General features: G+C 48.6%; 2 protein-coding genes across 2 annotated transcripts; one reads left to right on the top strand and one right to left on the bottom strand.

Annotated features, from left to right (window-relative positions):
- Positions 1–41,176: 41,176 nt before the first annotated feature.
- On the bottom strand, positions 41,177–48,037 carry LOC128949948 (HAUS augmin-like complex subunit 5). Its single transcript, XM_054294841.1, has 9 exons — positions 47,952–48,037; positions 46,494–46,556; positions 45,504–45,536; positions 45,312–45,336; positions 43,620–43,740; positions 42,499–42,637; positions 41,573–41,636; positions 41,395–41,456; positions 41,177–41,186 (listed from the first exon to the last, which is right to left on the bottom strand). The coding sequence occupies exons 1-9, from the start codon at positions 48,035–48,037 to the stop codon at positions 41,177–41,179; spliced, it is 603 nt and encodes a 200-aa protein (XP_054150816.1).
- A 116-nt stretch (positions 48,038–48,153) lies between these two features.
- Positions 48,154–66,913, top strand: LOC128949947 (leucine-rich repeat LGI family member 4-like). Its single transcript, XM_054294840.1, has 7 exons — positions 48,154–48,173; positions 55,935–56,083; positions 59,664–59,779; positions 59,927–59,974; positions 62,280–62,780; positions 65,867–65,892; positions 66,910–66,913. Exons 1-7 carry the CDS (start codon positions 48,154–48,156, stop codon positions 66,911–66,913), a joined length of 864 nt encoding a protein of 287 aa, XP_054150815.1.
- Positions 66,914–71,178: the final 4,265 nt, after the last annotated feature.

Here is a 71,178-nt window from a genome sequence, read left to right as displayed (position 1 = left end):
AAATATTTCTGTGCTGTCAGCAATTTTCACCACCTGTCTGTTCAGCCTGCTCTACAGAAAATTCCTAACACCTGGCACCCAGCACTTGTTTGGGGATGGAGCAAATGAACCACGGCATTTCTTTAGGGGCTGCTCAGAGCTGGCAGCAGGTAGAGGCAATGACTTTTCCTGGTGAGCAGGAACATCAGCCAGCTTTAGAGTCAGATGCACAGGGAAAGGTTCTCCTTGGGGTCCAAAAAAACCTGGCACTGAAAAGCTGGTTGGTTCTTTTCCCAGTGATGTGTGTACAGAACAGCAAATACTCAGATAAAACAAACAAGCATGACTTGGAAATAGCCAGTGCTTTTGCCTCAAATCAACCCCATCTTATAACAGCAGTTTTACTGAACTCTGTGGAGCTGAGGAGTGAAGCTTGCAGGTTGCAAAAGCTGGAGCTGAAGGCACCAAGAAGGTAGCACACCAGGATGCACAGCAGCAAGCTGCTGCTGTGTAGCATCTTTGGAAAGAGGATATTTTATTCAGGAGTTGTCCTGTAACTTCGCTACCTCAGTGTGTGGGTGTCAAGTCTACTGAGAAGATGGAAGAGCAAGCAGTCAGACACAGAGCAATGGGAATGCTGTGTTGACTGATCAGAAACCTTGCCTGGAAAGGGAAGCTAGTTTTAAGTGAATGCAGCAAGGAAATATATAGGAAAAATTTGGATAAATTTGGAGGCTTTTTTCCCCTTTTGTTGGAGTGAGAGAAGGAGTCAGGGAAACATGAGCTGCAGGCAAGAACATCAGAAGGCTTTGTAAAGTTTTTTGTGAGCACTGCAACTTGTGCCTTTAACCTAGATATATTGAACTGAAAGGAATGCAGGTACTAGCATGAAGATAGGAGACTGGATAAGTGTAAGAGTCTTTGAGTTGCTCTTTCACGACATAGAGGATTTTTATCTCACAAGGGAGAGGTTCAAGAAACAGATCCAAACCTAGGGACACAATAGTAATGGTGGAAGACTTAGCAATAGCTGAGGGATGACTGTGAAGTCAGCTGCAACTGGAGAGCTGCTGGCTATCTTGGACTCATTAACTGTTTACACACAGATCCTTCACATTTTCTAAAACAATAAATGAACAGCAGTTGGTATTGAATATCCATATTCAGTTTCAAGAGTGATATAAATTGCTGACTAAATGGTCATTTCAGTATCCTGGCTCATTTTGTGAGTCTCAGAAAGCAGAGTAGTATGGATGAGATACAGGAATAGTTTCTAAAGGTGAGCAAATGTTGGACTTTTTAATTACAGTCAGCCTCTGAATTCATGAGTATGCTTTGTTCTTTGGACTTTCTTTTTTTAATGTGCTATTTATCATTACAGTGAAGATCTAAAGCTTAATTTCACTATGTGAGTATAGGGAAAATTATAAATTGAGACTTATTTTAGCTAGATATTAACCTTTTCTTATGTAAGCCAAAAGTGAAAACTCATAAAGGAAGAAATATTTTGTTTCTTCTGTAACATGTCAATAACAGCTTGTCTTTGGGAATTTAAGCCTTTCCAAATTCAATTTTATCACTTACGTGTTTATGTTACCTGTTTTAATTAAGAATTGGCAGGCATAAAAGAAAAAAAATCTATTTTATGTACTGATATGATCTTAATTGAGAATGCCTGGGTCTCATTGTCATTGATCACTTATTTTTGTGAGTTATATCAAGGTGCACATGAGTAATATGTAATACTGCCCCATGGCAATATCTAGCAGAAGGAGCTGAGAGAGCCCAGGTGTTTTAACAAAGTGGTTTGAAAAAGCTCCATAAATTGTATGTGATTTTGGAATCATTGGAGGACACAGCGGCCAGCCTTCCACCTGGACTCCTTGAGTCACCTGTAGGATAAGCTTTCCTGCCTAAGATGTTGCAGCATATTAATCATCTTTGGCATGTTTGAACAATTCTTTGTGGTGGAGCTCCAAAACAAAGGTGCAGTGTTTTTATGCAGATCCCATAGAAACATTGCCCCATAAAAAGTATTCTTCTCTACCTTGTTTCCTTCAGACTTGCAGAAAGACTTTGATGGGCAGGGGTCTAGAGGAAATGGGGAATAAGAGGCCTTAGAATGCTTTAGAACATCTATTTCCTTATGTATTGTCCCTCTAGTTACAGAGGGAAAAGTACAGATGCTTACCTAAATAATGGTTTGGTTTTTAGCTCAAATGCAGTTTCTGAGTAAAGTCTTTCAAAGTGTGCAGTTGTGATAGATCACACAGAAGCTGGGGGATGTTAAAATAGACAGAAGTGGGGGTTTATCTATTTTTGCTGTGCAGGAGGGAAAACGTGGGTACCAGCAAAGCATGAAAAAAAATGCAGTTGTGTCAGTGAAATAGTTTCATAATAAATGCATGATTTGAAATGTTCATTTCAATTTTCATGTATGCTATAAGCAAACTATTAAGTCTCAAGGTTATTTAAGAAAAAAAAAAATGCAATGTACCGAAAAAGTTGAATCCAGTGAGATGTAAGATAAGATGCTCAGCAGACCTTTTCTTAGATCTTTATGGAAAGAAAAATAGGTCCCAAGGCTACATGTGATGCAACTTAGGAAGAAAATATCACGTGCAGTGTGAAGTGCTTATTAGTTACTGTTATTAAAAAATTGCCTGCTGTTGCCAGGCCTAACTTTAGCTTTTTGAAGGGCCTAACTTACATTTTTGAATCATGTTGTTCTTTCATCTCCCAGATCAAAGAGCCTTGGACCTGTTTAAGAATGTTGAGACAGTAATAGGCTCAGTTAAGGTGCCTGTTATACAGTACCTACCCATGTCATGACTTTGGGTGATATAGCCACATGGCTTTCTGAGGCTGAGAAATGTAATCTGGTCCCAATTGCTCCTGAAGAGCTATGTGCAAACTAAATGACCACAAAGGTGCTTCTGACTAGTGGCATCTGCATCCCATATCAGGGTAAGACAGTGGCACATATCAATGCTGATTTTCACCTTTGTTTGTCCAGAGAGGAAATGTGGAAACTATGGAAATCTGCTTAGCTCTGGATAATTAGGGTATAGCACAACATGCTCTCACTAAATTACTTGACTTGGAAGGGGCCATTAAGTTAAAACCATTAGGGATATTAGTGGGGTTTTTTTTGAATATTCCACAGGGGGTGGAATAGAATATGATGAATGTATCTTGTATGAAACATTGAGATTCTTGAGTTTCTGATCAAAGTGATTGAGGGATAAAATCATATTTCAGTATTATAAGAGTTGGAGATTTCAGGAGCTAACAATGTGGGTTTAGAGGGAGATATATATCCTAGAGGTTTGTATGAGGCATCTCATCCACCCTGCTGAATCAAAACCTCAGTTTCATCCAGTGTAAAGACCTCATCTGGTACAAACAAGTTCTTCCAGATATGGCGTTTGGGTATATTTTTCTGAAGATGTCAGGAGACAGCAAGCATGTATCTCTTTCCTCATTCAAGTAGCAACAGACACTTTTGTAAGATAAGATGGAAGGAACTCAGGAGTACTTCATGCATTTTTTATTCCATGAAAGAAGCAAGGCCTTTTATTACTCAGCATGATATCCTCTTTAGAAACAGTTCTTCAGCAAAGCTAATGCTGGGCATGCTCTGGTCAGTCTGTCTAACCTCATCTATGCTGTTGCTTAAACTCAGTGTCTGAGAAAGCCTTTGTGGATGGTCTTGAGTAACTTGTGGTCTTCTCACTTGCTGAAGTGTCTCTGCGGCATAGCTTGGGCAGTAAGTGTGTCTGAACCACCAGTGCCTGGGAGCTGATGGAAGTGCTGTGGGAAGGGCTGGACAAGCCCTCCTCCTGCTCAGTTTCAGCAGCACCACTGTGTAAGAAGCAGCTCCACTGTGTCACTGTGGCTTGTGCACATTTGCTGCTGCTGATTGTAGGGCAAAACTCACCTGGACTGCTGCTGGGGAATGGGAGTGCCCTTTGGCAGGCCATGAAGCAATAAAGAAACCAACAATTGGTGCTGCTGGTGAGGATGATTTTGGGAGCTTCAACTCGGTCTCTTGTGGTCCTGTGCTGTGTTCTCTGGCCCTACGAAACTTCTCACCAGCCTCAGCCATTTGAGAACTTGAATCCTTCAAGTTCTTTACCCAAACACCTTCACTACTAACAGGAGAGAGACCGGCCCACCTGAAAGGTGATTTCCTGCACCTTAGACAGCTAAGGACAGCAGCCTAAGGGGCTAGATGGAGGTGGACAGCTGACATCTAGGCAACTCTAGCTAACTGATCACCTCCTTTCCTTCTGAACCTTTGCTGCCATGCATAATTCAATCCTTTACAGGGAGGAAAAGGGTTTGTTGGAATTAGTGAAAGAACAAAAGAACAGAATAAAGGCTCCCAGTATTAATATATATATATATAAGTATTTCAATCTGCTACAAAACAGTTTGTACATCTTCGTAGGAAAATTTATATACTTTTTTTATATGAGATGAGGAAGAGTAATTTAGCAAATAATACACCTACCTTCCAGACAAACTCAAAGGCGATGTATGTTGGGGCAGCTGGCCTCAGTCCAGCAAAGCCATTAGACGTGGGTAACCCTTGACAAAGGAAAATCTGCTTAGCTCGTCCTCCTTATTCTTCTGAAGGCATTGATCTAGTGTGATCCATTTAGCCTGTTGTGCTGGAGTGTTTGAGGACCCACAAAGGAAAGGCCAGAACTTGGTCCAAGGTTATGTTTACCAGCCACCCCCTGCCTTCACCCAAAACCAACATAGCAGATTTTTTTTGCACCCCTGAACCCACAGAATTTTCCTTTTCTACAGTTTCTGTGTTTTGCATGCCAGGTCTCTCCCAGTCCCTTATCCTTCAACCTGGATGAAATTTGTACGGACTCAATATGTGTCAGCCAGGATTTGAGGCCAACCTAAACACAGCCAGAGCACAACCATTATTGATCACAGGCACAGAAGGGAAGGCTTAACCTTTGCAATGCTAAGAGTTTGTTCTCTCCACAGTTTTAGTTTTACTTTGGGGGCCAGGGGGAACTTGGATCACTAAATGAAACAGTAAAGGGCATGAAATAATGTGTAATTTATGAAGTAAATAGTTTAGATAAGGACACATCAGAATTTTTCAATAGCTTAGCCAGTTATAAATCTTTGTAACAGGAATACATCACTGTGTTCAGGGATTTTTGTTCCTGAATATCCTGGAATTACACAGTGCATTTTTATATACTTCTCTGTGTTTCTGGTGAACAGTTCTAGGTCCCCATGGGTCTTCTGAATTGAGCCAGTGGTGAAACTTTTCTCTATGATGTTGATTAGTGTAAATGTGTCAGGCTACACGATCTGTGAAGTAAAATCTGCATTGGGGCTTCAAAATTTTATTTGATGGTTGTGCCTTAAGGCCAAGCATAAGCAACTGATATTTTTCCCTATTTCAGTTCCTCTGCCTGAGTCTTGTTGTTTAAGCTAGAGACACAGTAAAATCTCTAAGCATCCAAACTGCCTTCTAGTTGGGTCATGTGCCATTCACATTCCCTGAAAAAATCCCTTCGCCCAGGATTTTTCTCCTGGGAAGCTGAGAGACCTCAAAGAAAAGGAAAACAATTCTTATCTCATTTGCTTCTCCTGTGTTGTGCTTGTCTGGAATGTGTTTGGAGATTGTTTACCCACATGTGATTGCCTCATTGGACTCTGGTGTGAGTTGTTTTGACTCATTGGTCAATTGGGGCCAAGCTGTGTTGGGACTCTGGAAAGAGTTACAAGTTTTCATTATTATTATCTTTTTAGCATTCAGTAAGTATTCTTTCTGTATTCTTTAGTATAATATAGTGTAGTATTCTTTAATATAATATAGTATAATAAAGTAATAAATTAGCCTTCTGAGATAATGGAGTCAGATTCATCATTCCTGTATTTGTCAGGGCATTCCCTTGTTTACAATAGTGTCAAATAGTAGCTATTCATCAATGAGATACTTTGCTATGTAAGATTTCAGATAAATGTAGGTATGCTGAAAGGAAAATACAAAAATTTATTGTGTTACTATTGCGGCTGATATATTCATCTACCTGTTATCTATGAATATGCCTAGTCATACCTTATGCATGTTTCTGCATTTGCTTCGTGCAGTGGGATTTTCCTTACTGCCTCAGGAAGAAGCTGTGACCTCTGTGAAAGACTGCTGGTGTGATGGCCACAGCTCCAGCATCCAAGCCTCATAGAGAAGCACACTTCTAGTACATGTACTCAGTATCAACATCTATACATATTGGGTACAGCTGTCGGTTCCATAGCTTCCAAAATTGTAATTTCCAGGCTAGCACAATGCTGCAAGTTGTCTGATGCCAAGAGCAAAGGCCAAGTCTTCAGTGTAATGTGAAATGTTTTGTCTGTTCTGAAGAGATTTGCACAGTGCTGTGTCTGTGCTTGCTGGTGAGGTGCCTGTGAGTAGCATCAGTGTAATGCAGATGTGCCTTACCTTTCCTATTCCCTATTTCATGCAGATGCTCCAAGCTCAAAGCAGTGTCATCTGCCCCTTCCATGAGCAGAGGACCCTGGCAGATATGTTCCTTCCCACGTAAAGGTCAAAGGCTGCTACCACCATGAATGCTAAGAATGGCTCAGCTGAAGCCATCTTTAAGCCAGACAGAAAAATACACCTCTCAAAGTGGAAAGAGCTCTTCAACATGATCCAGATTGCCTCAGCATATTCCCTTCGGACTATTTGTGCAGTAGGATACTCTTCACTGTGAATAGGAGTGACAAAATCTGGCCCAGAGTTAGTTCCCTAAGGATGTAAATATAGAAACTGCCACAGAAACACGTGCAGGGGCACAGAAATCTTTTTTTCTACCCATGATCTCTGCTAGTGAGGTCTCTCAGAGAGTCACTGCAGCAGTTCAAAGCTTCACTAGCACTGGAGGTTGGCAGGGGAAACATTGCTGATCCAGCTCAGAGAAGCAGGCAATTTGCTTCTGTAAAATTACACTTAGTAAAGCTTTTGGGATTTCATGTAGGCATATCTGAATCACGTGTATATCAAGTGCTCTCAGTCATGAGTGGAAGAGGGGTCATGTGAGGATGAGAAGCTCTTCAGACAGAGAGAGTAACCTTTGATGAAATGCTCAGGCCACAGACAGGGAAGCTGTCTGCAGCTTGTGCAGTAATCTGGAAGTACTGATGGACAGTTTTGTCGTCGTTCATAGAAATTTTCAAAACACTGAAACCCAGGGCACACACATCTGCAGTACCCCATGGAGGCTGTACACCTGATCCCTGGTGTGGTGGGAGGATCCAGGCTTTTGTGCAAGGGGCATTTCTTTGGCAGGATGGTTTTTTTCTTCCCCAGCTCTGATGATTCTCAAGGAATTCACTTCACTGACTGAAGCTTCTCTCTATGCACTGTTAAGCGGGCAGGGGAAATCAGGCTAAGGTTTTCTCTGTGTGGAGAATTGGATACCCTTGGCATAATGCTTGAGACCACTGAGTCAGCCTAAACCAGGAGCTCTCAGCCCCACGGCATGAATTAGCAGTGGTAATCTTTGCAAGTGGAGCTGTAAGTAACAAAACTGCTGGTCAGATATGGGCACACAGTGCCGCTCTGAGCAGTATGAGTGTGTTTCTCTAAAGTTTCATTGTGATACACTCATTTCACTCATTTGCCAGGCATTGTTTGACCTTTCATTTGTGCACTGTATGTATGCAGTGCATGGAGGCTCCATCTCGGGCAACAAAATTTACTTCTTTCTTTAGAAAAGCCTTTAGTGCTGGAAGAGATAGGGAATTTTGTTTTTGTTGTTGTTAACCTCACATAACTCTTCAGTTCTTTCTCCCCTCTTTTTTTTACTTTTTTTTTCTTTTTCTTTTTGCTTTTCAATGCCAGTTACAGATCCCAGATGTCAAATAGCAGCAGCAGCTGGCTGCGTGACAGATCCCTTAGGCTGCAGCTGGGTGAACACTACTGGACTTATTCTAGCTGTGTCATATAGATGGTATGCAGATGATTTCTCTGAGCTGTCATGCTTTTCAAATGCCTCTAGCTTCTTTTTTTCCCCCTTATTTTATTCTGCTAATACACAGAGCCTGCAAAATTCAGCCTTGGAGAAATCTTGCATGTATTGTGTACGAGGTCTGTGGATCCAAAGGATGGCCTATCTGTGCATTATTCCTCTTACATAACTAAATTATTCAACTAATAAATATGCAATATTCCTAATACTCTATTAGATTAAGGTTGACTATGTCCTTCAATACTCTGCATTTATGACAATAACATTCTTGTAGAAGATGAGAGGAGAAACATTAATTCAGGAAGTCTGATGTCTCTTAAAAATATGTACTGTCAAGTGTCCATACTGGTTGAATAGTACTTTTGGTCCTTTTTTCTTCATTAAGTCCATGTGAGTATATTGATTTAATGTTAATGACAGATGAGAGAAGCAGGAGCAAATTTTCAGTAGAAGTATACATACACAATATGCTGTATTATCTACAAAGAAGAGTTCCCTCACTATATATTTTTAAGATCATCTATGCTGGTGATTTTTCTTTAGTAGTTTTGCTGTACATTAATTTTAACTAAATCCTTTTGTAATGTGATGTAACTCTGCCTAACATTAATGCAATCATGACAAATGTACAGTTTTCCTTTAAACTACAGTGTATGTTTTGTGAAAGTAGTATAGTTTGAAAGAAAAGCACAATTCTGATTTAGTATCCTTACTCTGAGTCAATAATACTTAGAGAGCTGAATTAATTCCTCTCAGTTTATTGGAACATGTGCTTAAAACTTCAAGGTAATGTTTCAAATATAATTTTCCAATAATTTCCCTCTCCGGTGCTGTCAAGGATATTAATAAACTCAAAACAGTTTGTTCTAGAAACATCATCGACTAAGCCATCGTTTTTTTCCTTTTGGGTAAAATCCAGAAAATAGATTTCATCAAGTGGGGCAAATGCACTTTCTCTAAATTATCTAATCACTTCTGTGTTTTTTCCTCTAAACATTACCTGCAGCTAAAATGAAGGTGGTTGTTATAGATACAGAGAACCCTTCCATTGCTCTTTTCAGAAATTATTGATTTTCCTTGCAGACACAATGCAGAACCCAGCTCAGAGCTCTAGGAAAATGCAGATATGGCATGCAAAAGTAGCTGTGAGCCAATAGAATTTTCAGCACCAATGGAGGTGATTCAACTGTCATTTATAGTAAATCTAAAGACAGTGTATGTGTTTCTTCTTTATAGTCACTGATTTATATCTTGTGCATTACTTTTGAGTGGAGCATCATACAGCCTACATCTATATGGCTTCTCAGAGCTCCTTCTGCATAAATCTAGCTCATCTTGATGCTTCCTAGTCAGAACTTTCATCTTCCTAGAGACCCCTCATATTTACAGCTCTCCAAAGGACATTGCAAGCAGGGTGTCAATATATATAATTCTCATTGAAGTTATTAATGCTTTTCCCCGTAGCTCAAAGATACTTTTATTCTCCCTTCCTAAAGGAAATTCTATGTATTGGTCAGTGTTGAAGTCTCCTTTTGATGAAACTATGCACAGTCGACCTGTCCTGGGACACCCTAATGGGAGATTAGTCTGAGTGCATTCTTGTTTTCTGTCCTTGCTAGTCCAGAATAGAATCCTTCTGTTTTTCCTCTGGTCTCTTTTTCCCCAGCAGTACTCCTCCAGTTGCAATTCTGAAGCAGACACTCAATGCAATTGTTCATCTCCTTTAATCTTCTGTTGTTGTCAGTAAACTTCCTGCTGGTCCTTTGTTGTGCTTCCAGTTGGTCAGATTGCTCATTCTCAGCCTCACAGACTGACTGACATGATAGAGTGGCAAAGTATCCTGACTTCTCTGAAACAAACTATTGTAAACCTGCAGAAACATTATCTGCTAAGTGTTTTTCTATGTTCTGTTTCATGTTTTTCAGCAGGAGGCTTTATTGCAGAAGCTCTTTCAAATGATCTCTTTTTTCTGCCTTTTTTATTTTTTTTGTATCAGATTGTTTCTGATTTGGCTACATTCAGTTATGTCTAAAAATTTTACAAGTATTGTAGAAGCTTCATACAACACCTAAGGGAGTAAGAAGTATTCTGCATAGAAATAGGGTAATATAGAACTTTCTTGTCGGAGGAAGGAGACCCAGACACCAGTTGGTTCATCCAAGTCCAATTTATTGATCGAATACGGCGGGTTAAATACAGTTCTTAATAAGCTTCATACATATTGCAAAAGTTGAGCTCAGGATTGGTTAGTTACATATCAGCAACTACACCTACTTCTACATTCTTGTGCTTATTCTTCTGTTACATTCTGCAGATATTCAGGACTAATCTCACCTCCCTTTCCTCATGTTGCAGCAAGGCCATCCGGCATTCTTGCCTGTCAGCAGTCACTGAATCAGAGACTGCTGACCTCCCTCTTTCAGCTTAACCAGCGGCATTAAGTCAGTATGGCCTTTCTCAGCTAACCAACTCTTAATAAAATCCTCCACACTTTCTCTTGGTGTTCTTTTCCCCCTGTTGTTTTTTTCCCCCTGCTCAAGATATCAATAATTTCTTCTCCAAGTCTTATGCCTTATCTTGCCTCAAGCTAGTCTAAATTGCTGACCATCACCATGATAGTCTTTTTTCCAAGTTACTGGTCATATATGCCTCTATTTTCACCTTTTGTGATGTACATTCTTCTGATAATTCCCTCCAGTCATCTGTTCTTCCATCTGCCTGCTTGATCTCCTGCTCCTATAAGCCCCAGTTTCTTACATCATGGTGTGTTACCTGGCCTTAGTCTGGGTCAATATGCACAGCTTCCCCTAGGACTTCAACGGTCTTGATCATTATCCTCCCTTTTTTTCAGTTTGTTCCTCTAAAGCCTCCCACTGATGTAAATGTATCTGACTTCAGCACAAAGAATATCAGGCTCCACATGCATCACTGCAGGACTGCTGGAACAGTTTGAGATTTGCTTTGTAAATACTTGTGATCAAGCAGGCTACTTCTTAGCTTATTCATGGATGCTCAGTACAAAGAGGGTAGATCACCTGATGTCACTGAAAATTTATAAAAGAACGAAAATTTATAATGCAGAGCTTTTCAGTTAGGGCTTTTGTTTGTTGTTTTTTTATTTTTTTTCCCACCATAAAGCATAATTGTAACACCATAAATTTTCAGTGAGAGCTTGAATTTTATGTCATGAAAGCAATTCTAGTAAGCCAGATATGTGGGATTTGCAATTCAGACATCATACATTAACTGTAGCATATTGAAATAATTATTCTGAAAGAACCCACTACAGATAGAATTGTACAGGAGATCCCACCTTGGAAATACCTAAGACAGACTGTGATATTGCAGCTTTCATGTTTTCACAGGAGGGAAGGTGATGTTTTGCATGAAACATCTGGAAACAGATGGATTCCTCTGGCCTGTGAACATGTATTTCTTTAATGGTCCTGCTATTGCACAGAACCATAAATGCAATTGCATAGACTTTTCTGTCTGAAGAAGAAATGTAAGTCAGGATAGGAAAAAAAAATCCAGCTAAAAGAAATATGTCACGATGGCACTGAGCTTATCCATGTATACTTCTGTCGGTGAGGAAAAAGCTTCTTTTCTGTTCAAATCTCAAAGTTGGAGGTCTAGAGGAAAAGGTGTATCAAGGAAAAACAGAGCTCTTCTTGTCAATTGTTAACAGCTGTGCTTAAATGCTGTATTGAAATGCTTGAATTGTCAGTTTTGTGGTGCCATGGTGTGACATGTCTCTGTTTCAATAAAACAGGAGGAACCTGGGTTTGTGCCTTAGCTAATACATGGCATCTCTGCAGTTTGTTGCAGAATTCAATCCTTGTGTATAAAAAAGTTCACTTTTCAGGCCCTATGCATGTATTATATGTAGTAGATAATGAGGAAATACTGCTCTAACCGTAAAACTTTGAGTATCTGCAGCTCATGAGAGTGTCTTCCAACTGATGAGGGGAGAAGAAACCAAAAGAAAGTACTAAAATATTTATTTTCATGACAGAACCCGATATTCATGTGGCATATACCACATTATTTATTCAATGTATATTTTGGTTGCCTAGTGGGGTTTGGGACTCTTGTGAGTAATAGTACTTGGGCAGCAACTGAGTGTTCCATCATAATTCTTCATTACTATAAAGCCACAGAACAAGGAAAAGCCAGGAATTAATTTGAATAAAAGATAGAGAAAGGCATGTGCTCTGAGCTGCATTCTGTGAGGGAGTATTAATGTTGTAGAAGAATGCTAATTTAATCTGCTCTGTAATGTTGGTGGCTTTCCAATGCCATTCAATACCACTTATATTAGCATTTTATCGATTTGAATTCTCTTCATAAGCAACCATGTATTTTCAGGTTGTTTGGTCAGGGAGGCTATGCAACCAGAGAGAGAATAGAAATGACTGCAAGATGTACTGTGCAAAGTAAATGATGATGTCAGATAGACAGTTTTAAAAATATGATAAACAGGAAAACCTCCAAGAAGCAAACTGGATTTTCTATTTGAAATTCTGAATTAATTCTGCATGAAGTCACAGTGTTGTATAGTAATTATTTTCATTTTCCTACATTTTCCTTTTAAAATTTTTATTAAATTATTAATCTAGTTACCAACTCTGTATTTAATAATTTTCATAGAGATCAAAATCCCTTGGAATATGAAGCACTCCTTAGCATGTATTTTGTAATTAGATGTAAAAATTTACATAATGAACTAAGCAGTCAATTTCTGAATGTGATTTGTGTCTGTGTATATGAACCACAGACCCATGCCCAGTGCCTCTGATAAGAGATTCTCAGCTAATCAATTCCTGTTCTGGAGCTTTTGAGCCTTCCAGTCCTTTCATTCTAGTCACTCATCTGGACAAATTCACCATGGCTAAGGAGTTGTAAGGAGTTGCTAAGTGCTACAAATAAAAATAATAGCCTTTTTTCACACTTCTATTGCCTGTGCTGTCCATACTTACAACTGGTGGGGCAAAATACAAGGAAAATCAGACCAACTATGTCTTCTCAAAGATGTAATTTGTAATACTCTGGCTACCTTCCTACCCAAGTATGGTATAATCTAAGGAGAGTAGAGTTTCTTGGTTTGGAGCTGTTGCCTCCAAATGTGTGTGTCTGAGTACCTTTTGGAAAGAATGTTTGTAGTGTGGCATTCATCGCTCACAGCCCTAGCGTGGCAATGGCTGCCTCACAGACAGATTAGAGCCATTACAGTGGTGTCCCAGAATGGACATGTCAGTGGAAAAAGCTTGTAGCACCTGAGGTGTCACAGTCCAAGGATGACACAGTTGTTGACCAACTTATATTGGCAATTTCTTCAAGTTTTACTAGGGTTGGGATAAAATATGTGAAAGGGAGAGTTTTCGTTACAGGAAATGATGCTGGTAGTTTCCACTGACTAAGAATATTACTCTAAATATTTCTTTAGAGCCAGTTTTTGTTTACACCTTACAAGTTTCTGAAGTACTTGGGGATTTTGTAGAAGAGGAAGTGTAAAAAGCTGTCCTGTAATTTGAAAAGCCAGCTGAATAAGAAGCCGCTTTAGCTATGACTCCTGCTGTCCTGCAAAGGGTGATGTGCCCAGTCAGGAGTCATCAGCTAACCAAAACAGCTCTGCTAGGCAGCAAAGTAGGACAACAAACAATGGACAAAGGAGTGAAAAGTCCACAGCAAACTCATTTCATAATGGATTTGCTTCTCTGAGCACTGAGACATCCTGAAACTGGGGCTATGCCCTGCCCTGCCTGGATAGGACAACCAAGGCCTTATTTCTCTCATTTAGATGTGAGTGCTGAAGCAGCCTCCTAACATTTTGCATGGCTGGAAGGCAGGTGGAAGTAGTGGACCCCATGATGTTATTGGGAAAAATTTGGAATAAAATCAGGAAAATTGGGAATGAAAATGGGAATGAAAATGGGAATAAAATCGGGAAAATTGGGAAGGAGAATGGGAATGAAATTGGGAAAAATTGGGAATGAAAATGGGAATGAAAATGGGGAAAATTGGGAATAAAAACACTGAGACAAATAAGCAATGAAAATGGGAATAAAAATGGGAATAAAATTGGGAAAAATGGGAATGAAAATAAAAGGGGAAACAGCTCCCAGGGCTGGCAGGAAAGGGGCTGGGAATGGGGAAAAATGGGAATAAAATGGGAATAAAAACTGGGAAATTGGGGAAAAGGGGAGTGAAAACTGTGGGGGAAAATTGGGAATAAAAATGGGAATATTAGGGAAACAAATGGGAATGAAATTGGGAAAATCTAGGATGCAAATCGGAAATAAAATTGGGAAAATTGGAATGAAAATCAGAACAAACGGGAAAATGGGGAAAAACAGGAATGAAAACACTGGGAAAAATAGGGAATGAAAATGGAAATGAGAATGGGAAAATTGGGAATGAAAATGGGAATAAAATTGGGAAAATTTGGAATCAAAATGGGAAAATTGGGAAAAATGGGAATGAAAACAGTGGGAAACACCTCCCAGGGCTGTGAGGAAACGGCCTGGGAATAAAATGGGAATAAAAATGGGAAAAAGATGGGATAAAACAGGAAAAATGGGGATGGAAATACAGGGGAAAATGGGAATAAAAATGGGATAAAACAGGAAAAATGGGGATGGAAATACAGGGGGAAATAGGGAATAAAAATGGGAGTGAAATCGGGAACATTGGGAATAAAAACGGGAATGAAATTGGGAAAATGGGAATGAAAACAGGAAACACCTCTCAGGGCTGGCAGGAAACAGCCTGGAAATGGGGGAAAATGGGATAAAAATGGGATAAAACAGGAAAAATGGGGATGGAAATACAGGGGAAAATTGGGAATAAAAATGGGATAAAACAGGAAAATGGGGATGGAAATACAGGGGAAAATTTGGAATAAAAATGGGAGTGAAATCGGGAAAATTGGGAATAAGAACGGGAAAAAAATCGGGAAAATTTGGAATAAAATTTGGAAAAAGGGGGATGAAAACAGCAGGAAAAATAAGGAATAGAAATGGGAATAGAAAAGGGCAAATTGAGAATGAAATCAGGAATGAAATCAGGAAAATTGGGAATAAAAATGAGAATGAAATTGGGAAAATTTGGAATGAAAAGGGGAATGAAAAGGGAAATAAAATGGGGAAAAATGGGAATGAAAACTGCCGGGGAAATAACGGGAATGAAAATGAGAATAAAACTGGGAAAATTGGGAAAAACCAGGAATTAAAACCACCTGGAAATGGGAACAAAAATGAGATAAAAATGGGAAAAAAGGGAATGAAAACTGCCTGGGCAAATGGGAATAAAAATGAGAATAAAATTGGGGAAAAAATGGGAATGAAAACAGTGGGAAACACCTCCCAGGGCTGGGAAGAAATTGCCTGGGAATGGGGGAAAATGGGAGGAAAATCAGAATAAAAACGGGGAACTTGGGGAAAATGGGAGTGAAAACTGTGGGGGGAATCAAAGGGATTTGGGATCCCAAATTCAGGAATCCAGGGGGGTTTGGGATTCAAAGGGGTTTGGGATCCCTGAAATTGTGATCCCTGAATTTGGGTTCCGGGGGGATTTGGGATTCAAGGGGGTTTGGGATTCAAAGGGGTTTGGGATCCCTGAATTTGGGATCCAGGGGGATTTGGGGTCCCTGAATTTGGGATCCAGGGGGATTTGGGATCCCTGAATTTGGGATCCAGGGGGATTTGGGATCCCTGAATTGGGGATTCAGGGGGATTTGGGATCCCTGAATTTGGGATCCAGGGGGATTTGGGATCCCTGAATTTGGGATTCAAAGGGGTTTGGGATCCCTGAATTTGGGATCCAGGGGGATTTGGGGTCCCTGAATTTGGGATCCAGGGGGATTTGGGATCCCTGAATTTGGGATTCAATGGGATTTGGGATCCCTGAATTTGGAATCTGGGGAGATTTGGGATCCCTGAATTTGGGATTCAGGGGGATTTGGGATCCCTGAATTTGGGATCCAGGGGGATTTGGGATCCCTGAATTTGGAATCTGGGGAGATTTGGGATCCCTGAATTTGGGATTCAAAGGGATTTGGGATCCCTGAATTTGGGATTCAAAGGGATTTGGGATCCCTGAATTTGGAATCTAGGGAGATTTGGGATCCCTGAATTTGGGATTCAGGGGGATTTGGGATTCAAAGGGATTTGGGATCCAGGGGGATTTGGGATCCCTGAATTTGGGATCCCTGAATTTGGCATCCAGGGGGATTTGGGATCCAGAGAGATTTGGGGTCCCTGAATTTGGAATCCGGGGAAATTTGGGATCCAGGGGGATTTGGGATCCATGGGGATTTTGGATCCAGAAGGATTTGAGTTCCAGGGGGATTTGGGGTCATTCCCAAACGGGGTTGGATGAGCAGAATTTTGGGATAATTACAGAAATTTTGTCTCCCACCCCAAAATTCCCAGAATTTTGAACCAAACTCCAAATTGAGGTCCGTTTTCCCTCCTGGGATCTCAGGATGGTCCCAAAAATGGGGGAAAAATGGGAATTTTGTGGGGTTTTTGGGACTATCCCAAAAACCAAAGCTGGTTGGAGCACCTGGGATTAAAAACTTGGATTTGATCTGGGTTTGGGATTTGTTCCAGGTTTGGGATTTGTTCTGGATTTGGGATTTGTTCCAGGTTTGCGATTTGTTCCAGGTTTGGGATTTGCTCTGGATTTGGGATTTGTTCCAGGTTTGGGATTCGTTCCAGGTTTGGGATTTGTTCCAGGTTTGGGATTTGCTCTGGATGTGGGATTTGTTCCAGGTTTGGGATTTGTTCCAGGTTTGGGATTTGTTCCAGATTTGGGATTTGGAAATTTTTCCGGGTTTGGGATTTATTCCAGGTTTGGGATTTGGGATTTGTTTGGGATTTGTGGTTTGCTCTGGATTTGGGATTTGCTCTGGATTTGGGATTTGTTCCAAGTTTGGGATTTGTTCCAGGTTTGGGATTTGTTCTGGATTTGGGATTTGTTCTGTGTTTGGGATTTGTTCTGGATTTGGGGTTTGCTCTGGATTTGGGATTTGCTCCCGGTTTGGGTTTTCTGATTTCCTCAGAATTTCCTCAGTGGAGTGGAGGGTGGAGGACAGGTGACATTTGGTGACTTTTGGTGACATTTGGTGACTTTTGGTGCCCCAAACCTGCCCCATTTCCTCATTGTGTGCCCATTTTCCCTCAGTGAGGAGCACAGGTGACATTTGGTGACATTTGTTGAGTTTTGATGACATTTGGTCACTTTTGTTGCCCCAAACCCTCCCCTTTCCTCATTTTGTGCCCGTTTTCCATCCATGAGGAGGACAGGTGACATTTGTTGAGATTTGGTGACATTTGGTGACTTTTGGTGCCCCAAACCTGCCCCATTTCCTCATTTTGTGCCCATTTTCCCTCAGTGAGGAGGACAGGTGACATTTGGTCATTTTTGGTGACATTTGGTGAATTTTGGTGCCATTTGGTCAATTTTGGTCACTTTTGGTGCCCCAAACTCTCCCTCTTTCCTCATTTTCTGCCCATTTTCCCTCAGTGGAGTGCAGGGGGGAGCAGATTTGACATTTGGTCACTTTTGGTCACTTTTGGTGCCCCAAACCCTTTTCCTTTCCTCATTTTGTGCCCATTTTCTCTCAGTGAGGTGGCAATGAGGAGCACAGGTGACATTTGGTCACTTTTGGTGCCATTTGATCAATTTTGGTCACTTTTGATGCCCCAACCCCTTTTCCTTTCCTCATTTTGTGCCCATTTTCCCTCACTGGAATGTAGTGGAGGATTGATGACATTTCGTGAGTTTTGGTGCCCCCAAACCAAAACTCATTTTCCTTTGCTCATTTTGTGCCCATTTTCCCTCAGTGGAGTGGAGCACAGGTGACATTTGGTGACTTTTGGTGACACTTGCTGAATTTTGGTGACATTTGGTCACTTTTAGTGCCCCAAGCTCTCCCCTCTTCCTCATTCTGTGCCCGTTTTCCCCCACTGGGGTGGCAATGAGGAGGACAGGTGACATTTGGTCACTTTTGGTGAATTCTGGTGCCCCAAAGCTGCCTCATTTCCTCATTTTCTACCCATTTTCCCTCAGTGGAATGGAGGGAGGAGGACAGGAGACATTTTGTGAGATTTGGTGACCCCAAAAGTTCCCCATTCCCTCAATTTGTGCCCATTTTCCCTCAGGGAGGAGAACAGGTGACATTTGGTCAGTTTTGGTGACATTGGGTCACTTTTGGTCACTTTTGTTGCCCTAAACCCTTTCCCTCTGCTCATTTTGTGCCCGTTTTCCCTCAGTGAGGAGCACAGGTGACATTTGGCGAGGTTTGGTACCATTTGTTGACTTTTGATGCCCCAAACTCTCCCTCCTTCCTCATTTCGTGCCCGTTTTCCCTCAGTGGAGTGCAGGGGGGAGCAGATTTGACATTTGGTCACTTTTGGTCAGTTTTGGTGCCCCAAACTCTCCCTCTTTCCTCATTTTGTGCCCGTTTTCCCTCAGTTGAGTGCACGGGGGAGGACAGGTGACATTTGTTGACTTTTGGTGACTTTTGGTCACTGTTGTTGCCCCAATCCTTTTCCTCTCCTCACTCTCTGCCGTGTTCCCGCAGGTCGTGCGGGCGGTCCCCGCCGTGCCGCCGCCGCCGCGCGTTGGCGCGTGCCCGGCGCGGGATGGAGCCGAGCGCGCCGCCCTTCCCCGGGACGGGGGCCGAGCCCTCCCGGCGCCCCCCGAGCCCGGGTTCCCCCTGCCGGACCCCAAAGCCGGCGCCCGCCCGGAGCAGGGCGCCTTCCGCAGCACCACCGAGGAGCAGCCGGCCCCCGCGGGGCCCCAGCGCGGCGAGGAGCCCTCGGAGCTCTTCTCCTCCTCATCCCCATCCCCATCCCCATCCTCCTCATCCCCATCCTCCTCATCCTCATCCTCATCCTCATCCTCGCTGGCCTGGCACCAGCCCGGCGTGGCCCTGGAAGCGCACGACGAGGCCGGTGAGTGCCGCCGTTCGGGGGTGGGGGTTTGGGGGTGGCGCCGGCACCGGGGGGGTTTGGGGGGGTTGGTGCTCTTGGGGGTGGGGGTGGTTGGGTTGGTGATGTTGGTTCTCTTGGTGTTGGTTGTGTTGGTGGTGATGTTGTTTGTCTTGGTGTTGATTCTCTTGGTAATGATCATGCCTCTCTTGCTGGTGATGTTGGTTGTGTTGGAGATGTTGGTTGTGTTGGGGTGATATTGATTGTGTTGGTGGTGGTGTTGGTTGTGTTGGTGGTGATGGCTGTGTTGGTGCTAATGTTGGTTCTCTTGGTGATGGTTCTCTTGGTGATGATGATGATGTTGGCTGTGTTGGAGATGGTGTTGGTTGTGTTGATGGTGTTGGTTGTGTTGATGGTGTTGGTTGTGTTGATGTTGGTTGTCTTGGTGATGATGTTGATTGTGTTGGTGATGAATGTTGGTTGTCTTGGTGTTGGTTCTCTTGGGGATGACGTTGACTCTGTCTTGGTGTTGGTTGTGTTGATGGTGTTGATGGTGTTGGTTGTCTTGGTGTTGGTTCTCTCGGGGATGATCTTGGCTCTCTTGGTAGTGGTGTTGGTTGTGATGGTGGTGGTGTTGGTTGTGTTGGTGATGTTGGTTGTGTTGGTGGTGTTGGTTGTGTTGGTGATGTTGGTTCTCTTGGTGATGGTTGTGTTGGGATGATGGTGGTTCTCTTGGTGATGTTGATTGAGTTGGTGGTGTTGGTTGTGTTGGAGGTGATGTTGGTTTTCTCTTGGTGTTGGTTCTTCTGGCATTGGCTCTCTTGGTGATGGTGTTGGCTCTCTTGGTGATGGCGTTGGCTCTCTTGGTGATGGTGTTGGTTTTCTTGGCGTTGGTTGCCTTGGTGATGATGATGATGAAGATGATGTTGCTTGCCTTGGTGATGATGTTGCTTGCCTTGGTGATGGTGTTGGTTGTTTCGGTGATGATGTTGGTGATCACCTCCAGGTGCCTCCAAGGCCCTGATTTAATTGGGAACCATCCCAGAGGGTTTGAGGTTTATTTGGGGGCCCTGATTTAATTTGGAACCATCCCAGTGAACTTTGGGGTTTATTTGGGGTGAAATGGTGTCGTTCTGATGGTCGGGCTCCTCCCATGAGACTTTCCAGCCTTTGGGCCCAATTTTGGGATCAGCAGAGCCCTCCAGGTGCCTCCAAGGCTCTGATTTAATTGGGAACCACCCCAGAGAGTTTTGAGGTTTTTTTGGGGTTTATTTGGGGTGCAATGGTGTCGTTCTTGTGCGGTGATTCCTCCCACGGGTTTCCCCAGTCCCACAACTCAAACCTTGGCTGCATTTTGGGATCAGCAGAGCCCTCCAGGTGCCCTGAAACCCTTCAGGGTTCCATCCTGAGGGATCTTTGCCAAATTTTGCAGTTTTTTATGGTTCCTTGAACTCAATCCAGGAAAAAATGCGAGAGCAGCACCCAAGGACCCCAAACCCATCCCAAACTTCCTGGGAAAACCCCAAAACATTTGGGGAAAGCCCCAAAAGATTTCCTGGGGGAGCCCTCAAGATCAGGGCTGGTTTCCAGCTCTGGCCCCATTCCCAGGAATTTCCCCTGATTAGGGGCAGAGCCAGGAAAAAAATAATGGGATTGGCTGGGAATGGGAACGGCCCCAAACTGGGACGGGAACTGCCCCAAACTGGGATGGGAACGGCCCCAAACTGGGACGGGAACGGCCCCAAACTGGGATGGAACTGCCCCAAACTGGGACGGGAACGGCCCCAAACTGGGATGGAACTGCCCCAAACTGGGATGGGAACGGCCCCAAACTGGGATGGGAACGGCCCCAAACTGGGATGGAACTGCCCCAAACTGGGATGGGAACGGCCCCAAACTGGGACGGGAACGGCCCCAAACTGGGATGGAACTGCCCCAAACTGGGACGGGAACGGCCCCAAACTGGGATGGAACTGCCCCAATCTGGGATGGAACTGCCCCAAACTGGGATGGAACTGCCCCAAACTGGGATGGGAACGGCCCCAAACTGGGATGGAACTGCCCCAATCTGGGACGGGAACGGCCCCAAACTGGGATGGAACTGCCCCAAACTGGGATGGAACTGCCCCAAACTGGGACGGGAACTGCCCCAAACTGGGATGGAACTGCCCCAAACCGGGATGGAACTGCCCCAATCTGGGACGGGAACTGCCCCAAACTGGGACGGGAACTGCCCCAAACCGGGATGGAACTGCCCCAATCTGGGATGGAACTGCCCCAAACTGGGATGGAACTGCAAAAAAAAAACAAAACCCTAGAAATCCAAAAAAACCCAAAAAAGTTCCTGGGAAATCCCATAAAAACCCCGGAAATCCCAAAAAATCCCCCTCCAAAAAATCCCTGGGAAATCCCAAGAACTCCTCGAGAATTCCCAAAAACAAAAGCCCAAGTTTCTAGAATTTCTGAAAAAAAAAACCCAAAAACCAAAAAAAACCAACCCAACAAAAAATCCATGGGAATTCCCAAAAATTCATCAGGAAATTCTGAAACTCCTCAGGAATTCCCAAAGAAAACCCCAAAAAATCCCTGGGAATTTCCAAAGAAAACCCCCAAATTCCCGGGAATTCCCAAAATAATCCTGGGAATTCCCAGATGATTCCCCCAAAACCCCCCCAGGAATTCTCAAAAACTCCCCCAAGAATTCCCATAAAAAACCCCGAATAATCCTGGGAAATCCCAAAAAAAAACCCCCAAAAAATCCCCCCAAAATCCCGGGAATTCCCAAAAAAGCCCCTAAAATCCTTGGAAATTTAAAAAAAATCCTTGGGAATTCACAGGAAAAAAAAACCAAACAAAATAAAAACAACCAAAAAAGCCCCAGAAATTCTCCAAAATTCAGAGAATTCCCCAAAAAAAAGCCCAAAAATCCAGGGAATTCTGAAAAAAAAAAAAAAACCAAGAATTCCCAAAAATTAGCCCAAAAAATTCCCTTGGCATTCCCAAAAAAGCCCCCAAAAAGTCTCTGAGAATTCCCAAAAATCTCCCAAGGAAAAAAAACCAAAAAACCCCAGGGAATTCCAGAAAATCCAAAGGAATTCCCAAAAATCCCCCTGCAAATCCCCCAAATCATCCCAAGAAATCCCCGGTAACTCACACAAATCCTCTGGGAAATCCCAAAAAAACCCCAAAACTCCCCAAAAATTCTTCAAAAATCCTTGGCAATTCTGAAAAAAACCCTGGGAATTCCTAAAAAAACCCCTTGGAATTCTCACAAAACCCCCAAAAAACTCCAGGAATTCTCATAAAAATCACCAGGAATTCCGAAAAAAAAAAAAAAACACGAAAAGCGCCTGGGAATTCCCAAAAACTCCTGAAATTCCCAAAAATTAGCCCCAAAAATTCCCTGCAATTCCCTAAAAAACCCCAACAATCTCCTGTAAAACCCCCAAAATTCCCCAGAATTCCCAAAAAACACCCTAAAAAAAAATCCCTGGATATTCCTTAAAAAACCCCAAAAAGTAACTGGGAAGTCCCAGATAACCCAATGGAATTCCTTTACCCCCCAAAGAATCCCTGGGAAATCCTAAAAATCCCTGAGAATTCCCAAAAATATTTCCAAGAATTCCGAAAAAATCCCAAGAATCGTCAAAAAAAAAAAAAAAAAAAAAAAAACCAAAAAAAACCAAAAACCCCTGGGAATTCCCAAAAAGACCCACAAAAAATTCCCAATAATCCCCCAAAAAACCCCAAGAATTTTCAAGAACTCCTGGGAATTCCCAAAGAAAACAGCAAAAAAATCCTTGGGAATTCCCAAAATATGCCCTGGGAGTTCCCAAAAATTCCCAGGGAACTCCTAAAAAAAAAGCCCCAGGAAGTCCCAAAAGAATGCTGGCAATTCCCAAAAAACAAAAAAAAAACCAAAACAAAAAAACCAACAAAAATCCCTGGTAATTAAAAAAATAATGCAGTAAATTCCCCAAAAATTGCCTAAAAATTTTCAAAACATCGCCCGACAATCCCCAGAGATACCCAAAAGACCCAGAATTCCCAAAGAATCCCTGGGAATTCCCAAAAAAATCCTTTGAGTCCTCACAAAAAAAAAACCCAAAAAGCCCCGGAGAATTCCCAAAAAAATACCTGGAAATTCCCAGAAAAACCCCAAAAAGTCACCAGGAATTCCCAAAAAACCCCTGGGAAATCCCCAAAAAATCCTGGGGAATTCCCAAACCAACCCCAAAAACTCCCCCAGGAATTCCCATAAAAACCCCCAAAAATCCTTGGAAATCCCCCAAAAAACCCTAAAAAATCCTGGGAATTTAAAAAAATCCCAAAAAATACCCCAAAAATCCACAGAAAATTCCCCCCCAGAAAAACCCCCCAAGAAATCCCAAAAAAATTTTGGGAATTAAGATAAAAAATCCCTGGAATTCCCAAAAAAAAAAAAAAACCAAAGTAAAAAACCACCAAAAATGCCTGAGAATTCCCAAACAATCCTCAACAATTCCTAAAAACTGCCTGGAGAATTCCCAAGAAAAACCCAAAAATCCCTGGGAATTCCCAAAAATTCCCAAAAAGACCCCTAGGAATTTCCAAATGGGAAAAAAACCCCAAAAAATCCCTGAGAATTCCCAAGAAAATTCCCAAAAAACCCCCCAAAACCCCTAGGAATTCCCAAAGGAAAAAAAAACCCCAAAAATCCCTGGGAATTCCCAAAAATTCCAGGAATTTTCAAAATTCCCCAGGAAATCCCAAAAAACAGCCCCAAAAATCCCTGGGAAAATCCCAAAAAAAACCCAAAAATCCCTCTGGAAATCTCAAAAAATCCCCAGGAATTCCTAAGAAATCCTGGAAATTCCCCAAAAAATCTTCAGGAAATTAAAAAAACATTTAAAAATTCCTCTGGAATTCCCAGAAAACCCCTGAGAATTCCCCAAAAGACCCCAAAATCCTTGGGAATTCAAAAAAACGCTATTCCCAAAAATTCTTCTAAAATTCCCAAAAGCCCCCAAAAAACTCTCAGGAATTTTCAAAAAAAATGTCTGGGAATTCCCCAGAAAATCCAGGAAATTCCAAAAAACCCCAAGAATTCCCAAAAAACCTCCAAGAATTCCCAGAAATCCCCAGGATTATCCCAGAAATCGAATTTTTCCCGTTTTTCCCTCTTTTCCCAGGATTTCTCCCCTCTCCTCAGGCTCTCACCGTCCGGCTCCCGGTGACTTTGGCAATTTTATTCCCAACTTTATTCCCAACTTTATTCCCAATTTTATTCCCAGTTTTATTCCCAGTTTTATTCCCAATTTTTACTTTTTTCCCCATGTTTTCATTCCACTTCTCCCAATTTTCCGCATTTCATTCCCATTTTTTCCCCTTTAATCCGTATTTTTCCCATTGTTTTTGTTCCAAATTTTCCCATTTTTATGCCATTTTTATTCCCTGTTTCCCCTCTATTTCCATCCCCATTTTGCCTGTTTTATCCCATTTTTATCCCATTTTTATTCCCTGTTTCCCCTCTATTTCCATCCCCATTTTGCCTGTTTTATCCCATTTTTATCCCATTTTTATTCCCAATTTTCCAGGCAGTTTCCTGCCAGCCCTGGGAGGTGTTTCCCATTGTTTTCATTGCCATTTTTCCCATTTTTATTGCTTTTTTTTCTTGGTGTTTTTATTCCAAATTTTCCCATTTCTATTCCCATTTTTATTCCCATTTTTATTCCCATTGCTCCCAGTGTTTTCATTCCCTTTTTTCCCAGTTTTCCTGTTTTTGTTCTCATTTCTATTCCCAATTTCATTCCCATTTCATTTCCAATTTTTCCTCATGTTTTAATTCCGAGTTTCTCAATTTTATTCCCATTTTCGTTCTCAATTTTTCCCATTTTTATTCCCGATTTTCCCAATTTCATTCCCATTTTTTGAGATTCCCCAGGATTTTTTGGGATTTCCCAGGGTTTTTTTGGGAATTCCTGGAATTATTTTGGATTTGTTTTCATTCCATTTTTCCCCAATTTTCCCAATTTCACTCCCGTTTTTATTCCCAATTTTCCCCTGTATTTTCATTCCCATTTTTCCTGTTTTTATCCCATTTTTATGCCCATTTTTTTTCCCTATTTTCTGATTTCATTCCCATTCTTATTCCCAATTTCTCCAATTTTATTCCTCTTTTATTCCCATTGTTTCCAGTGTTTTCATTCCCGTTTTTCCCAATTTTTCCCATTTTTATTGCCATTTTAATTCCAAATTTTCCCAATTTTATTCCCATTCTTATTCCTGATTTCTCCAATTTTATTCCTCATTTATTCTCATAAATTTGAAGCTCCCCCCTCAAAAACCCCATTTAAAGCCCCTAAAAATCTGAATTTTCACCCCAAAATTCGGAGTTTCGCGACACGATGGAACCACGGGACCCCTCCCCAAATTGTGGGACCCCTCCCCAAAAATAACAAAAATTTAAAATTAATTAAAATTAAAAATTTTAGGCTCCCCCCCACCAAAAAACCCCGTTTACAGCAGCAGGATCGCCCTAAAAATTTCAATTCTCACCCCAAAAATCGGAATTTTGCGACACGATGGAATCACGGGACCCCTCCCCAAATTGTGGAACCCCTCCCCAAAATAACAAAAATTAAATTCGAAATTTTTGTTGCCCCCCAACAAAAAAAAGCCTCTCGGAGCCCTAAAACTCTGGATTTTCACCCCAAAATTCGGAGTTTTGCAGGCTTATGGAACCCGCGGGACCCCTCCCCCCAAAGAAATTAAAAATTAATTAAAATTTCAGGCACCCCCCCCTCAAAAAAACCCCGTTTAGAGCCCTAAAAATCGGAATTTTCACCCCAGAATTTCGGGGTTTCGCAGGACGATGGAACCGCGGGACCCCTCCCCAATTTGTGGGACCCCCCCCGGGTTTGGGGACCCCCGGCCCCCGGCCCCGGTGCCCGCTGGGCCGATGGCAGTGCTTTGGTCAGACTGGCTCCGTTCAGCTGCAACAGGGGCGGGGCTCCCAGAGACCCCTCCCCAAATGGAGACCCCTCCCCAAATGGAGACACCCCCCAGTGCACAGAGACCCCTCCCCAAATGGAGACACCCCCCAGTGCACAGAGACCCCTCCCCAGTGCACAGAGACCCCTCCCCAAAATGGAGACACCCCCCCAGTGCACAGAGACCCCCTCCCCAGTGCACAGAGACCCCTCCCCAAATGGAGACACCCCCCAGTGCACAGAGACCCCTCCCCAATGCACAGAGACCCCTCCCCCAGAATTAAGGGTTTTGTGGGGGCATTTGGAGTTTTATTTTTGGGGGGGATTTTGGGAGGAATTTTGAGTTTTGGGTTTTTTTGGGGGGGATCCAGGGTTTTTTGGGGGAAAAATTTGAGGTTTGGGGGGGGGGGTCCGGGGGTTTTTTTTTGGCGGGAAATTTGGAAGTTTTTTGGGGGGGGGGGAGGAATTTGGATTTTTGGGGATTTTTTTGGGGTTGTTTCGCTGTTTTTCCCTCTTCCCCCTTTCCCTGTCCCGACCCAGCCCCGGGTGAGTCACGGGAGGATTTTGGGGGGGTCCGGGGTTTTTGGGGGAATTTTTGCGATTTTTGGGGTTTTTTTGGCGGGAATTTGGGATTTCTTTGGGCGGGAATTTGGGGTTTTTTGAGGTTTTCGGGGTTGTTTCTCTGTTTTTCCTTTCCCCGGGTGAGTCACGGGAGGATTTTGGGGGGCGAATTTGGGGGTTTTTTGGGGGGAATTTTGAGTTTTTGGGGGGAAATTTGGGGGATTTTGGGAGTTCTGGGTGGGATTTTGGGGGGGTTTGGGGTGGAGTTTTGGGTGGGATTTGGGGAAATTTTGGGGGTTTTTGGGGGGTTTTTTGGGTGGAGTTTTGGAGTTTTGGGTTGGATTTTGAGTGGAATTTTGGGGGGTTTGGTGGGATTTTGGGGGTTTGGGTGGGATTTTGGGAGGGTTTTGGGGGTTTTGGGTGGGATTTTGTGTTGGATTTTGGGTTTTTTTTGGGAGGTTTTTGGGGTGAGATTTTGGGAATTTTTGGGGTTTTTGGGGAGTTTTGGGGTGGGTTTTGGGGAGTTTTGAGGTTTTTTGGGAGTTTTTTGGGTGGGATTTTGGAGGTTTGGGATTTTGGGGCAGATTTGAGGTGATTTTGGGGCAAGAGTTTGAGATTTGGGGGGTTTGGAGTGGAGTTTGGGCGGGATTTGGGAATTTCTGGGTTTTTTGGGGGGTTCTGGGTGGGATTCTGGGGGGTTTCGGTGGAGTTTTGTGATTTTGGGGTGGGGTTTTGGGAGGTTTTTGGGTTTGGGGGTTTGAGAAATTTTGGGGTTGGGGTTTTGGGAGATGTTGGGGTTTTTGGGGTTTAGGGATTTGGGGATTTTTGGGGTTTTGGGTGGATTTGGGGCGTTTTGGGTGGGATTTTGGGAGGTTTTGGGTGGGATTTTTTGGGATTTTTGGGAGGTTTTGGGGTTCTGGGTGAAGGATTTTGGGGTTTGGGGGTTTTGGACGGGATTTTGAGGGGTTTTGGGTGAAAGATTTTGGGGTTTCGGGTGGGATTTTTTTGGGGTTATGGGAGGTTTTGGGTGGGATTTGGGAGTTTTTTGGATTTTGGGTGGGAGTTTTGGGAATTTTGGGTGGGATTTTGGGAGTTTGGGGTGGGATTTTTTGGGGTTTGGGGTGGGATTTTGGGACTTTTCAGCGGGATTTTGGGCTTGGGGGTGGTTTTTGGGAAGGTTTTGGGAGGAATTTTGGGAGATTTTGGGCTTTGGGTGGGATTTTGGAACTTGTGGGGTTTGGGATTTTTTTGGGGTTTGGGGTGAGATTTTGAGATTCTTTGGGAGATTTTGGGTGAAAGACTTTTGGAGGTTTTTGGGTTTTGGGTGGGATTTTTGTAGTTTTGGGGTTTGGGGTGGGAGTTTTGGGGTTTTGGGTGTGATTTTAGGAGGTTTTTGGGGATTTGGGTGGGATCTTTTGGGGTTTGGGGTGGGATTTTGGCAAAGTTTTGGGGTTTTGGGGATGTTTTGGTTTTGGTGGGATCTTTTGTGGTTTGGTTTGGGATTTTGGGGATTTTGTTTGGGATTTTGGCAGTTTTTGTGGGGGATTTTGGGTGTTTCTTGGATTTTTTTCAGGATTTTCTCAGTTTTAGGATTTTGGGGCAGGATCTTGGAATTTTTGGGATTTTTTTATCAGGGTTTTCTCAGTTTTGGGGATTTTGGGGCAGGATTTTGGTCAGGTTTTGGGATTGTCAGGCAGGATTTTGGGGCAGGATTTTGGGGTTTTTTGGGATTCTTTCAGGATTTTCTCAGTTTTTGGGATTTCGGGCAGGATTTTGGCAGTTTCTGGGGGTTTGGGTGGTATGTTGGGATTTTTTGGGAGGGTTTTTTCAGTTTTTTCTCATTTTTTGGGGTTCTGGGGTGGGATTTGGGATTTCAGGCAGGATTTTGAGATTTTTTTGGGGATTTTTTCAGGATTTTGTCAGTTCTGGGGGTTTGAGCAGGATTTTGTCTGTTTTGGAGCAGGATTTTGTGGGGTTTTTTGTGATTTTTTTCAGTTTTTTCCATTTTTTGTCAGTTTTTGGGGTGGAATTTTGGGGCAATTTTCCCTTTTTTTGGGGTGGGATTTTCTCAGTTTTTGGGTTTTTTTGGTGGAATTTTCCCATTTTTGGGGTGGGATTTTCTCAGTTTTTGGGGGTGGGATTTTCTCATTTTTGGGGTAGATTTTGTCAGTTTTTGGGGATTTGGGGGGGATTTTCTCATTCTTGGGATGGGATTTTGTCTGGGGTTTTTTTTGGGGTGGGATTTTGTCAGTTTTTGGGTGGTTTTGGGGTGGGATTTTCTCGTTTTTGGGGTTTTTTTGGGGGGTTTTTCCCCCATTTTTGGGGTGGGATTTTCTCAGTTTTTGGGGTGTTTTTGGGGTGCTTTTTCCCATTTTTTGGGTGTCCCCCAGGTGCTGATCGGGGCCGAGCCCGAGGCCGGGCTGGAGAAGCTGCTGCAGGTGACGATTCCCGGGCACCTGGAGAAACACCTGAGGGACACGGACAGCAGCCAGGAGCGGGAGGGGACGGGGACAGACAGGTGACACCGAGATGGCGCCGAAATGGCACCAGGGGACACCAAATGGCATCGGGGACACTGAAATGGCACCGAAATGGCACCGGGGGACACCAAATGGTGCCAAAATGGCACCGAGATGGACAGGTGACACCAGAATGGTGCCAAAATTGCACCAGGTGACACCAAAATGGCGCCAAAATGGCACCGGGGGACACGAGGATGGCCCCAGGACATGGCCAGGTGGCACCAAAATGGCACCAGGGGGACACTGGGATGGACAAGTGACACCAAAATGGCATCAAAATGACACCAGGGGACACCAAAATGGCACCAAGATGGACAGGTGAGACCGGGATGGCACCAGGTGGCACGAGGACACGGCCAGGTGATACCAGGGTGGAACCAGGTGGCACTAGGTGACACCAGAGTGGCACCAAAATGGCACCAGGTGACACCAGGATGGCACCAGGATGGCACCGGGGGACACCGGGACGGCACCAGGGGACACCAAAATGGCGCCAAAATGGCACCAGGTGGCACCAGGATGGCACCAAATGGCACCAGGTGACACCAGGATGGCATCGAATGGCACCAGGTGGCACCAAATGGCACCAGGATGGCACCAGGTGACACCAGGTGACACCAGGATGGACAGGTGACACCAAATGACACCAAAACGGCACCAGGACACGGCCAGGTGACACCAGGATGGCGCCGAATGGCACCAGGTGGCACCAAATGGCACCAGGATGGCACCAGGTGACACCAAATGGCACCAGGTGGCCACCAGGTGACACCAGGAGTCACTGTGGGGACACGGTGATGTTGTGTCCCCGAGGAGCCACCACCAGGACAACGTGTCCCCAAGGGCCACCACGGTGACAATGAAATGTCCCCAAGGAGCCATGGTGGTGGCAAGGGCCACCACGGTGACACTGAGGTGTCCCCCAAGGGTCACTGCAATGCCGTGGGTGTCCCCAAGGAGCCACCGTGGGGGTGAGGCGTCCCCAGGGGTCAGCACGGTGACAGCGGCGTCCCAAGGCTGTGTGTTGGTGGCACTGTGTCCCCGGGGGTCACCACGGTGACAATGAGGTGTCCCCAAGGAGCCACCAGGACAGCGTGTGCCCGAAGGTGACCATGGGGCTGTGCTGTCCCGAGGGCCACCACGGTGACAATGAAATGTCCCCAAGGAGCCGTAGTGGTGGCCATGTGTCCCCAAGGGTCGCCACGGGTGACAATGAAGTGTCCCCAAGGATCTGGGTTGGTGGCCCCTGTGTCTCCAAAGGCCACCAAGATGACACTGAGGTGTCCCCAGGGGCCACCACGGTGACAATAAATGTCCCAAGGGCCATGTTGGTGACAGTGTGTCCCCAAGGGTCACCATGGTGACAGTGAGGTGTCCCTGAGGGCCACCATGGTGACAGTCTGGTGTCCCCAGGGGCCACCATGAGGACACTGAGAGGTCCCCAAGGGGTCATCATGGTGAGGTGTCCCCAGGGGCCACCACGGTGACAATGAAGTGTCCCCAAGGAGCCGTGGTGGTTTCACTGTGTCCCCAAGGGTCACCGTGGTGACACTGAGGTGTCCCCAAGGGCCACCACGGTGACAGTGAGGTGTCCCCAAGGGCCATCGTGGTGACAGTGAGGTGTCCCCAAGGGCCATCGTGGTGCTGTGGTGTCCCCAAGGGCCACCACGGTGACAGTGAGGTGTCCCCAAGGGTCACTGTGGTGATACTGAGGTGTCCCCAAGGGCCATCGTGGTGCTGTGGTGTCCCCAAGGGCCACCACGGTGACACTGAGGTGTCCCCAAGGGGTCATCAAGCGCGTGTGGTGTCCCCAAGGGTCACCGTGGTGACAGCATCATGTCCCCAAGGGCCGTGTTGGTGACAGTGCCACCAATGTCCCCAAGGAGCCACCACAGTGACAGTGGCGTCCTCAGGGAGCCCCCACGGTGACAGTGCCACAAATGTCCCCAAGGGTCACCACGGTGACAATGTCACATCCCCAAGGGTCACCATGGTGACACTGCCGTGGGTGTCCCCGAGGGTCACCACGGTGACACTGAGGTGTCCCCAAGGAGCCACCAGCAGCAGAACGCGTCCCCAAGGTCACCGTGGTGACAGTTGTGTCCCCGAGGGGCCATTAGGAGGACAGCGTGTCCCCAGAGGCCACCACAGTGACGATCTGTCCCCAAGGGTCACCGTGGTGACAGTGAGGTGTCCCCGAGGAGCCACCACGGTGACATCGATGTCCCCAAGGAGCCCCCACGGTGACAGTGAGGTGTCCCCAAGGAGCCACCACCAGGACAATGATGTCCCCAAGGGTCACTACGGTGACAGCGGTGTCCCCGAGGAGCCACCACCGGCACAACGTGTCCCCAAAGGTCACCATGGTGACAGTGGTGTCCCCAAGGATCACCACGGTGACAATGGTGTCCCCGAGGAGCCACCACCAGGACAGGACGGTGTCCCCAAGGTCACGGTGGTGACAGTGTGGTGTCCCCTGTGGTGACACTGTGGTGTCCCCCTCCCCCTGCAGCCAATAAAAGGCTCTGACCCCAACCCTGCGCTGGGGACATTTGGGGACATTTGGGGACACCAGGGGGGGAATTTGGGGACATTTGGGGACATCACGGGAATTGGGGACACCGGGACCGAGTTTGGGGACATCCGAGGGATTTGGGGACAAAGTTTGGGGACGTCGGGGTAAATTTGGGGCCATCTGAGGGGATTTGGGGACACCGGGACCGAGTTTGGGGACATCCGAGGGATTTGGGGACAAAGTTTGGGGACGTCGGGGTAAATTTGAGGACATCGGAGGGATTTGGGGACATCGGAGGGATTTGGGGACCCTTGGGGACAGTGGGGGCAATTTGGGGACACCAGAACCGACTTTGGGGACACCTGGGGGGTTTGGGGACATTCAGGACAAATCTGGGGCCATTGGGGAACAATGGGGTCGGGTTTGGGGACATTGAGGGGATTTGGGGACACTGGGGTCAGATTTGGGGACACTGGAGGGATTTGGGGACACCAGAACCGAGTTTGGGGACATTGGGGGCTTTGGGGACACCGGAGGGATTTGGGGACATCGGGGTCGAATTTGGGGACATCAGAACCGAGTTTGGGGACACTGGGGTCAAATCTGGGGACATGGGGGGGATTTGGGGACATCTGAGGGGGTTTGGGGACACTGGGGACGTTTGGGGACACTGGAGTCAAATCTGGGGACATCGGGGACATTTGGGGACACTGGGGCTGAGTTTGGGGACATCAGAGGGGATTTGGGGACATTGGGGAAAATTTGGGGACATTTGGGGACAATGGGGCCGGATTTGGGGACATCAGGGGACATTTTGGGACGCCAGAACTGAATCTGGGGACATCTGAGGGGATTTGGGGACACCAGGGGGGATTTGGGGACTTTGGGGACATTGGGGGGGGATTTGGGGACATTTGGGGCGTTTGGGGCCATTGGGATGGATTTGGGGACACCGGAGGGGATTTGGGGACACCAGAACCGACTGTGGGGACAATGGGGTTGGGTTTGGGGACATTGGGGGCGCTTGGGGACATCTGAGGGGATTTGGGGACATTGGGGATATTTGGGGTTGAATTTGGGGACATTGGGGACATTGGGGGGGCTTGGGGACATTGGGGGAAATCGGGGGGATTTGGGGACACTGGGGCTGAGTTTGGGGACATCTGAGGGGATTTGGGGACACTGGGGACATTTGGGGTTGAATTTGGGGACGAATTTGGGGAGGCTTGGGGACATTGGGGGACAATGGGATGAATTTGGGGACACTGGAGGGGATTTGGGGACATTGGGGGGGATTTGGGGACATTTGGGGACACTGGGGTCGAATTTGGGGACACCAGAACCGAGTTTGGTGCTTCTGAGGGGATTTGGGGACATTAGGGACACTTGGGGACAGTGGGGCTGAGTTTGGGGACATCTGAGGGGATTTGGGGACATTTGGGGACAATGGGGCTGAATTTGGGGACATCCGAGGGGGTTTGGGGACATTTGGGGACAATGGGGCTGAATTTGGGGACATTTGGGGACACCAGAGCCGAGTTTGGGGGCATCGGGGGGGATTTGGGGACATTGAGGTGAAATTTGGGGACATTGAAGGGATTTGGGGACATCGGGGACATTTGGAGACATCGAGGGGAAATTTGGGGACATTGGGGTCGAATTTGGGGACATTGGGGGGGATTTGGGGACACCAGAACCGAATTTGGGGACACTGCTGGGATTTGGGGACATTTGGGGACACCAGAACCGAATTTGGGGACAATGGGGCAGCGTTTGGTGACATTTGAGGACACTGGGGGGGATTTGAGGACATTGGGGGGACATTTGGGGACCTTGGGGCCAGATTTGGGGCGACATTTGGGGACATTTGGGGCTCTGGGGACACATTTGGGGACATTTGGTGCTTCGGTGCCGCCGCCGCCGTTCCCTTCCGGCGCCGCCAGGGCGCCCCACCTCCGCGAGTCTCCCGCCCCGCCCCCTGCCCGCTCAGCCAATCAGATCTTGGGGGCGTGGCCCCGTAGATCCATTGTCGTCGCCTGGCGTGGGCGTGGCCTGGAGTGGGCGTGGCCTCCTCACCCGGAAGCGGCGCCGGGCGCGTCCCGGGGGCGGGGGGGGGCAGGCGGCGGAATTTGGGGGGATTTGGGCAATTTGGGGAAATTCGGGGAAATTCGGGATGCGGGAGGATGAGGAGGATGAGGATGGAGGGAGGGAAATTCCCAGGAAACTCCGCGGCCTGGGCGGGACCTCCCCCCGCCCCCCATCCCCTCAGGGACCTCCCTGTGCCTCCCTTCGCCATTCCCGGCGGGAAAAATCCAAATGTTGGGACTGGGGAGGAATTTGGGGATCGAAACCCCCCGGGACGGGAATTTTCGGGATCGGGACCCCCCCCGGGTGGAAACCGCTCCCCAAAAATTCCCTCGGGAATCATTTCCCAAAAATTCGGGATATTTCCCCAAAAATTCCCTCGGGAATAAATCCCAAAAAAATCCCCCAAAAACACCCGGGAATGTCCTCGGACAAGGGCCGGAAATGAGCCTGGAAAAGTCTGGAATGTCAGAGCTGGGATGGGATTTTTTTTTCCCTGAAAATTCCAATTTTTTATTCCCTTTATTTTTTGCTTTTTTTCTCCTTTTTTTTTCCCCAAATCCGAGGATTTTTCCTTCCCGGTTTTTCTGTGCCCTGGAAAAAAAATTCCCGGATTTTGGGGCCAAAGATTTGGGACGAGGCCCTGGAGTTTGGGTTTGGATTTAGTGGGACAGCGGAATTCCAGAGGGGAGGGGGAAAATGGGATTTGGAATTCCAGAAAAAAATGGGATTGGGATTCCAGAGGGGGGAAATAGAAATTAAATTTGGGATTGGAATTGCAGAGGGGGAAAAGTTTGGGATTGGGATCCAGAAAAAAAAAATGGGATTGGATTCCAGAGGGGGAAGAATTAATTTGGGACTGGGGTTCCAGGGGAAAAAAAATATTGGGATTGGGATCCCAGAGTGGGGTTTAAATTTGGGATTGGAATCCAGAGGGAAAAAAATAAATTGGAATTGCAGGAAAACTGGGATTGGAAATTCCAGAGGGGGAAAAAAACCTGGAATTCCAGAGGTGGAAAATAAATCTGGGATTCCAGAAATTGGGGTTGGGATTCCAGAAAAATCCAGGTTTGGGATACAAGATGGGGAAAAAAATTTCTGGGATTGGAAATTCCAGAGGGGGGGAAAAAACCCCTGGAAATCCAGAGTGGAAAATATGTGGAATTCTAGAGGAAGGGGGTGGGGAAATCTGGAATTCCTGAGGGGACAAATCCGGGATTGCGATTCCAGAAAAAAATTGGGATTGGAATTGCAGAGGGGGAAAAAACCCCGGAATTCCAGAGAGGAAAAATTTGGGATTGGGATTCCAGAACAATTCTGGGATTGGGACTCCAGAGGAAAAAAAAAAACCCAATAAAAAACCCAATTCCAAACAAATTGGAATTCCAGTGGGGGGAAAAAAAATTTTGGATTGGGATTCCAAAGGGGGAAAAATAAATCTGGGATTCCAGAGAGGAAAAAATTTGGGATTGGGATTCAGAAAAATCTGGGATTGGGATTCCAGATGGAGGAAAAAATCCAATTTAAAACCCCAATTCCAAACAAATTGGAATTCCAAAAGGGGGAAAAAAATCTGGGGTTGGGATTCCAGAAAAAAAAAAAAAAAAAAAAAAAAAAAAAAAAAAAAAAAAAAAAAAAAAAAAAAAAAAAAAAAAAAAAAAAAAAAAAAAAAAAAAAAAAAAAAAAACAAAGAAATTGGAATTCTAGAGGGGGGAAAAACCCCCTGGGATTGGAATTCCAGAAGAATCTGGGATTGGAATTCCAGAGGGGAAAAGATTTGGAATTCCAGAGGGGGAAAAAATTAAATTGGATTTGGAATTCCAGAGGGGAAAAATTTTGGATTGGGATTCCGTAAGGGGAAAAAAAGTGGGGTTGGGGTTTCAGGAAAAAATGGATTTGGAATTCCAGAAGGGGAAAATAAATCTGGGAATCCAGAGGGGGAAAGGAACTGGGATTGGGATTCCAGGAAAGACTGGGATTGGAACTGCAGAGGGAAAAAAAATAATTTGGGATTGGGATTCCAGAAAGGGGGGAAAAAAACCGATTGGAAAACCCCAAATTCCAAACAAATTGGGATTCCAGTGGGGGAAAAAAATTTTGGACTGGGAATTCCAGAGAGGAAAAATTTGGGATTTGGGATTCCAGGAAAATCTGGGATGGGGATTCCAGAATGGAGAGAAAACCTGGGATCGACATTCCGGGAAAAACTGGGGTTGGAATTCCAGACAAAATTGGAATTGGAATTCCAGAATGGGGAGGAAACCTGGGATTGGAATTCCAGAAAAATCCGGGATTGGGATTCCAGATGGGGGAAAAAAAATATTTGGGATTGGAATTACAGAAGGGAAAAATCTGGGATTGGAATTCCAGAAAAAATCTGGGATTGCAATTCCAGAGGGGGGAAATAAATTTGGGATTGATATTCCAGAAGAAATCTGGGATTGGGGATTCCAGGAAAAAACTGGGATTGGAATTCCAGAGGGGGAAAAAAAGAACAAACCCAAAACACCAAATTCCAAGCAAATTGGAATTCCGGGGGGGGGGGGAATCAGGTTTGGAATTCCAAAGAGAGGAAAAATTTGGGATTGGAATTCCTGAAAAATTCAGGATTTGGGATTCCAGAGAAGGAAGAAAAATCTGGGATTTGGTATTCCAGAGTGGACGGGGGGGAAATTTGAGATTGGAATTCCAGAGGGGGGAAAAAAATAAAAATTTGGGATTGGAATTCCTGAAAAAATGGAGATTGGGATTCCAGAGAGGGTGGGGGAAATCTGGGGTTGGGATTTCTGGGAATTTTTTTGGGGATTTCAGAGCTTTTCCCCCTTTCAGGAGCCTCAGGAGAGGAAGAGGAGGAGGAGGAGGAAGAGGAGGAATCCCGGGATGAGGCGGCTCCCCCCTGGATGAGGCCGCATCCCATGGAAGCTTCCGGAATTCCGGGGATTTTCTTGGACTGGCTGCGCACAGAATTCCCATTGGGAGCACAGAATTCCCAATAAATTCCCAGTGGGATTGGGAGCTCTGGCCTGAATTCCCACCTGGAAAAGAGAATTCCCATTTAATTCCCAGTGGGATCAGAGAATTCCCACCTGGAGCAGAAAATTCCTGCAGAATTCCTGCCTGGATCTGAGAATTCCCACCTGGAAGAGAGAATTCCCACTGAATTCCCATTGGGATCAGAAAATTCCCAATAATTTCCACCTGGATCGGAGAATTCCCCAGTGGGATCAGAGAATTCCTGTTAAATCCACTGTTAAATCCAAATCCAGCCCAAATCTGGGGGATCCACTCAAAAACTCAACAGGATCGACCACGGGATCCCAAATCCACCCAAACCCACCCAAAAACCCAACGGGATTGACCCAAACCCAACGGGATTGACCCAAACCCTCCCAAAAACCCAACGGGATTGACCCAAACCCAACGGGATTGACCCAAACCCACCGGGATTGACCCAAATCCACCCCAAAAACCCAACAGGATTGACCCAAACCCAACGGGATTGACCCAAACCCACCCAAACGCAACGGGATTGACCCAAACCCACCCAAACCCAACGGGATTGACCCAAACCCACCGGGATTGACCCAAATCCACCCCAAAAACCCAACAGGATTGACCCAAATGCATCCCAAACCCAACAGGATTGACCCAAACCCAACAGGATTGACCCAAACCCACCGGGATTGACCCAAATCCACCCAAACCCACCCAAACGCAACGGGATTGACCCAAACCCAACGGGATTGACCCAAACCCCACCCAAACCCAACGGGATTGTCCCAAACCCACCGGGATTGACCCAAATCCACCCCAAAAACCCAACGGGATTGACCCAAACCCAACGGGAGTGACCCAAATCCACCCAAAAACCCCAACGGGATTGACCCAAAACCAACGGGATTGACCCAAATTCATAAAACCCAATGGGATTGACCCAAACCCACCCAAAAACCCAACGGGATTGACCCAAATGCATCCCAAACCCAACAGGATTGACCCAAACCCAACGGGATTGACCCAAATCCACCCAAACCCAACGGGATTGACCCAAAACCAACGGGATTGACCCAAACCCAACGGGATTGACCCAAACCCACCCAAAAACCCAACAGGATTGACCCAAACCCAACAGGATTGACCCAAACCCAACGGGATTGACCCAAACCAAACGCGATTGACCCAAACCCAACGGGATTGACCGAAACCCTCCCAAATCCAACAGGATTGACCCAAACCCACCCAAACTCAACGGGATTGACCGAAACCTCCCAAACCCAACAGGATTGACCCATACCCAACGGGATTGACCCAAATCCACCCAAACCCAACGGGATTGACCCAAACCCAACAGGATTGACCCAAATCCACCCAAAAACCCAACGGGATTGACCCAAACCCACCCAAAAACCCAACAGGATTGACCCAAAACCACCCAAAAACCCAACAGGATTGACCCAAATCCAACAGGATTGACCCAAATCCAAAGGGATTGACCCAAACCCACCCAAACTCAACGGGATTGACCCAAACCCACCGGGATTAACCCAAACCCACCCCAAAAACCCAACAGGATTGACCCAAACCCAATGGGATTGACCCAAACCCACCCAAAAACCCAACGGGATTGACCCAAATGCATCCCAAACCCAACGGGATTGACCCAAACCCAACGGGATTGACCGAAACCCTCCCAAACCCAACGGGATTGACCCAAACCCACCCAAACCCAACGGGATTGACCCAAACCCAACGGGATTGACCCAAATCCACCCAAAAACCCAACAGGATTGACCCAAACCCACCGGGATTGACCCAAACCCACCCAAAAACCCAACAGGATTGACCCAAACCCAACGGGATTGACCCAAACCCAACAGGATTGACCGAAACCCTCCCAAACCCAACGGGATTGACCCAAACCCAACGGGATTGACCGAAACCCTCCCAAACCCAACGGGATTGACCCAAACCCAACGGGATTGACCGAAACCCTCCCAAACCCAACGGGATTGACCCAAACCCAACAGGATTGACCGAAACCCTCCCAAACCCAACAGGATTGACCCAAATGCATCCCAAACCCAACGGGATTGACCCAAACCCACCCAAACTCAACGGGATTGACCCAAACCCTCCCAAACCCAACAGGATTGACCCAAATCCAACGGGATTGACCCAAACCCAACGGGATTGACCCAAATCCACCCAAACCAAACGGGATTGACCCAAACCCTCCCAAATCCAACGGGATTGACCCAAACCCAACAGGATTGACCCAAAACCAACGGAATTGACCCAAACCCACCCAAAAACCCAACAGGATTGACCCAAACCCACCGGGATTGACCCAAACCCAACGGGATTGACCCAAATCCACCCAAACCCAACGGGATTGACCCAAAACCAACGGGATTGACCCAAACCCACCCTAAACCCCAACAGGATTGACCCAAACCCAACCGGATTGACCCAAACCCAACGGGATTGACCCAAACCCAACAGGATTGACCGAAACCCTCCCAAACCCAACAGGATTGACCCAAACCCACCGGGATTGACCCAAACCCAACGGGATTGACCCAAATCCACCCAAACCCAACGGGATTGACCCAAAACCAACGGGATTGACCCAAATCCACCCAAACCCAACGGGATTGACCCAAAACCAACGGGATTGACCCAAATCCACCCAAAAACCCAACAGGATTGACCCAAACCCAACGGGATTGACCCAAACCCACCCAAAAACCCAACAGGATTGACCCAAACCCAACGGGATTGACCCAAATTCATAAAACCCAATGGGATTGACCCAAACCCACCCAAAAACCCAACGGGATTGACCCAAATGCATCCCAAACCCAACAGGATTGACCCAAACCCAACGGGATTGACCCATATCCACCCAAACCCAACGGGATTGACCCAAAACCAACGGGATTGACCCAAACCCAACGGGATTGACCCAAATTTATAAAACCCAATGGGATTGACCCAAACCCCACCCACCCACTTAAGCTCCACCCACACCTTTAAGCTCTACACATGCCCTTAAGCTCCACCCACCCCTTTCATGCCCCACCCTTCCTTTATGCCCCACCCACCTTTTAAAGCCTCGCCCACTATTTGAAGCCCCACCCACTCCTTTAAGCCCCATCTATCTCTAAGTCCCACCCACCCTTAAAGCCCCACCCCTTTCTTTAAGCTCCACCCACCTTTTAAGCCTCACCTACCCATTGAAGCCACACCCCACTGTTTAGGCCCCACCCAACATTTAACCCACCCAATCCCTTCAAGCCCGAACCCACACCTTAAAACCCCGCCCACATCTTTGGGCCACACCCATGCAACTAAGCCTAACCGACCATTTAAAGCTCCACCCCCTCTTTAAAATCCACCCACTGCATTAAGCCCCACCCACCCCTTTAAGCCCCACCCACCCCTCTAAGCCCCACCCATTTAAGCCCTACCCAGTCAGTTTGGCCACACCCACCTCTTCAGCCCCACACGCTCCATTTAAGCCCAGCCTATTCCTTTAAGCCCCACCCACTCATTTAAGCCCCACCAATTCCTTTAAGCCCTGCCCACTTCTTTAAGCTCCACCCACCTGGTAAGCCCCACCCACCTATGTTTATGCCCCACCCATCCCTTTAAGCCACACCTACCCATTTAAGCCACACCCCTCCGCTTAAGCACAACCCAACATTTAATGCACCTAATCCCTTTAGGCCCCACCCACCTCTTTAAGCCCCACCCACATCTTTAAGCCACCCCCACTCATTTTGGCCCCACCCACCCCTTTAAGCCCTGGCTATTCTTTTAAGACCCACCCACCACTTAAGCCCCACCCTGTCCCCTTAAGCCCACCCACCCATTTAAGACCCACCCATCCCTTTAAGCCCCACCCACATCTTTAAGCCACACCCACCCTGTTAAGCCACACCTATTCTCATTAAGCCACACCCATCCCTTTAAGCCCCATCCACCTTTTAAAGCCCCCACCCACCTCTTTAGGACCCACCCATTCCTTTAAGCCCCACCCACCACCCTAAGCTCCACCCATTCTTTTAAGCCTCACCCACTCCTTAAAGCCACACCTATTCCCTTTAAACCACACCTACCTATTTAAGCCCCACCCATGCTTTTGGCCCCACCCACCGATCCCTTTAAGCCCCACCCACCCTTTAAGCTCCACCCACTTATGCCACACCCGCCCCTTTTAAGCCCACTCCATCCATTTAAGCCCCACCCACATATTTAAGGCCCACCCACTCACTGAAGCTCCATCCACTCATTTAAGACCCACCCACCATTAAATCCAGCTAATGCCTTTGAGCCCCACCCACCCTTTTAAGCCCCACCCACCTTTTGAGCCCCACTCACATATTAAAGCCCCTCCCACCCTCTTAGGCGACACCCACACTTTAAGCCCCACTCATCTCTTTAAGCCACACCCACCCCTTTAAGCCCCTCCCATTCTTTTGGCCACTCCCTCCCCTTTAAGCCCCACCCAGTCCTTCATGCCCCACCCACCTTGTGCTCTGATTGGCCAGGACCTCCAGTGCCCAAAGCACGGCCTCTGGGCCGTGGCGCCTCAGTACAGCCTGTAGGGGGCGCCACGTGTAAGAGCAGAGGGCGTGGCCTGGGCAGAGCCACGCCCCCTTCCCCAGCCAGCCACGCCCACCTCAGCCTGTTCCGACCAATCCGGAGCCTCCTGAGCCTTCCGGGGGTGATTTGCAGCTCTGGGGTTCATTAATTAATTGATTAATTGAGGGGTTAATTAGGGGTTAAGGAGGAAAGAGTGTGGTTTACCTGTGTGGGCGCGGCCTCTGGAGCTCTGCCTCCCTGGCCTTGCACAGGGCCTTGATTGACACCTGCGGAGGGGGAGGGGTTGGGGGAATTTGGGGATTTTTGGGGGGTCCTGGGCTGATTTTGGGGTCCCTGAATGGTCTCCAGGCCCCGCCCACCATGTCAGGCCCCGCCCACTCACCAGCACTTCCGGCTCTGCCCCCGCGGCCAAGATGGCCGACAGCTCCGCCCGGGATTGGCCCGGCCTGAGGGGACCCAAAAGTCTTTTAAAATACCCAAAATCTTCTCAAAATGGCCCAAAATACCCCAAATTTACCCATAATCCACTCAGGAACTCCAAAAATCCCATCAAGAACCCCAAAGTCTCCTCAAAATCAACCAAAACGCCTCAAAATTTCTTCAAAATCCCCCCAGATCCCCTTAGGAACAAAATCCCCCCAAAATCCCTCAAATCCCCCCAAAATCCCTCAGGGACCCCAAAATCTCCCCCAAATTCCAAAAAAATCCCCTCAGAAAACCCAAAATCCACTCAGGAACCTCAAAAATCCCCCCAGAAAGCAAAAATTGCCTCACAATCCCCCAAAATCACCTCAGAGACCCAAAACTCTGATCAAAATTTCCTCATAATCCTCCAAAATCTGAAAATTCCCACCAGGGACCCCAAAATCCCCTCAGGAACCAGAAAATTCTTCAAAAATCCCCTTATGGACCCCAAAACCTCCTCAAAACCCTTCAAAATTTCCCAAAATCCCATTAGGAACACAAAATCCCCTCAAAATGCTTCAAATTGTCTCAAAATTCTCCCAGGAACCCAAAACCCTCAAAAAATGCTTCAGGGACGCCAAATTCTCCTCAAAATGCCCCAAAATCTCCTCACAATCCCCGAGAGACACAAAAAATCTCTTGAAAACCCTTCAAAATCCTCCCAAGTCCCAGAGAATCCTCCAAAATCCCCTCAAAAATCACCCAAAATCCCCTGAAGGCCCCAAAATTCAGTCAGGGACCAAAAAATCTAAAAATCCCCCAAATTCCCCCACTGCCCATATAAGGAAACACTGCAGGGCCCCGCCCCTTCCACCCTGCCCCTTCAGGCCCCGCCCCTTTCACCTTTTATGGGTTGCCCTCAGCGCCCCCTCGTGGCCGTCCTGCAGCCCAGCCGGGCCCGGCTCCGCCCCCAGCAGCCGAAGCTCCGCCCCTCGCTGAAGCTCCGCCCACCGCCGCCTCTGCGCCTCCTCCAGCGAGGCGTCTGGCAGGGAAAGGGGGACCCCAAAGGTTTGGGGTGAGAACCCCCAAATTTGGGGTTTGGGGGGTCTGGGACCCCTAAATTGAGGGAGGGCACCCCGAAATTGGGGTGAGGGTCCCAAATTTGGGGTTTAGGGGGATCCTGGGACCCAAAATACTGGGAAAGGGAACCCCAAAATTGGGGTTTGGGGGGTTCAGAGACCCCAAATTTGGGGTTTAGGGGGGGTCTGGGACCCTAAAATTGGGGAAGGGACCCCAAAATTGGGGTTTGGGGCGGTCAGGGACCCCAAAATTTGGGATTTGGGGGCTTCTGGGAGCCCAAAACTGGGGAAGGGGACCCCAAAATTGGGGAAGGGACCCCATAAGTTTGGGGGTGGAGGACCCCAAAATTGGGGTTTGGGGGGGTCTGGGACCCTAAAATTGGGGGAGGGTCCCGAAAATTTGGGGGTGGTGACCCCAAAAATGGGGTTGGGGGGGTCAGGGGATCCCAAATTTGTGGTGGAAGCCCCCAAATTTGGGGGTTGAGTGGGTCAGGGACCCCCAATTTGGGGTATTGAGAGGGCCAAGGATCCCAAATTTGGGGTCTTGGGAGGTCAGGGACCCTAAAAATTGGGAAGGGGCCCCAAAACTGAGGGTGGGGGGGTCATGGGGCTCTAAGATAGGGAAGGGAACCTCAAATTTGGGTTTGGGGTGGGCCAGGGACCCAAAATTTGGGGATTTTGAAGGGTGAGGAGCCCCAAAATTGGGGTTTAGGTGCATCAGAGACCCTAAAATTGGAGTTTCAGTTCATCAGGGACCACAAATTTTGGGTTTTGGGAGCATCAGGAATCCCAAATTTGTGGTGAGGACCCCAAAATTGGGATTTAGGGGGGTCATGAGACCCCAAAAATGGCGCGGACCCCAAAATTTGGGGCTGGGGAGACCCCGAAATGGAGGTTTTGAGGTAGGAACCTTTGTGCGGGGGCCGCGTTTCCGGCCGGACTCACCGAGGTGCCGCGCCGTTTCCTGTGCGTCCGCAATGGCGTCCCCCAGGTCCCGCACCTCCTTCCGGAGCCGCTCCACGGCCGCGCGCAGCGCCCCCTGCTGGCCCGGCCGAGCCGGAGCGGCCTGCGCCAAAACGGCCCAAAAGGGACAGAATTCAGCCAAAATTCACCCAAATTACCCTGAGAGTGTGCCCAGGGTCGAACAATACCCAAAACTCCCGAAGTTTGGGGGAAACGCCATAAAAAATCCAAAATTCCACAAAAATGAGGCTCAAAATTGACCCCGAATCCACCAAAAAAATCCCCAAAGTCCCCCCAAAATTCCCCCCAAAAAATCCCCAAAATTTCCCCAAAACTTCCCAAAATTCACAAAATTTCTCTAAAAAATCCAAAATTCCCCCAACAAAAATCCCAAAACTTCCCCAAAAGTTCCACCAAAAATCCCCAAAATTTCCCCCCAAAATCCACAAAATTCCTCTAAAATATCCCAAAAACCCCAAAATTTCCCCAAAAAAGCCCAAAATTCCCCCCCAAAAATTCCCAAAAACCCCCAAAATTCCACAAAAATGAGGCTCAAAATTGACCCCAAATCCTCCCAAATTCACCCAGATATCCCTGAGATTGCCAAAAAATCCCAAAAACTCCCCGAAGTCTTTTCCAAAATTCCCCAAAAATCCCCCCAAATTTTCCCTAAAAATCCCCAAAAATATCCTTAAAATTCCCCAAAAAATCTCTCAATCCTAAAAAAATCACAAGTTTTCCTCAAATTTCCACAAAATCCTATAAAAATCATAAATTAAACCCCAAAAATTCCCATTTCAACCCAAAAAAATCCCCAAAACTCCCCCTAAAACACCCCCAAATCCCCAAAAAATCCTCAAAACTTCCCCCAAAACATCCCCAGAAATCCCTGAGATTGTCCCCAACCCCCTCACGATTCCCAAAACTCCGAAAAAAGAGAAAATCCCACAAAAAGACCCCCAAAATTCAACAAAAATGAGGCTCAATATTTATGGGAGGCTCCAATTTTAGGAATTCTCCAAAATTTTGGGGAATCTCCCCCAAATCTCCCCCTCACACACATTGAGGGAACCCCAAATTTTGAAAGAAGTCCCAAAAAAATCGTCCCAAATTCACCCCAAATCCCTTAGATTGTCAAAAAATCCCAAAAATTCCTCAAAAAAAATCCAAAATTTCCCCAAAATCCTTTAAAAAAACACATATTAAACCCCAAAAATTCCCATTTCAACCTCCAAAATCCCCAAAATTCCCCCTAAAATTTCCCCCCCAAATCCCCAAGATTTCTCAAAAAAATGCCCCCCCAAAATTCCTCCCAAAAATTCCCCCAAAAATCCCTTTTAAATCCCCAGAACTTCTCCAAATCCCTACCAATATTCCCAAAATTCCCACAAATCCCAAAAAAATTGTCCAAAAATTTTGCATTTCGCCCACAAAAAAAATCCCATTTCAAGCTACAAAACTCCCCTGGACCCCCCAAAATTCCCTCAAATCCCCTCCAAAAATCCCCCAAAATCCCCCAAAATCAAAAAAAATCCCTTAAAATTCCTGAAAATTCCCCAAAAATCCCAAAATTTCTCCAAAATGTCCCCAGATCTGAGGGAACCCCCCCAAGTTTTGGGTTCCCCACCCCAAATCTGACCCCAATTGCCCCTCAAGTTTTGGGGTCCCCCTCACCTCCAGCTCCTGCAGGTGCCCGTACCTGAACCCCGAGTTAAGGAACAATTTGGGGATCCCCCAAAAATCTCCCCTTCAATTTTAGGTTGAACCCCCAAATTTGGGCACCGTCATCCCAAATTTTGGGGTTTCCAGAATTTTTCTATCCCAGGAACCCCCAAATTTTTGAGGATCCCCCAAAATCTCGGATACAAACGCAGATTTCCTCGGATCTTCTTCACGTTCCTGTGGGGATACCCCAAAAGTTCTGTGAGGGGAGAACCGGGAAAAAGAGCGGGAAGATGGCGCGGGACATGATGGGAGCTGTAGTTCGGGGGGGTGGGGCCTGCAATGATGCTCTTTGGGCGGCGCGGGGCGTGATGGGAGCTGTAGGCCGGCTATAATAGAACTCAGTGGGGCGTGGGGCATGATGGGAGCTGTAGGCCGGCTATAATAGAACTCAGTGGGGCGTGGGGCATGATGGGAGCTGTAGGCTTGGCTATAATGGAACTCAGTGGGGCGCGGGGGATGATGGGAGCTGTAGGCTTGGCTATAATAGAACTCAGTGGGGCGTGGGGCATGATGGGAGCTGTAGGCTTGGCTATAATGGAACTCAGTGGGGCGCGGGGGATGATGGGAGCTGTAGGCTTGGCTATAATGGAACTCAGTGGGGTGTGGGGGATGATGGGAGCTGTAGGCTTGGCTATAATGGAACTCAATGGGGCGTGGGGCATGATGGGAGCTGTAGGCTTGGCTATAATGGAACTCAATGGGGCGCGGGGGATGATGGGAGCTGTAGGCTTGGCTATAATGGAACTCAGTGGGGCGCGGGGGATGATGGGAGCTGTAGGCTTGGCTATAATGGAACTCAGTGGGGTGTGGGGGATGATGGGAGCTGTAGGCTTGGCTATAATGGAACTCAATGGGGCGAGGGGGATGATGGGAGCGGTAGGCTTGGCTATAATGGAACTCAGTGGGGCGCGGGGGATGATGGGAGCGGTAGGCTTGGCTATAATGGAACTCAGTGGGGCGCGGGGGATGATGGGAGCTGCAGGCTTGGCTATAATGGAACTCAGTGGGGCGCGGGCGATGATGGGAGCTGTAGGCCCGGAAAGCATCTCCCCCTCCTTCCCCTTAAATTTTGGGGTCCCCTTTCAATTTGTGGGGTTTTTCACCCTCCCCAATGTTGGGGTCCCCCCTCACCGCTGGTTCCGGACGTGGCGGATGACGTAATCCCAAATGGGGGCTGTGGGGCCGGAGCAGAGCCTGCAGGGGAGGGAATTGGGGCACCCCAACATTTGGGGGTGACCATAAAATTCACCCAGGAGCCCAAAATTCACCCAGGAACCCGAAAATCACCCCCAGGAATCCCCAAATCCACTCAGGATGCCCTAAAAGAGACCCCAAAAGGACCCCCAAAACCACCCCAGGACCTTCCAAAGAGACCCCAAAATCCCCCCAGGACCCCTCAAAAGTACCCCAAAACTCCCACAGGACCACCCAAAAGGACCCCAAAATGCCCCCAGCACCCCTAAAACCCCCTCAGGACCCTCCAAGGGGACCCCAAAACCCCCCAGGACCCTTTAAAAGGACCCCAAAACTCTGTCAGGACCCCTCAAAACCCAGCCAGTACCCTCCAAGGGGATCCCAAAACGCCCCAGGATGTTTCAAAGGTGAAATAAGCAGGGCCAGGAGACTTCTTCTCCTTTTTCAATGCCTTTATTAAAAGTGATCAGCTCAGGATTGGGTGGCTCGACGGGTCTGCAGTCTCCGTCGTCTTCCCGGGCGACTCAGAGGAGGAGGATATGCGCAGCTCTGTCCGCAAGGGGCAGAGCTGGGGATCAAGTCCTCGTGGGAGCCTTTAGGGCCTGCTGATCCCGTCAGATGGTACCTTTGCCAGCTCAGTCAGCCTGGTCTCACCGCCGGGGTCGTCTCTCTTGGTCAGGGCGAGAGGCTCTGAAGGTGTTTTGCATCTCTGCAGGTTCAGCATTCGGCTCTTCACGTCTAGACATCACTCCAGTCTCTCAACTCTTAGGTGGCTCGTTGTTTTGGGGTTTTCTCCGTACACCGGGGGACCCATGCTGCATTGTGGTCTTGGAGTCACTTTGCATAGCCCCCCCCACCTTCTCAGGTCTCTTCTACTGTTCGGGAAGGTTCCCACCCTTCTGGGAAAGGTACAACTTAGCCTCGGGCGAGGCTCTGCTGATACAAAAGGAGCGATTAGCCACAACGACTCGTGATTACAATAACAAAACACGAAGAACTTCAGCAGCTACCCGTGGTCTGGCTGCTTTTTGTAACTTTTTCTCACAAAAAAAATATTACCCGAATTTTGTTCATAACAAAAGGGACCCCAAAACCCCTTCAGGATCCCCAAAATTCCCCCAGGACCCTCCAAGGGGACCCCCAAACCCTTCCAGGACCTTCTAAAGGAACCCCAAAACCTCCCCAGTACTCTCCAAAGGGACCCCAAAATCCCCCCAGGACCCCCCAAAACCTCTCAGGACCCTCCAAGGGGACCCCAAACCTCCTCAGCCCCCCCCACATTCCCGCTCTCCCCTCTAGGAGCCCTCGGGGGGTTCCCACCCCCGGCACCCCAAAACCCCGCGGCCCCTGCCCGCCTCAGGGGGGTCCCCATGGGGGTCCCCGACTGGTCCCGACCTGCGTAGCGTGGCCGGGGAGGGGATGGCGGAGGGCGGCAGCTCCATCTCCTCCCGGAGCCAGCGCTCTAGCGCCTCCGCCATCATGGCCGGGGGGCACTGAGGGGAGCGAAAAACCGCGGGAAAAGCTCCGCGGGGCAGCACGGGAGTTGTAGTGCGGGAGGGGCGGGGCATTCAATGATGGGCTATGGGAGGCGCGGGGCATGACGGGAGTTGAAGGCAAGTAACTGGGGCGCTGTGGTGCGCGAGGGATGATGGGAGTTGTAGGCGTGGCTGTAATGATTCTCTAGGGGCGCGAGGGCTGGTGGGAGTTGTATGCGCGTTTGTAATGGGGCTCTATTGGTTATAATGATTCTCTATGGGGCGCGGGGGGTGGTGGGAGTTGTATGCGCGTTTGTAATGGAGCTCTATGGGTGATAATGATTCTCTTTGGGACTCTATGGGTTATAACGATTCTTTGTGGAGCGCGGGGGCTGATGGGAGTTGTATGCGTGTTTGTAACGGGGCTCTATTGGTTATAAAGATTCTCTATGGGGCGCGGGGTTTGGTGGGAGTTGTTTGCGTGTTTGTAATATAACTCAATGGGCGTCCCGGCGCATGATGGGAGCTGTAGGCCCGGAAGTTGCTCGATGGGGAACTTGGGGGTCTGGGGGCGCTTGGGCGTCCTAAAAGCCACTTATGGGTCAGAGGAGCCATTTAAGGGACACTCAAAAGGCAGCCGAGGGGAACTTTGGGTCTGAGGGCACTCAGGGTCACTTGGTGAGCTGGATCCTGGCTTTACCTGGCCTCTGTGGGGCGCGGGAGATGATGGGAGTTGTAGGCTCTGGGCAGCATGGGAATTGTAGGCGCAGACTGAGGGTCAGTGGGGCGGTGGGAGGTTTAGGGGGGCACCTGGGAGTCCGTGAGGGCAGTCGGAGGTCCTGAGTGAGGGCTGAGAGATCATTTAAGAATCCTGGGAGGCACTTGGGGGTCCGGGGGGACAACTGAGGAGCAACTTTGGGTTTGGGGGGACATTTGGGGGCGTGTACCGGGCACTCTGTGTGGCTGCGTGGCATGACGGGAGGTGTAGGCCCGGCTTCCATTAGACTCTATGGGGCCGCGGAGCATGAAGGGAATTGTAAGCCAGCCATCAATACTTACGTATGTGCCGCAGGGCACGACGGGAGCTGTTGGCCCCGCTTCAATGGCGCTCTAAGAGGCCGCGAGGCATGCTGGGAGCTGTAGTCCAGCCTTTAATAGCTCTCTATGCCGCCGCAGGGCATGACGGGAGTTGTAGTCGAAAAAAGACAAAATGGCGCGGCCTTTAGATACCGCCTTCAAGGCCGCTGATTGGTTGCAATCAATGGGGCTGGGAGCGATACTGGGTTATACTGGTTATACTGGGAGGGACTGGTGTGTACTGGTTATGCCGGTTACACTGGGAATGGGGCTGGGAGCGGTACTGGGTTATACTGGTTATACTGGGAGGGACTGGTGTGTACTGGTTATGCCGGTTACACTGGGAATGGGGCTGGGAGCGATACTGGGTTATACTGGTTATACTGGGAGGGACTGGTGTGTACTGGTTATACTGGTTACACTGGGAATGGGGCTGAGAGCGATACTGGGTTATACTGGGAGGGACTGGTGTGTACTGGTTATGCTGGTTTGTTCTGGTAGGGGGCTGGGAGCGATACTGGGTTATACTGGTTTGGACTGGTTTGTACTGGGAGGGACTGGCAATGGGGCTGGCAGTGGTACTGGGTTATGCCGGTTATACTGGTTTGTACTGGGAGGGGACTGGTTATACTGGTTATACTGGGAGGGACTGGTTTGTACTGGTTTGTACTGGTTATACTGGTTATACTGGTTATACTGGTTATACTGGGAGGCACTTGTTTGTACTGGTTTGTACTGGTGTGTTCTGGGAGGGACTGGGAATGGGGCTGGGTTACACTGGTTATACTGGTTTGTGCTGGTTTGTACTGGCAGAGACTGGGAGGGGCTGGTTATACTGGTTATACTGGTTTGTACTGGGAGGGACTGGGAGGGGCTGGGAGGTACTGGGGATACTGGTTTTTACTGGTTATACTGGTCTGTACTGGGAATGGGGCTGGGGATGCTGGAGTAGCTCTGAGTGCTGTACTGGTTATACTGGGAGGGACTGGGAGGGACTGGGAATGCTGGAAGATCTGTGAGTGTTGTACTGGTTATACTGGTTTGTACTGGGAGGGACTGGGAATGGGGCTGGGAGTGATACTGGGGATACTGGTTTGTACTGGTTATACTGGGAATGGGGCTGGGGGTGCTGGAATATCTGTGAGTGTGTTACTGGTTATACTGGTTTGTACCGGGAGGGACTGGGAATGGGGCTCATTTGCACTGGTTCATACTGGTTTGGACTGGGAGGGACTGGGTTATACTGGTTCGGACTGGAAATGCGGCTGGGGGGGACTGGGAGGGACTGGAGTACCTGTGAGTGATACTGGTTTGTACTGGTTATACTGGGAATGGGGCTGGGTTATACTGGTGTGGACTGGTTTGAACTGCGAGGGACGGGTCCATACTGGTTCCATACTGGTCTATACTGGTTTGTATGGATTTTTACAGGGTTTTTTGGATCCATACTGGTCCATACTGGTTTATACTGGTCCATACAGGTTTCTATGGATTTTAATGGATTTTATGGGGTTTTTTTGGTCCATACTGGTCCATACTGGTCCGTACTAGTCCGTACTGGTCCGTACTGGTTTATACTGGTCCATACTGCTTTCTATGGATTTTAATGGATCTTATGGTGTTTTTTGGTCCACACTGGTCGATAATGGTTTATACTGGACCACACTGGTCCCTACTGGTCCGTACTGGTCCCTACTGGTCCGTACTGGTCTGTACTGGTCCACACTGGTCCCTACTGGTCCACACTGGTCCGTACTGGTCCCTACTGGTCCGTACTGGTCCCTACTGGTCCTCACTCGTCCAAACTGGTCCGTACTGGTCTGTACTGGTCCCTACTGGTCCCTACTGGTCCGTACTGGTCCACACTGGTCCACAGTGGTCCACACTGGTCCGTACTGGTCCGTACTGGTCCCTACTGGTCCCCACTCGTCCAAACTGGTCCGTACTGGTCCGTACTGGTCCCTACTGGTCCGTACTGGTCCGTACTGGTCCGTACTGGTCTGTACTGGTCTGTACTGGTCCGTACTGGTCCGTACTGGTTCCAGGTTCATCGAGGATTCCCAGCTCGGTTTCGTCTCCCCGGGGTCTCTCCGGGGACTCCGGGGGCTCCAATTCCTGTGAGTGTCCCCACATGTCCCCAACGCTCTCACTGTCCCTAAATCCCCTCAATGTCCCCAAATGTCCCCTCACTGTCCCCAATGTCCCCTCACTGTCCCCAATGTCCCCAAATGTCCCCTCACTGTCCCCAATGTCCCCTCACTGTCCCCACTGTCCCCGTTTGTGTCCCCGCAAGAGTTTGGCCAACAACAACCTGGAGACTCTGCCCAGAGAGCTCCTGAGGGACATTGGGACACTGAGACACCTGTGGGTGACACCTGTGGGTGACACCTGTGGGTGACACCTGTGGGTGACACTGGGGACACTGAGACACCTGTGCGTGACACTGGGGACACTGGGGACACTGAGACACCTGTGGGTGACACCTGTGGGTGACACCTGTGGGTGACACCTGTGGGTGACACTGGGGACACTGAGACACCTGTGCGTGACACCTGTGGGTGACACCTGTGGGTGACACTGGGGACACTGAGACACCTGTGGGTGACACTGGGGACACTGGGGACACTGAGACACCTGTGGGTGACACCTGTGGGTGACATTGGGGACATTGGGGACATTGGGAGGATTTGGGGACACTTTGGGGACACTGGGGGGGGTTGTGGACACCTTGGGGACACTGGGGTGGATGGAGGGTCCGTGCCAGTGTTTTGTCCCTTTTTTGTCCCCTCGGTGCCACCTGGTGCCACTTTCCGTTCCTCGGGTGCCACCCCGGTGTCCCCAAGCGCCGCTCGATGGCCCCGGTGGCGCTCAGGCGCCATTTTGTGTCACTCGGTGCCACCTCGGTGCCACTTTGGGGCCTCTCGGTGTCACCTCTGGTGCCATTTTTGTCACTTTGGTGCCACTTTGGTGCCATTTAATGCCACTTTTTGCTAATTAAATGCCACTTTGGTGCCATTTGATGCCAGTTTTGTCACTTTAGTGCCACCTGGTGCCACTTAGTGCCACTTGGGTGCCACCTGGTGCTATTTAGTGCCTATTTTTGTCACTTTAGTGCCAGTGCAGTACCATTTTTGCCACTTCGGTGCCACTTTTGTCACTTTGGTGCCACTTTGGTGCCACTCGATGTCCCTTTGGTGCCACCTGGTGCCATTTTTTGCCACTTTTTGCCACTTTGGTGCCACTTAGCGCCACCTGGCACCGCCTGGTGACACTTTGGTGCCATCTGGTGCCACTTTTTACCACTTTAATGCCATTTAGTGCCACTCTGGTGCCATCTAGTACCACTTAGTGCCATGTAGTGCCACCTGGTGCCACTTGATGTCCCTTTAGTGCCACTTCGGTGCCATTTGGTGCCACCTGGTGCCACTTGGTGTCCCTTTAGTGCCATTTGATGTCACTCTGGAGCCATTTAGTGCCACTTTTTGCTAATTTAATGCCATTTAGTGCCACTTTGGTGCCACTCTAATGCCATGTAGTGCCACCTGGTGCCACCTGGCGCTGCTTAGTGCCACTTTGGTGCCACTTTTTACCCCTTTAATGCCATTTTTTGCCACTTTGGTGCCATTTAGTGCCACTCTGATGCCATGCAGTGACACCTGGCACCCCTGGCACCCCCTGGCACCCTTTGGTGCCACTTTGGTGCCATTTGATGCCACTTTTTACCACTCTAATGCCACTTAGTGCCACTCTGGAACCATCTGATGCCCCTTGGTGCCACTTGATGTCCCCGTAGTGCCAATTCAATGCCAATTAGTGCCAATGTAGTGCCACCGGATGCCACTTTTTGTCACTTTGGTGCCATCTGATGCCACCGGGTGCCACTCTAGTGCCATTTAGTGCCACTTAGTGCCACTCTAGTGCCATTTAGTGACACCTGGCACCCCTGGCACCGCCTGGCACACTTTGGTGGCACTTTGGTGCTATTTAGTGTCCCTTTGATGCCATTTTTTTAATTTAATGCCAGTTTTGCCACTTTGGTGCCACTTGGTGCCACTCTAATGCCATGTAGTGACACCTGGCACCCCCTGGTGACACTTTGGTGCCACCTGGTGCCACTCTAGTGCCACTGGATGCCATCTAGTGCCACCTGGTGCCATTGGATGTCCCTTCAGTGCCACTCTGGTGCCACTTAGCGCCACCTGGCACCCCCTGGTGCCACCTGGTGCCATTGTTTGTCACTTTGGTGCCATTTGGTGCCACTTAGGGCCCTTTAGTGCCACCTGGTGCCATTTTGTGTCACTTTAGTGCCCCTTTGGTGCCATTTAGTGCCACTTTTTGTCACTTTGGTGCCATTTGATGCCACTTAGTGCCACTCTAGTGCCATTTAGGGCCACCTGGTGCCACCTGGGTGACATTTGGTGCCATTTGGTGCCACTTTGGTGCCATTTTTTGTCACTTTGGTGCCACTTAGTGCCACTCTGGTGCCATTTGGTGCCACCTGCTGCCACCTGGGTGCCATTTGATGTCCCTTTAGTGCCATTTAGTGCCACTTTTTGTCACTTTGGTGCCATTTGGTGCCACTTAGGGCCACTCTGATGCCACTCTGATGCCACTGGTGACACTTGGATGCCACTTGATGTCCCTTTAGTGCCACTTTTTGCCGCTTTGCTGCCACTTAGTGCCGCCTGGCACCCCCTGGTGACACTTTGGTGCCCTTTGGTGCCACTTGATGTCCCTTTAGTGCCACTCTGGTGCCATTTAGTGCCACCTGGTGTCATTTGATGCCACTTTCTGTCACTCTAGTGCCACTTCGGGCCACTTTAATGCCACTTAGCGCCATCTTTTGCCCTTTAGTGCCACTCTAATGCCATGTGGTGCCACTTTGGTGCCACCTATTTGCATTTGGTGCCCTTTGGTGCCCCTTTGGTGCCACTTGGTGCCATTTTTTGTCACTTTGGTGCCACTTAGTGCCACTCTGGTGCCATTTAGTGCCACCTGGTGCCACCTGGGGGCCATTTGATGCCACTTTGGTGCCACTTTTTGCCATTTAGTGCCACTCTGATGCCATGCAGTGACACCTGGCACCCCTGGCACCCCCTGGCACCCTTTGGTGCCACTTTGGTGCCATTTGATGCCACTTTTTACCACTCTAATGCCACTTAGTGCCACTCTGGAACCATCTGATGCCCCTTGGTGCCACTTGATGTCCCCGTAGTGCCAATTCAATGCCAATTAGTGCCAATGTAGTGCCACCGGATGCCACTTTTTGTCACTTTGGTGCCATCTGATGCCACCGGGTGCCACTCTAGTGCCATTTAGTGCCACCTGGAGCCATTTTTTATCCCTTTAGTGCCACCGGGTGCCATTTGGTGCCACTTTTTGTCATTTTAGTGCCACTTGGTGCCACTTGATGTCCCTTTAGTGCCACTCTAGTGCCATTCGGTGCCACCTGGTGCCGCTTCGATGCCATTCAGTGCCATTTTTTGTCACTTTGGTGTCATTTGGTGCCCCCGGGTGCCATTTAATGCCACCTGGTGCCACTTTGGTGCCCTTTAGTGCCACTCTAATACCATGTGGTGACACCTGGGGCCACTTTGATGCCACCTGGCACCACCTGGTGACACTTAGTGCCACGTTAATGCCATTTTTTGCCACTTTGGTGACACCTGGTGCCACTCTAGTGCCACCTTTTGTCACTTTGATGCCATTTGATGCCATTTGGTGCCGCTTTTTGCCAATTCAATGTCACTTTGGTGCCACTTTGGTGCCATTTGGTGCCACTTTAACACCACTCAGTGCCACCTGGCACCCCCTGGCACCCTTTGGTGCCACTTTGGTGCCACTTTTTGCCACTTTAGTGCCACTCTAGTGTCATTTTTGCCACTTTAATGCCATTTAGAGCCACCTGGTGCCACTCAATGTCCCTTTAGTGCCATTTTTTGTCTCTGTGATGCCACTTTGGTGCCATTTAGTGCCACTTGGTGCCACTTTAATCCACTTTGGTGCCACCTGGCACCACCTGGCACCACCTGGCACCCCTTGGCACCCCTTTGATGCCACTTTAGTGCCACTTTTTACCACTTTAATGCCATTTAGTGCCACTTTGGTGCCACTTAGTGCCCCTCTGATGCCATTTAGTGACACCTGGCACACCTGGCGCCCCCTGGCGACACTTTGGTGCCACTTTGGTGACATTTGGTGCCTTTTAGTGCCACCTTTTGTCACTTTGATGCCACCTGGTGCAACTTCATGTCCCTCTAGTGCCACCTGGTGCCACTCAGGGCCACCTTTTGTCACTTTGGTGCCACCTGGCACCACCTGGTGACATTTTGGTGCCATTTAGGGTCACTTTGAGGCCAATTTTTGTCACTTAGTGCCACTCTGGTGCCATTTAGTGCCACTTTCGTGCCATTTTTTGTCACTTTTTTGCCACTTTGGTGCCATTTGGTGCCTCCTGGTGCCACTTAGGGCCCCTTTAGTGCCATTTTTTGCCACTTTAGTGTCACTTAGTGCCACCTGGCACCCCCTGGCACCCCTTGGCGACACTTTGGTGCCCTTTGGGGTCATTTGGTGCCATTTTTTGCCACTTAAATGCCATTTAGTGCCACTTTGGTGCCACTTAGTGCCACTCTAATGCCACGTAGTGCCACCTGGCACCCTTTGGTGACATTTAATGACACTTTGGTGCCACTTTGGTGCCATTTGATGCCACTTAGGGCCCCTTTAGTGCCGTTTTTTGCCACTTTGGTGCCACCTAGCGACACCTGGCACCCCTGGCACCCCTTTGGTGCCACTTTGGTGCCATTTGGTGCCATTTCTGTCGCAGTGACCTCCGGGGGAACGCCCTGCGCTGGCTCCTGGCCTGGGGCCGCGCCCGCCCCTCCCCCCCAGGGGGCCGCTGCCGAGCGCCCCTCCCCCACCTGGGCGTGGCCCTGGCGCAGCTCCGCCCCCAGCAGCTCCAGTGCCAGAGGCACGGTAACTGGGATGGACTGGGAGGGACTGGGGGGGAAAATCCGGGGGTTTTAGGGTTAAAAATGGGGATTTTAGGGGGGAAAATGGGGATTTAAGGGTTAAAAATGGGGATTTTTAGGGAGAAAATGGGACTGGGTTATACTGGGATGAACTGGGACAAACTGGGAGGGACTGAGAGGGACTGGGGGATGAAAATTTGGTGGTTTTAGGTAAAAATTTGGGGATTTAAGGGTTAAAAATTGGAATTTTAGGGGTGGAAATGGGACTGGGAGGGGACTGGGTTATACTGGGATGGACTGGGATGTACTGGGAGGGACTGGGAGGGACTAAAGGGAAAAAATCCGGGGATTTCTGGAAAAAAATGGGGATTTAAGGGTTAAAATGGGACTGGGTTATACTGGGATGGACTGGGAAGGAACTGGAAGGGACTGGGGGGAGAAAATCTGGAGGTTTTAGGTAAAAATTTGGGGATTTAGGGGTTAATAATGGGGATTTAAGGATTAAAAATCGGGGGTTTTAGAGGGGAAAATGGGACTGGGTTATACTGGGACGGACTGGGACGGACTGGGGGGGACTGAAGGGAAAATATCCGGGGGTTTTAGGGTTAAAAATGGGGATTTTAGGGGGGAAAATGGGGATTTAAGGGTTAAAAATGGGGATTTAGGGGTTAAAAATGGGACTGGGACAAACTGGGAGGGACTGGGAGGTGAAAATTTGGTGGTTTTAGGTCAAAAAGGGATTTAAGGGTTAAAAATGGGGACTTAAGGGTTAAAATGGGGGGATATGAGGGGTGGAAATGGGACTGGTTGCACTGGTTTGTACTGGGTTATACTGGGAGGGAACTGGGACAAACTGGGAGGGACTGGGAGGGAAAAAATCCGGGGACTTAAGGGTTGAAAATGGGAATTTCAGGGTTAAAAATGGGGATTTAGGGGTTAAAATGGGACTGGTTGGTACTGGGAGGGGCTGGGACAAACTGGGAGGCAACTGGGATGTACTGGTTTGTACTGGGGGGAGAAAATTTGGTGGTTTTAGGTCAAAAAAAGGGGATTTGAGGGGTGGAAATGGGGATTGAAGGGTTAAAAATGGGACTGGGTTGTGCTGGGAGTGTCCCCAAGCTGTCCCCGTGTCCCCAATGTCCCCAGCAATGTCCCCAGCCTGTCCCCAGTGTCCCTGGGGCTCTCCCTGGGGCTGTCCCCGTGTCCCCGGCGATGTCCCCAAGCTGTCCCTGGCTGTGTCCCCAATGTCCCCAAGCTGTCCCCAATGTCCCCAGCAATGTCCCCAGCCTGTCCCCAATGTCCCTGGGGCTCTCCCTGGGGCTGTCCCCGTGTCCCCGGCGATGTCCCCAAGCTGTCTCTGTGTCCCCGGGCTGTCCCTGGCTGTGTCCCCGTGTCCCTGGGGTGTCCCTGGCTGTGTCCCCAATGTCCCCAAGCTCTCCCTGGGTCTGTCCCCGTGTCTCTGGGACTGTCCCTGCATGTGTCCCCAATGTCCCCAAGGTGTCCCCAATGTCCCCAAGCTGTCCCTGGCTGTGTCCTCGATGTCCCCAAGCTGTCTCTGACTGTGTCCTTCTGTCCCTTGGGTGTCCCTGGCTGTGTCCTCGTGTCCCTGGGTGTGTCCCCAACGTCCCCAAGGCTGTCCCCAATGTCCCCAAGGTGTCCCTGGGTCTGTCCCTACAACTGTCCCCAGTGTCCCTGGGGGTGTCCCTGTGTCTCTGGCAATGTCCCCAAGCTGTCCCTGGCTGTGCCCCCAATGTCTCTGGGGCTGTCCCCAAGCTGTCCCCGTGTCCCCAGTGATGTCCCCAAGCTGTCCCCAAGTTGTCCCTGGCTTTGTCCCCGTGTCCCTGGTGGTGTCGCTAAGCTGTCCCCAATGTCCCCAATGTCCCCAAGCTGTCCCTGTGTCCTTGGGTCCATCCCCCTGTCCCCAGTGTCCCCAAGCTGTCTCTGGCTGTGTCCCCGTGTCCCTGGGAGTGTCCCTGGCTGTGTCCCCAATGTCCCCAAGCTGTTCCTGGGTCTGTCCCTAGAACTGTCCCCAATGTCCCCAAGCTGTCCCTGGGTCTGTCCCCAGTGTGTCCCTGCATGTGTCCTCAGTGTCCCCAAGCTGTCCCTGGGCTGTCCCCAAGCTGTCCCCAATGTCCCTGTGTCCATTCCTCTGTCCCCAGCAATGTCCCCAAGCTGTCCCTGTGTCTCTGGCTGTGTCCCCAGTGTCCCCAAGCTGTCCCTGGCTGTGTCCCCAATGTCCCCAAGGTGTCCCTGGGTCTGTCCCTAGAACTGTGCCCAGTGTCCCTGAGGGTGTCCCTGTGTCCCTGGCAATGTCTCCAATGTCCCCAATGTCCCTGTGTCCCTGGGGCTGTCCCTGGCAATGTCCCCAATGTCCCCAAACTGTCCCCATGTCCCCGGGTTGTCCCCAGCAATGTCCCCAAGCTGTCCCTGGCTGTGTCCTTGTGTCCCTGGGGCTGTCCCCAAGCTGTCCCCAATGTCCCCAAGCTGCACCTGTGTCCCTGTGTCCCTGGGGCTGTCCCCAATGTCCCCAAACTGTCCCTGTGTCCCTGGGGCTGTCCCCAAGCTGTCCCTGGCTGTGTCCCCTTGTCCCTGCGAGTGTCCCTAGGCTGTCCCCAATGTCCCCAGTGATGTCCCCGGTGTCCCCAAGCTGTCCCTGTGTCCCTGGCTGTGTCCCCAATGTCCCCAAGGTGTCCCCAATGTCCCCATTTTGTGTCCCCAGAGCTGCGGCCGTTCCAGTCTCTCAAGAATCCCAAATTTCCCCAGATTTCCCCATTTTTACCCAAATTTTGTGGTTTTTCCCCCAGAACTGCGTCCATTCCAGACTTTGCCGTTCTCGTCCCTCGGCGCTGCCTCCGTGTCCCCAATGTCCCCAATGTCCCCATTTTGTGTCCCCAGAGCTGCGACTGTTCCAGTCTCTCAAGAATCCCAAATTTCCCCAAATTTCCCCATTTTTACCCAAACTTTCCCATTTTTGACCAAATTTCCCGTTTTTTCCCCATTTTAAACCAAATTTTCTGATTTTTGTCCCCATTTTGTGTCCCCAGAGCTGCGACCGTTCCAGCCTCTCAAGAATCCCAAATTTCCCCAAATTTTCCCATTTTTAACCAGATTTTCCCATTTTTCTCCCCATTTTCTGTCCCCAGAGCTGTGACTGTTCCAGCTTCTCAAAAATCCAAAATTTCCCCAAATTTCCCCAAATTTTCCCATTTTTTTCCCCCATGTTGTGTCCCCAGAACTGCGGCCGTTCCAGTCTCTAAGGAATCCAAAATTTCCCCAAATTTTCCCATTTTTAACCATTTTTTGGTGTGAAAAACTCCAAATTTTCCAATTTTTGTTTCCCACTTTCTGTCCCCATTTTGTGTCCCCAGAGCTGCGGCCGTTCCAGCCTCTCAGGAATCCCAAATTTTCCCCTTTTTAACCAGATTTTGGTGTGAAAAACTCCAAATTTCCCCATTTTTAACCAAATTTCCCCATTTTTGTCCCCATTTTCTGCCCCCAGGGCTGCGGCCGTTCCGGTCTCCCAAGAATCCCAAATTTCCCCAAATTTTCCCATTTTTACCCAAATTTCCCGTTTTTTCCCCCAGAGCTGCGTCCGTTCCAGACGCTGCCGTTCTCGTCCCTGGGCGCCGCCCCCGCGTCCCTCGGGGGCCACCCCTGGGTGTTCGTGGCGCAGCCGGAGCTCGGCGCCAGCTCGGGGGCAGTTCCGGGCACAGAGCGTCGTCAACGGTGAGAGAAATGGGGGGAAAAAACGGGAAATTGGGAAAAATGGGGAAAACGGGGAATTTGGGGAAAAAACGGGGAAAAAATCAACAAAAAAATGGGGAAAAAATGGAGAAATAATGGGGAGAACAAAGGAAAAATGAGGGGGAGGTTCCGGGCTCAGAGCGTGGTCAATGGTGGGAGAAATTGGGGAAAAAAATGGGGAAATTGGGAAAAACGGTTAAAAAATGAAAATTGGGGAAAAAATGGGGACAAAATGAGAAAAAACGGGAGGAAAACGGGGGAAAGCAAAGGGAAAATGAGGGAGAAATGAGGGGGAGGTTCTGGGCACAGAGCGTGGTGAACGGTGAGAGAAATTAGGGGGAAAAACGGGGAAATTGGGAAAAATGGGAAAAATGGTGAAGAAATGGCAAAAATTGGGAAAAAAACGGGGAAAAAATGGGGGGAAATCAGGGAGAATAGGGGGAAAATGAGGGGCAGGTTCCAGGCTCAGAGCGTCATCAATGGTGAGAGAAATTGGGGGGAAAAACGGGGAAATTGGGAAAAAATGGAAAAAATGGTGAAGAAATGGCAAAAATTGGGAAAAAAACGGGGAAAAAATGGGGTAAAGCAAAGGAAAAAATTGGGAAAAAATGGGGAAAAAATGGGAAAAAATGGGGTAAAATGGGGAAAAATAAAGGGAAAATGAAGGGGAAGTTCCGGGCACAGAGCGTGGTCAACGGTGAGAGAAATCGGGGAAAAAAATGGGGAAATTGGGAAAAAATGAAAAAAATTTAAAACTGGGGGAAAATGGGGAAAAAACCAGAGAAAAATTGGGAAAAACAAAGAAAAATGGGGGAGAATGAGGGAAAAATGAGGGGGAGGTTCTGGGTGCTCATCATTATAACAGTGAGAGAAATGGGGGAAAATGGGGAAAATGGGAAAAAATTGGGGGAAAAATGGGGAAAACCAGGGGGAAAATGGGAGAGAAATGGAAAAGAAAGGGGGAAATGGGAAAAAGACCAAAGGAAAATTGAAAAAATGGGGGGAAAGGGAGAGGAATGGAGAAAAATAATTTAAAAATGGGGGGAAATGGGGAAAAGTGCTGGGAAATGGGGAAAAGCAGCAGGGAAGGAATGGTGGGAACCGGGCTGAGGGACAGCAAGGGCCCCGAGGTCACCGGTGTCCCCAACATCTCCAATGTCCCCAGTGTCCCATCACCCCAACATCTCCAGGGTCCCCAACATCTCCAATGTCCCCAGTGTCCCATCACCCCAACATCTCCAGGGTCCCCAACATCTCCAATGTCCCCAGTGTCCCATCACCCCAACATCTCCAGGGTCCCCAACATCTCCAATGTCCCCAGTGTCCCATCACCCCAACATCTCCAGGGTCCCCAACATCTCCAATGTCCCCAGTGTCCCATCACCCCAACATCTCCAGGGTCCCCAACATCTCCAATGTCCCCAAGGTCGCCATCACCCCAACATCTCCAGGGTCCCCAAGGTCCCCATCACCCCAACATCTCCAATGTCCAAACATCTCCAATGTCCCCAAGGTCCCCATCACCCCAACATCTCCAATGTCCAAACATCTCCAATGTCCCCAAGGTCCCCATCACCCCAACATCTCCAATGTCCCCAGTGTCCCATCACCCCAACATCTCCAATGTCCCCAAGGTCCCCATCACCCCAACATCTCCAATGTCCCCAAGGTCCCCATCACCCCAACATCTCCAATGTCCAAACATCTCCAATGTCCCCAAGGTCGCCATCACCCCAACATCTCCAGGGTCCCCAAGGTCCCCATCACCCCAACATCTCCAATGTCCAAACATCTCCAATGTCCCCAAGGTCGCCATCACCCCAACATCTCCGATGTCCCCAAGGTCGCCATCACCCCAACATCTCCAATGTCCCCAATGTGCCCAACAACCTCCATATTCCCAAAGTCCCCAAGGTCCCCAATGTCCCAAGGTCTCCAATGTCCCCAGTGTCCCCAAGGTCCTCAGTGCCCCCAATGTCCCCAAGGTCTCAAAGGTCCTCAACATCTCCAGTGCCTCCAAGGTCCCCAAGTCCCCAAGGTCCCCAATGTCCCCAAGCTCTCCAAGGTCCCTACTGTCCCCAAGGTCCCCAAGGCCCCATCACCCCAACATCTCCAATGTCCCCAAGGTCCCAAAGGTCCCCAACGTCTCCAATGTCCCCAAGCTCCCCAATATCCCCAGTGCCCCCAGTGTCTCCAGGGTTCCAAAGGTCCCCAACGTCTCCAATGTCTCCAAGGTCCCAAGATCTCCAACATCTCCAATGTCCCCAATGTCCCCATCACCCCAACATGTCCAATATCCCCAAGGTCTCTAAGGTCCCCAACATCTCCAAGGTCCCCAAACTTCACAAGGTCCGCATCAGCCCAACATCTCCAATGTGCCCAACATCTCCAATGTCCCCAGGGTTCCAAGGTCTGCAACATCTCCAACATCTCCAACGTCCCCGCTGTCCCCTCCGGGCTCGTCCCCGGCGTCCTGCCACCCCGTGGTGGTGGCCGACACGCCGCTCCTGGTGGTGGCCCAGCCGCGCGGCGGCTCCTGGGTGCGGCGCCGCTCGGGCTCCTCCTTCGTGCGCCGCCAGTCCCTGGGCCAGGGCCGCCTGCGCCGTCCCCACGCCGTCACCTCCGCCCGCCTGGGCGGCCGCCTCTACCTGGGCGTGGCCGACGGCTCCAAGGGCGGCGTCTCCGCCGTGTTCCGCCGGGCTTCCGGAGCCTTCTACCCGGCGCAGGCGCCGCGGCCGTGGCGGCGCGACACGCGCCTGGAGTTCCTGGAGCTGGGCGGCCGCGCGGCGCGGGTGGCCCGCGGCGCCGCCAGGAGGCCCCGGGCGTTCCTGCGGGGCGCCGGCGGCTTCGCGCCGCACGCGGACGTCCCGCACGCGCCCGACGTCTACGCGGCCGAGCGCTTCGGCGTGGAGGGCGGCGTGTTCCCGTGTCTCGCCCGGTTCCTGGGGGACGCCGAGGTGAGGAACGGGGTGGGTGGTGGAGGTGGTGGTTTGGGGGTTCATTGAGGTTGTGGGGGTCCATCGGGGTTATGGGGTTCCATCAGGGTCATGGGGTTATGGGGGTCCATCATGGTTATGGGGTTATGGAGTTCCATCAGGGTCATGGCGGTCCATCACGGTTATGAGGTTATGGGGGTCCATCAAGGTCATGGAGTGATGTGGTTATGGGGGCTGATCAAGGTCATGGGGTTATGGGGTTCCATCAGGGTCATGGGGTTATGTGGTGGTGGAGGTCGATCAAGGTAATGGAGTCATGGGGTTATGGGGTTCCATCAAGGCCATGGAGTTATGGGGTCCATCATGGTCATGTGGTTATGGGGCTCCATCAGGGTCGTGGGGATCCATCAAGGTCCTTGGGGTCCATCAAGGTCATGCTGTTATGGAGGTCCATCAAGGTCATGTTAGGTCAGCAGGGTCATGGAGTTATGGGGGTCCATCATCGTTATGGGGTTATGAGGGTCCATCATGGTTATGTGGTTATGGGGTTCCATCAGGGTCATGGGGTTATGGGGGTCCATCAGGGTCATGAGGTTATGGGCGTCCATCAGGGTCATGGGGTGATGTGGTTATGGAGGTCGATCAAGGTCATGGAGTCATGAGGGTATGGTATTCCATCAAGTTCATGAGGTCATGAGGTTATGGGGTTCCATCATGGTTATGGGGTTATGGGGTTCCATCAAGGTTATGGGATTATGGGGTCCATCAGGATCATGGGATCATGGAGTTCCGTCACGGTCATGAGGCCATGTGGTTATGGAGGTCCATCAAGACCATGGGGGGTAACCACGGTCATGGGGTTATGGGTTCCATCAAGGCCATGTGGTTATGGGGGTCCATCAAGGTCATGGGGTTATGGGGGTCCATCAAGGCTATGGGGTTATGGGGTTCCATCAGGGTCATGGGGGTCCATCAAGGTCCTTGGGGTCCATCAAGGTCATGCTGTTATGGAGATCCATCAGGGTCATGGGGTTATGGAGGTCCATCAAGGTCATGTTGGGTCAGCAGGGTCATGGAGTTATGGAGTTCCATGAGGGTCATGGGGTTATGGAGGTCCATCATGGTTATGGTTATGGGGTTATGGGGGTCCATCAGGGTCATGGGGTCATGTGGTTATGGGGTCCATTATGGTCATGAGGTCATGTGGTTATGGGGTTCTATCAAGGTCATGGGTCCATGGAGATCCATCAAGGTCATGTGGTCATGGGGGGTAACCAGGGTCATGGAGTTACGGGGTCCATCAGGGTCATGTGGTTATGGGGGTCCATCAAGGTTATGGGATCATGGGGTTATGGAGGTCCATCACGGTCATGGGTTCGTGGGGTTCCATCAGGGTTATGGGGCCATGTGGTTATGGGGGTTCATCAGGGTCATGGAGGTCCATCAAGGTCATGTTAGGTCATCAGGGTCATGGGGTTATGGAGTTCCATCATGGTCATGGAGTTATGGGGTTCCATCAGGCTCAAGGGGTTATGGGGTTCCATCAAGGTCATGGAGTCATGAGGTTATGGGGTTCCATAAAGGCCATGTGGTTATGGGGTTCCATCAGGGTTATGGGGTCATGTGGTTATGGGGGTCCACCAGGGTCATGGGGTTATGGAGGTCCATCAGGGTCATGGTGGGTCAGCAGGGTCATGGAGTTATGGGGTTCATCAAGGTCATGTGGTTATGGGGGTCCATCAAGATCATTGTGGGTCAGCAGGATCATGTGGCTATGGGGGTCCATCAGGGTTATGTGGTTATGGGGGTCCATCAGGGTTATGTGGTTATGGGCGTCCATCAAGGCCATGTGGTCATGGAAGGTCAGCAGGGTCATGTGGTTATGGGAGTCCATCATGGTTATGGGATTTTGGGGTGCCATCATGGTCATGGAGTTCCATCAAGGTCATGGGGTCATGGGGTTCCATTAAGATCATGTGGTCAAGGGGGGTCACCAGGCTCATGTGGGACCACCATGGTCATGATGGTCACCACATGGCCACGGGGGCCAACTGGGGTCACATGAGCCACCTCTGACCCCCTGACCCCATGTGCAGGTGGGTGATGGTGCTGGGAGGGCTCCAACCCAACCCAAACACCCCATGGTCCCACTGCGGACCCCATGATCCCATCACCCATCCCATGGTCCCACCACCACCCCATGGTCCCACCACCCATCCCATGGTCCCATCATCACCCATCCCATGGTCCCACCACCACCCCATGGTCCCACCACCCATCCCATGGTCCCACCACCCATCCCATGGTCCCAGCACCCATCCCATGGTCCCACCACCCATCCCATGGTCCCACTGCGGACCCCATGATCCCATCACCCATCCCATGGTCCCACCACCACCCCATGGTCCCACCACCCATCCCATGGTCCCATCATCACCCATCCCATGGTCCCACCACCACCCCATGGTCCCATCACCACCCCATGGTCCCACCACCCATCCCATGGTCCCACCACCCATCCCATGGTCCCAGCACCCATCCCATGGTCCCACCACCCATCCCATGGTCCCACTGCGGACCCCATGATCCCATCACCCATCCCATGGTCCCATCACCCATCCCATGGTCCCACCACCCATCCCATGGTCCCACCACCACCCCATGGTCCCACCACCCATCCCATGGTCCCATCATCACCCATCCCATGGTCCCACTGCGGACCCCATGGTCCCACCACCCATCCCGTGGTCCCATCAGACATCCCATGATCCCACCACCGCCCCATGGTCCCAGCACCCACCCCATGGTCCCACCACTGACCCCAAAACCCACCCCAAATCAACCCAACCAACCCAACCCATCCCAACCCACCCCATCCCATGCCAACCCAACCATGTCATGGTCCCAGCACCTACTCCATGGTCCAACTGCTGACCCAACCCCATGTCCAGGCGATGGCGCTGGGAAGGCTCCAACCCAAGACAACCCAACTCAACCCAACCATGGTCCTACCACCATCCCATGACCCCATCACTGACCCCACGGTCCCACCACTGACCCCATGGTCCCACCACCATCTCATGACCCCACACCCCCCTGGTGCCCAGGTGATGCGCTGGGAGGGCTCCAACCCGTCCCAACCCAACCCATGCCATGGTCCCACCACCATCCCATGACCCATCATCCACCCCATGGTCCCACCACTGATCTCATGACCCCATGATCCCACCATCCACCCCACGGTCCCATCACCATCTCATGGTCCCACCATCCACCCCATGGTCCCATCACCATCTCATGGTCCGTCCTCGTGCACAGGTGATGCGCTGGGAGGGCGCCAACCCAACCCAACCCAACGCAACCCAACCCAACTCATCCCATCCCATGGTCCCACCATCATCCCATGATTTCACCACCCATGCCATGGTCCCACCACCCATCCCCTGACCCCACCACTGATCCCCTGACCCCACCACTGATCCCCTGACCCCACCACCATCTCATGACCCCACCACCATCTCATGACCCCCCCACCACACCCAGGCGATGCGCTGGGAGGGCTCCAACCCAACCAAACCCAACCAACCCAACTCAACTCAACCCAACCTAACCCAACCCAACCATGCCATGGTCCCACCACCATCCCATGACCCATCATCCATCCCATGGTCCCACCACTGACTCTACCATGTCCAGGTGATGCCCTGGGGGCATTCCAACCCAACCTGACCCAACCCAACCCAACCCAATGAACCCACCCCATGGTCCCACCACTGGTCTCATGACCCCATTGTCCCACCACCCATCCCATCGTTCCACCAGCCATCCCATGGTCCCACCACCCATCCCATTGTTCCACCGCCCACCCCATGACCCCACCACCATCTCATGGTCCCCCCTGGTGCCCAGGTGATGCGCTGGGAGGGCTCCAACCCAACCCAAACCAATCCAATCCAATCCAACCACCCCATGGTCCCACCAACCACCCCATGGTCCCACCACTGATCTCATGACCCCACCCACATCCAGGTGATGCATTGGGAGGGCTCCAACCCAACCTTTTTTTTCCTAATAGAGCCAAAAAGATTCCTCTGCTTCTAATACTCTTTGTGAATAAAAACAGCTATCTACCTCTGTCCCTATGTTTCAGATGAGCTAAGAAAAACCAAAAGCTCTTTTTCTGTTTCATCTTTACTGACAGAAAAAAACTATCTTTAACAAAAAAATTTTCATTATCTCACTCTGTCTGAAGTGCCAGGTAAGATACAGATGGGAATTCAATGTTCAGCTTGCTCACCAGTCAAGGGTCACAATTTATGGTTTTCTCCTTCTCTTTATGAGTGGTTCTAAAGCTGTTGAATGAAATTCCCCAGCTACATCAGCATTGGTATGAAAAAAAAATACCAAAAGAAAGTTTCCACAAAATAACAAACACATCTCTTTTCTCAAACCATACTTTCCTGACTATATGCAGCCAACACAGAAATAACATAAAAACTTATTTCAAGTTAATAAGAACTTTGACAATTTTATTGGCTTCCACATAGCAGCAAGTCTAAAGGATGTAACTGCAGAAAATCCCAAGACTTCTGTGAAAAAAGGGGGGGATGATTTTGTTAGAAGTGTTAATGCACACCTTACCTGCTTTCATGAGTGCTTGCATTCTTAAAAAACAAGATTACAAAGGCTAGATATGCCTAGATAAAAATCCCAGCTGGCAAAGTCTACACTTGCAGCCTCAAACCAACACACAGGAATCCAACTGAGCACTGCATTTGATTTACTGCACGAGATTGAGAACATATCTTAATACAAATCCCTGCCAATATTATATTCCTTGCAATAGCATATTTCATACTCTTTTTCCAAATCTAATTTTTAAAGACTTACATAATCCTTCAACTTCCTTTTGGATATTAGCCTCTGTTCTGCTGCTTTTATTGGCTATTCAGCCTACACTTAAATATCTCTGTGCCTTACATTAAATATTTTTATCCATCCTCACTGTTTGTACCCTGCAGACATCTGCAGCCTATTGCTTTCTGCTTTGGTCATCATTACTTACTGCATTCTTTAGCCTTTATTTTTTCATTTTTTTCCTCAGATGTTTCCTGACTATTCTGGTCTCTAAGCACTCTCCAAATATTTCTAATCTAGTAGTGAAGAACTGAGCACAATCTTGCTAGCAATCTCCTCAGTCAGTAAGATGAAGTACTTCACTACTGATGTAAAATATTTTTCATAGTCTGTTTGAACTTAAATTCAGCTTACATTACAAACTTAGATACATTTTAGTGTTCATCTTGTTTTAGGAGAGTCTCAGGATTACCATTTTCAACATTTCTGTTACCTTTAACAATGGCAGTGGGAAAGGACAAGGGATAAGAGGAACATCTTGCAGCATAAAATAACATTTTTTACAGAAATGCAGAATTGATTTTCAGCCTCCTTTTGAGTGCCATTAGCACTCTATTGAAGACAACTCAGAGGTATCTTTAGTCCAAGTCCACTTTAAAATGGAGAAGAGACACCTGGCTTATTCCTAGGATAGCTAACACTAAAAGGCAAATAACGGGAACTTCAGGAAGAGCTGTGGCTTATCAGTTCCACAAAAATGCAACCAGTATTTCTAAACCAAATCAAACCTGTCTCCTCTGGAGAGCCTTTGTCATGTGGATTTACTGACCTGTGTTGGAATGGATTTGAGGAGTATTCTTCTGCACAGTCACAGGCTTTTTTATTTCTCCTCACCACTGTTTCTATTTTCAAATGGATTGCAGTATAATTTCTGCAATATAAAGTGGTTTTAAATTTAATTTATTACTTATCTCAGATATGAAGCTACACTTTAAGGAGCAACAGTAATTCATCTCCAGAACTGCAAAGTGAAAGAAGGAATCTCCTAAAGAGTAACTACTTCTAAAAATTGGTCGTAAGGTTTTTATGGTCTGTGCACAGAAAATAAACTGGAATTGGAAATAGATAGGGAATTGTTATTCCATGAGGGGCTACACATAAACTGCCAACCAACTGCTTTTCCTTCACGTGGTTTTGTAAGCATGGTCACCTAGAATCAGTCATGTCATTGCACTGCCCTTCCAGGCTGAACAGGAGAAGCAAGGCCACTTCCCATGCTGCTGTACTGTGAAGGAAACAAATGAATTAGGAGTCCCACTGGATTAGGACTTCCACTCTCGTTTCTGTCTCCTCGCCAGACTGCGCCCCCTGATGTGACTGAAGAGCAGGAGGGAGGAAGGCTCACTTTTGCTATCATGTTTTACAGTTAATGGCTTTGATTTCTAGATCTGTCTGCAGTTTGGTTTTTATTTGTTGGCCGTGAAAGTTTTATTCTGTTCTGTTAGCAGCAGGAAGCGGATGGCTAACTTGTCACTGAAAAAGCCCAGAATAAATCTTGCAGCAGCCACTCGTACACTGCTGCTGAATCAGGGCAGCTCTGCAGGAAGCTGTAATGCATTATTATTGTTTGTATTATTGAGGTGCTCGCTGAACAAGAAGAGCCTCTGACCAACAGAACTCACAATCCAAGGAAAGAGAGGGACTGACAGGACAGCAGCTCGTGTTTCCATGGCCAGATGGATCAACCCAACCACTGCAGAGTTTACGTTATGCTGACAACACTCAAAGTCTGCAGAATCACCTGCATTTTTATATTTTTCACATGCCCATGAAAATACTCACCTGCATTCCTAAAGTGTGTATTTTTCAGTACACAGAGGAAGACAGACTTTGCTAACCGTGTGGCTGTGAAGCAAGAATTACCTCAGTGCAGGCTGGCACACTGGGTGGACAAAAGCTTTTCTTATGGATTTCTTTGCACAGGAAGCCTTATGCTCAAGAGTAAATATATCTCTACATAATATAGCAAGTCAAGGGAAAAACCAGAAACAGCATTACCAAGTATTCAGTTAGATCACTTGATCTCAGGTGAGTGTCATTCCTTAAGTTTCATTTAAAAGAGCTCTTGAATCTGAAAACTCCATTGAGAACAGGAAAACACCATTGTCACATTAAGCCTATGGATAGCAAAGTGCTCACCACCACAGAGAAATATGGGGAATTTAGAAATCAAAACAAATTACTCTGATTTTCTGGAAAGATGCAAATGACTGAACCCACACTGCACACCATCTTACTTGGTAAAGCACCAGCAGATCTACAGAAGCCACGATTTCCTTTGGTTCTATCCTGAAGAAACCAAGGAGTGTATAACTAATAGTCAGATCAGGTGCTGGGGTACAAGAGCTTGAAGCAAATCAGCCTCTTTGCCCTCAAAGACCTCATGGGATTTACTATGCCAAGAAACACTTTCTGCAGTCTCTCTGACAATAAAAAACTGCAACTCAAATTCATTTTTCTTCTCTTAGCTACCTGCCACTGAATTTATAACAGCAGGAGATGGTGCAATCCTTGACATATTGCTGTCTCAAGACTCAGGTCTGCATTAAACATTTTTAGGTTTTCATGTACAGCGTCAGAGCATTACAATTAAAAACCAAACCAAACAAAAAAACTCCATCAGATTCAGTTACTCCAGTACTGCAAAACTAAACAGAGGGGAAAAAATACAGAAATTCATTTTTCAAAGAAAACCAAACACAAAATACCTGATGAAACAAACAAGAATTTCATCAAAAGCAGAACTAATGGAAACCACCGAATTTACAGGAATGAGGGCTGCAATCCCAAAACTGCATGCATGATTTTTGTCATAATCCACCATGGGTAAACTGCTAAATTAAACTCAGCACCAAGCTTATTCCATGGATTTGGAGGTGTCCAGCTCACACAGGTGCAGAACAGGAGGAAGAGGTGCACGAGGAATTACCAGCATTGCTCTGGCAGCCGTAGAAGTGTCACAGTCAGAGCAGAACCAGCACACCTGCATCCCTGTGACCCCTCTGCAGTCCTCTTGCTTTGGGAGAGGATTTTTATCATGCTTTCAACTTCAAACATCAGTATGATTTTAACAGAAAGAGCTGGGCTCTATTGAGCAGCAGTTGTGTTCATCTTACTAGACTAAAATTCACAGAGGCTGGCACATAAACCAAACTGCTTTTAGAAGTTAGATGTTATGGAGACTGACTGGTAGAATGTACTATATGCTGGTAGCAGCCCATAAAATATGTAAGACAATTTTTAGAACTTTTTTTTTAATTCTATCTCTCTACTGTCTCACAGTGTGCAATATTCCACACTACTACAGCTGACACAATATGCTCAAGTAAACCAGTCTCGCTAGGGCATCAGACAGCCACAGAGATATCCCAGTCAGTCATTTTCCTTCTCCTTGGCACTTCTGAAGAACTGAATGCACTTTTTACCTGCTATTTCCAACAAGTGAGTAAGAAACAGCTTAGGAGCTTCAGGTCAAATTAAGGAAGAAGGTATGCACACACAC

Source organism: Melozone crissalis, unplaced genomic scaffold, assembly GCF_028551555.1.
Source record: "Melozone crissalis strain CALT ecotype California unplaced genomic scaffold, PUWL_Pcris_2 ptg000328l_1, whole genome shotgun sequence".
NCBI lineage: Eukaryota > Metazoa > Chordata > Aves > Passeriformes > Passerellidae > Melozone > Melozone crissalis.
This window is presented reverse-complemented; position numbering and strand designations above follow the sequence as displayed.

What these genes read in the sequence shown, in the direction of transcription:
- LOC128949947 (XM_054294840.1), top strand. Translation starts at nt 48,154, where the DNA reads ATGACGGGAGTTGAAGGCAA. An exon ending in ATGACGGGAGTTGAAGGCAA is followed by an intron (nt 48,174 to 55,934) that starts GTAACTGGGGCG and finishes TTTCTGTCGCAG; the next exon opens with TGACCTCCGGGGGAACGCCC. An exon ending in TCGGCGCCAGCTCGGGGGCA is followed by an intron (nt 59,780 to 59,926) that starts GTTCCGGGCACA and finishes AATAATGGGGAG; the next exon opens with AACAAAGGAAAAATGAGGGG.
- LOC128949948 (XM_054294841.1), bottom strand. Translation starts at nt 48,037, where the DNA reads ATGATGGCGGAGGCGCTAGAGCGCTGGCTCCGGGAGGAGATGGAGCTG. An exon ending in ATCCGAGGAAATCTGCGTTT is followed by an intron (nt 45,337 to 45,503) that starts GTATCCGAGATT and finishes CTCGGGGTTCAG; the next exon opens with GTACGGGCACCTGCAGGAGC. An exon ending in GGCACCTGCAGGAGCTGGAG is followed by an intron (nt 43,741 to 45,311) that starts GTGAGGGGGACC and finishes GTTTTGGCGCAG; the next exon opens with GCCGCTCCGGCTCGGCCGGG.